Source organism: Chroicocephalus ridibundus, chromosome 4 (genome assembly GCF_963924245.1).
Source record: "Chroicocephalus ridibundus chromosome 4, bChrRid1.1, whole genome shotgun sequence".
NCBI classification, from domain to species: Eukaryota; Metazoa; Chordata; class Aves; order Charadriiformes; family Laridae; genus Chroicocephalus; species Chroicocephalus ridibundus.
The window spans coordinates 24982094-25054182 of NC_086287.1; the positions used below are offsets into that span (position 1 = coordinate 24982094).

General features: G+C 36.4%; 1 long non-coding RNA gene across 2 annotated transcripts; it reads left to right on the top strand.

Moving 5' to 3' along the window:
* Positions 1–3206: 3206 nt before the first annotated feature.
* LOC134514680 (uncharacterized) lies at positions 3207–26760 on the top strand. 2 transcript variants are annotated; one of them, XR_010070767.1, is made up of 6 exons: positions 3207–3298; positions 4911–4988; positions 16442–16550; positions 17220–17331; positions 17556–17738; positions 25189–26760. It is a non-coding gene; the product is annotated as an uncharacterized LOC134514680 (long non-coding RNA). The 2 variants fall into 2 exon arrangements; XR_010070768.1 differs by lacking the exon at positions 4911–4988 and having other exon boundaries at positions 3216–3298.
* Positions 26761–72089: the final 45329 nt, after the last annotated feature.

Below are 72089 nucleotides of genomic sequence, written 5' to 3' on the forward strand. Positions count from 1 at the left end.
AGCCCTGTGTTTCTTTACGTCTGAACTGCTTCCAACATCGATTATTCAATTTATGTATTTATCAAGGCCTTGAGTAAACCAGCAGGCCCTAATTGTCCTGACTAGCCACACCTGGGGTCTCCACCCATGCGTAATTTGACCACTGGCCCAAGAGCTGCATTTAAGTTCAGGCTCTTTCCTTTGCCTGAGCTATGCTGTAGGTACGTTGTGTTTTACCCTGCTGCTCCTGCCTTAGCGTCTGGTGAGCGTGGATGTGCCTAGTGCTCTCTGGCTGGTTGACTGAACTTGGCTGCTGTTGCAGGACGTCTTCTGCTCGCCTTGCTTACATATGGTGAGGCTGCACCCCCCGTATTCATCCCTCTCTGCCTTACTGTTATTAGTTCTTGGGCTGCCATCTCTTGCTGAGCTTTTGCCATTTTTGCTGCTTTTGATACTGTTCTATGACTAAACCAGGATTTTTCTAGGGTAGCAGTGTTGTAAAAAAAAAAAATAAAATAAGGTACACTCACAAAGTCCTTGTATGTACGAGCAGAAGTTTGTTCTGACTATTCAAACCTCAAAACTTTGTAAGACAGAAAAATGGCTTCTTCTCTATGTAGCTTTTAACGCTACTTCAGAATGGGTCCTTTTTGTACAGTATTAAACTGAAGTAACCTGCAACTGCTGTTTGATACACTTCTATATTATTAAGTGGGAGCATTTCTAGTTTCAGTTACTTTTTTTAAAAATAGCAATATTTTCTCTGTCTTAGGAGGGCTGCTTTCCTTTTAAGGAAAAATGGAAGACTTTAAGGAAACATGGAAGACTTTAAGGAAACCTATACCTAATCCTCATGTACAAATTGTATTATTGAGGGACTAGGGAATACATTGCACTGTTGCACAGTAGAGAGGGAAATAAACAGCTGCATCTCCCTTAACTTCATTACTATTAAATTCCATTTCCAAATGAATATCAAATGGACCTAAATTGCTCAGAGGTGTATTTACTGACTGAAACATGAATGGTGAAGCTGATCAGCAGCTGACTGCCTCACAAGAGAAACAGGCTAAGCTTTTTTTGGAAAGCAAAAGCAGTACCAAATCTGTCAATGCACCGGGTGTGTCTGTTGTTCTTGGTTTCTTCTTGAATGATGAATAGAGGTGCATTGACAGCAGTGCAGTACCCCAGACCAAAGTTATCTTGCTAATGGGTCAGTGGCAGAAAGATGAGGTGTGAAGCTGAATTTGAAAAAAAAAAAAACCACCCTGGAGTTTAAGAACAAGGTAGAGATAACAGTTTCTTAGCTAACTTAACACTTCAGAGTCATAAGGGTCAGTCTGTGATCTATGGGAACTAGAAAGATACGGCTAAATCTTGTTTGTCCTTTTTTCTTCCTTTTGTTAAACTTTGTCTGGTGACTGCATGTGCCTGTTGTTAGTTTGTAAATCATCTAGGGCAAGTAAGTGTAATCTAGCCACATACCCTCTTGCAAGCTTGTCCAGTGTCCGTCACGCTGCAAATACAAGATATAAAAGTAGTTATATCTTTCAAATCCCAGTTCTTAGATAGTTTTCCATTTGGATGCTACCTATTTGGCTTCACTTGTGCAGTTCAACAAGGCTTAGATCTCAAGTTGTATGGCTTGCCCAAGATTTATTTCTGTTCTAAAAACCCCCCAACTCTTAATAAGGCTCGCTCTTGTGCAGATCTAAACAGAAGGAAAAAAAAGCAGTAACACAATCAACAACCTCACCCTGCCCTATACTTGTAGGATTTCACTAACCTATGGGATCCAGTACACTCAAGTTATTTGCACCATTGATGCTATTAAGGAGATGAATTTGCTTAAGCTTGTTCCTGTATGATAGACATTAGTGATCATGTAATTTTTTTTTCCTTCAAGTGGTAATGCTTCCTTAGGAAAGGGCAATCTGAGACAGTGGAGGGAAAGACAGCAACTCTTGCCAATCATAAATGTTAAAGCTAATACAGGACAGCTGGAGGATTGAACTGGTAGGGGCTGATGCAGGCCTGCTTTGAAGGGAAAGGGGGCTGAGTGACCAGAGAGCGGAGAGGCTGTGAAGCTCCATGACTGCAAGAAAATGGCTTATATAGCCATATGCCAGCATTAAGATGGGTGAGCGTGCCATATAGTGCCATTGGCAGGAAGAGTCTGTATCTCTGTCTTGTCTCCTATGGCAAATTTTATGTACCTAAAGAGCCACTTTTACTCTCTTATTCCTACCCATATCAACCTAGCTTAGGGCCTAAATCATTCTGATTGGGTGCTTCTAGATCAGTTGCTCTCATTATGTCTGTAGAATTGAACAAGGCTGTGCACTACCTTCCCTGTGGTAGCTTTGCCTGAGTTTTAGTTATCCCAACTAAAGAGGAACATTCTTTATCCATAACCGTGTGCATGATAGGGCAAATTCACGTTTAGCAAATAATTCTCACTCTTTTATAAAAATGTTACTGCGGTCAATAAAATGAATGTTAGCCTGGGAGTGGTGCATGTTGAGGGAAGAACAGGAGGTTGGAGGAAATGGACAGTGAGAAGGAACAGCATAGCCATCACTTTTCCGCTAATTACCTACTCTGCACTCTTTCCAGTTACAGTAAAACTACTTGTTTATTTTTGGCTTTTTGGTTTATCTAACTGCTAGAGTATTTAGATAAACTATTTGTACAGTGATCCAGTATGTGTCTATATGTAATCTTCATGAAGTTATCAGCAACCAGAAACAATTTTAATGTATTATGCTATGATGAGATGATATTCTGCACTTGACTGTAGCTTTACTACAGAGTGGTAAGTTACTTCATCCTCTGTTACCAGGTTTATGGGTGAAATGTCTGAGAGTAGAAACCCTTCTTTTAAGGCTTATGAACAACTGCACTACGCTCTGTTTTTCACTGGATACTTGGATCATTAGGTAATTTTACTTGGACCATTATGCAATTTTTTCTCCTAGAGTTTTCCTTGTACAAATTCTCGATAAGAAAAAAGGCCTTGCCTTGGCCTGTTGCACTGGCACGAGTTTTTCTAGTAATATCTGATGGCTAGTAATGTTCTGGTCCCTTCAGACTTCACTAAATTCCTGCTAAGGAAGAGTTAAACACTGCATGAAAAAAGCAGGAAACCAGCTGCTGAAATGTGTCCTTCAGATTACCTCAGGGCTGGTTCAGGATCCAACTGCTGTTTCCGCTGCACATGCTCCACAATAAGCAACATCAAGTGGACAGGGACAGGCTGCCAACACCGTACCTGCCCAAGGCCAGAGGGAGCACTTATTTTCACCAGGAATTTGAAGTGGTAAGCTGAGAAACCGTGCATTTATTATGTTATAACTTTTGTCCAAGCACATTGCAAGGTAGGTCAGACCTATCTTTTGAGAACTGCAACACTAGAGTACTGCAGAACTGCGTTATTTTCACACAAGTTCTGCATTGAACTAAGTCTTCCTATATTTTTCTATACCGTGTGCCTTCTGCTAGTAGAAGTATAGTCACACAGACTGTCCACACTGACAGCAGGATTTCTTAAGTCCTATATAGTGCTTATGCTTAACTTTTTGAGTGTGGACAGAAAAAACAATTATAAGCCTAAGTATTTTACAAGACTAATGCATTCACCCCTGACATACAGCAAAATTTTCTGTTGAAATGCTGAAGCTCTTTAATATTTACTTTTTGTCTTGGGACAATCAGCTGAATAATGTTTTGAATAATTTTGAATTATTGGTGAAATATACCTAATGAAGTAGATCAATACAAGACTTTCAAAACTATAATTTTTGAGAAGTTCTGAAACACTTTTGCTACTAACTTTATAACTAAAGTCAAAATACTAATGAAACATACCAGGAGAAGCCAGTTATGAACTGTAGTTTGGTAGATTTTCAAACTAGACATGAATCCACTTCCCCGTCCTTTCTACCTGTTTAGTTCCTGATGGTCAGGAACTAATAGGCATGGTTGGATTTCTGTTCTTATACCTAAAGAAAATGCCTTGAGAAGCAGTTTGAGGTAATGGCAGGAGTTGTCTTTAGTCTTTCTGCAGCAACCTGATTAAATGACTTCACTTATCAAACTGTATTTTTCAAACTTTAAACTTATTCTATTTAAGACCATAATATTTAAAGATACTCGTTAAAAAATTACCATGTAAAAGAAAATCTCGTTCAGTGCCCACTGCTAAGTAATTCTGGTCTGAATACCGTGGATGTACATTAAAACGTATCAATTATGCTCAGAAATTATCCACATAGCAGCAGTAGCTAGACACAACTTCCAGACCTTCATTTGCATACATTAAATGAATGTAGAAATGTCACTAGTGACAGTACATTGAAAAGAAAGTTAAGCAGGAGCAAAGTGTTTCAACACCACCACAGGATGGTCAGCTGCAAGTGAAAAATATGTTACTGAACAAAAATATCTGTCACTATTGTCCTAGAAGACTCTAAAAGGCAACAGCCACTCTTCATGACACTGACACAGATTACGCTTATGCAGCAAGTTCATGTTGTTCGCTGTAATTATTGTAAAACATTTGACTGGGTCATGAAACCAGACAATGTCAATTAGTGCTCTGCATGCAATTCAAGTGGATTAAGCCCCAAGGTGGAATGCTGAAGAGATTTAAGGGATGCATTATTGCATTACAGGACTGCAAAGTATACAAACCAAATAGCAATTTCAGTGTATGAGGTGTCTCACCAGACTAAGTTATCTCAAGGTCCTACAGTAAACTGAACACAAATTTAAGTGCAGCAAAAATGGCAAAAAAATGCAAACAGCAAATATGCAAGTATATATGTATGTTTGTATGTATGCATAATTATATACTTATACACCATACAACTTCAGTAGCAGAAAATACAAACTTAATTTAGCTAATGGATATTTTTCCTTATTCTGACAAGGGTTAATGGACAGAGTATACAAGCACTGACAAACTAAGATAGTGCTGAAGCATTAAAGAAGAGCATTCAAGCACCCATGTAAGCAAATGTTATCACCTTTTCTCATAGCTAAAACTGTTTGCTTAGCTAAGAGTATTTCACTGCTACTGGCACTCGATACTTTCTTCTCTGTCTTTCTAGAAAAGGCTATTAAAGCTCCTTCTCCCTTCAGAAAACTCATGAAGATGTCAGATGAGTACTTCCAAGTGAAATACAGAGCTTTTGCTTGCTCTTTCTCTCTCCAATTTCTCCAATGCTTTTGACACGGCTGCTTTTTAAGCACTGCTAAAGAAATGGTCTGGCCCTGGATGCAGCCTCTATCAGGATTCAAAGCTGTTGCACCATAGGTCAAGAAACACCTTATGGAAACATTTTAGCATCAGCGTCACTGCCACTATAAAAATCTTGAGCATTTTATAGTTAACATTAAGCTTCTCACCCCCATTGTGGAATTTGCATATTCTGCCACATCCTTTTCTGGTAGATGCACTGCAGATTTATTTTATTTTTCTAAAAAATCAAGCTGCACAGTGAGGCATTGACAAAGTCAGCAGTAGAAAGAAGCAGTACTGGCTCTGAGGCATGTGTTCCAGTTCCTGGATACTTTCTATAGCAATCAGCAGGAGCTGTGCTCTCAGTCTGGCTAATTGGAAGTTGAGCAGAAAGTGATGCTTGCTTGCTGCTGCATGCAACTTAATAAAGAACGGGTGGAGCAAGTTATGTATAAATCACTCATGATATTTAATTTCTGTAGTGTTACTGGGAAGATGTACAGCTGTTGAGATTTATTTTAAAGAAAGAAAAGGTGGGACACTATAATATGGTAAACTGGATATACAAATTGGGTTTTTTGCAAGAAATGAAGCATGAATGAACATTTCTGCTTAAGTACCTGCACACATGCTGCCCTGATTGCATCACTTTTGCTAGAGAAAGCCACTGTAACCACCTTACAGCTGTATGGAAATGCAAGTAAACATGCTCACACAAAAAGATATATGAAGTGTGAATATTTTTTCAGAATGTCTTGGGTTTGCTCCACTCCCACTTACCTCACCTAAGTACTTCATCTCCCATCAACACCACCTTAGAAAAATGTATCCTTCCCCCAACACAGATGTTATACTGAGTTTTATGTAGAGAAAAAAACATTTCTCCAAATTATTTAAAAAAAAAAAACAAACAAAAACCAGCCCTGATAATCCTACTATCTAATCATCCACAGCTGTAAATGATTATTGATAACATATAAGTTATACTTCGTTTAAAAACCTCGTATGTCCTTGGGCAGATATTTCATGCCAAAACCTAGATCAGAAAGCAATAGCCAAAGTATAACCTCTGTAGGAGGGCACACCATATGCTTCCCTAACTAATTTAAGATACTGCTTAACAGAATGGTTGTTTAGGTTACTTGGGGGGGGGGGGGGGGGGGGGGGAGTCTTTCAGGAAAAACAGAGGCATGCCTGTGTAATGGCTATGTACGGCAGAAGGGTTTATAAATGGTTTGTTTCCGTTCTAACTGTTTTTATTATTTTCAGTACGAATAAGTGGACAATTATGACGAGGAGAAACTCTGCTTACATACAAATAGTGCATAAAGCTGAAAAACATGATACAATGGAAAGTATGTGAAGTTGTGACTTATTTCTCTTGCATTTGGTTATTCGGTGCCTTATTTTACTCTGTCAGTATAACCATACAACTTTTAAAGTTAAAAAAATAAGTCCTTTTTTATCTTGGGCAAGTTTAAATAAGAGATCTAGTTATCTAAAAAAAATTAATTACTTCTCAGCTTTATTTTAGACATGGAATAACATTTCCTGTGCAGAAAGCTTTCACATAAATCTTCATTATTTTATCCTATCATTTTTTTCTGTTTCAAAGTGCAGATGCTCCTGCATAGTTCCTCTCTCTTCAGCAAAATAACTTTTTTAGCAAGTCTTTTCAGACCTAAAAGAAAGACACCCATTTCTACCTATGATTTTTACCCATAATTATATATTCTCTATTTTCTATGGAGTAAAAATAGACCAGATAAGTTTAAAATAGGCCAAAGTAAGGTTTTGAATGCCCTTAAATGATGGAACTCACATTATGACCATAGAAGAGTTTGCAGTATTGCAGCTACTGCTGCCTGTTTCTGATGGCTGTTTTTCCCTTTCATTGCACTACTATGCTGTATTTTGAAAATCAAGGAGAATGGAGATTTCTATCATAAAATATTAATAATTGTCACAAAATCATTCCATCAAGTTTGAAGTTTCTGCAACTTTTATATCCTGTGCACTTTTCAAACTGTCTCAGTAAATTCTCATGCAATGTACAGTAGCCTAAGAAACAGATCATAGTCACGTATTTTACTGTATTGGATTATTATGAATGCTGAATGTAGAAAAACTTAACCAAGAACAACAGTTCTCTTTATAGCTTCTCCCTTTATCCCTTTTCTCAGTGTATCTAAATCTGTTTCTGGCAATTCTGAGTCCTCAGATTCTTGATGAATTCAAGCCAAGGGCTTAGAATTTAATACACGCTGGACATACATGTTTCTCCCTTCAGAAGAGTAGTCAGTCTTAAATGAGATCAAGTATGTGAAGCTATTATAAGGAGGAAAAATGGCTAACGTGAAGAAGCTGTGGTGAGAAAACTGCATAGAGCTGGGAGCGAAGCTATGTAGCGTGTTTTACCTTGCATTCATGCAGGCAAGGTGGGGAGTAAATGGAAGTTATAGGATAGGAATAAACATTTTCTCAAGTTGTTGCATCATTTGGAGTTTCCATAAGAATCATGGCTAGAACAAGGTGAATCTTTCATAATGACCGCCCCAGCTGGGCAGCTGGAGCTTAGTTTTGGAGTTTCAGCACAATTCTGAATTTCATGAGTAACTGACAGAGATATTTTGGCACACTTGGCACTGAATTTAAACATCGTCCAAAGTGTAGAAAGCAACAACAACCTTCTCTGAGCGCTGTAAAAATGGCCTGGGAGTGAAAGATTTGAAGCGCTTGATCTTATCTAAATGAAGGCTGAGATGTGGTTGTATTGTGGTCTATAATGACCTTAATAGTACTTATTTATTAAAATACCAGATACTAAAGGGATCTTTAATCTGGAAAAGAAAAACATGGAAAGAATGAATGGCTTGAAAATGAGTGAGATGAATGCAAGGCTCTGCATAATTGAAAAAGGAAAAGAGATGTTAGATAATTTCTTGTATCTGTGACTAAATCTCCTTTTAATTTGTCTGCTGGTTTTGATGTCTTTTTTTAAAAAGGGCGAGTAAACAAAATCCAGAATGATATATGCAGCTTGCAGAGAATTAGGTCCTCATGATGTCTGTAGTGTTGAGTGAGACTGAAAAGCTGCACAAGCAGTGATGTCTAAGTAGTAAATTAGGGAAGCTAGCAAATAACTGAGCAGTTATAAAATAAATTCAATGGGAATAGTTTGGGGGACTCCAGCTTAGGTCTACAATTGAAAAACTGTTTAAATGACCAGGAAGTCATATAAAAAGATGGATTGCATATCTGAGAACAAGCATTTTGTGTGAAAAATTGGATAATAGGAGTCTGAAATTACAAGGGTGAAGAGAACTGGAAAGACTCCCAGGACAGAAAGGGCTTGTTCTAAATTGCTCCAAAACAACTTATTTTAATCCCTGTTTGAATTTCTAAACTCTCACACTTCAGGAAAGCTGAAAAAAAGTTGGATTATCTTTTTGGTATGTAAGATGCTTTTTATTTTTTGGTTACTTGAGGCCATGCAATTCAGTTGGAGTATCTAAATAGAGTCAAATTTCATGCTATTATTCACATATATTTGTCACTGTTTTGGTTTGGGATTTTTTTTTAAAGTAATTTTCTGGCAGGCACAATTCCATTACTCTCTAATTGTGTCTGAACTTCTATATTCCTGTTTTATAGATGGGGTAATCAAGATTATTTAAGATAAAGTAGGATGCCAGTAAAAATGTAAGAGGGGAAAGAACCCCAAAATGATTAATGATGGCGGCTCATCATTCGTGTGACTTAAAAATTCATAATTTAAGCTCTATCACATTATGTGAGAAGCTTTCTTAATTTTCCAAATATACCTCTATTTTGAGTAGGCTTGTCTGTGCAGCTCTTTCATATGCTCTTTTGCATGCTGAAATGGCTATAGATGCAAACACATAATGTGAACTAGATTAATTCAAATAAGTTTTGTGATAAAACTTTATTTTTATTACAGGAATATGTCCCACATGTATGACAAGCCAACTTCAAATGTCCATATTGGCTAGTATTGAAGCATACACTCAACCTTGTATGTTTTGGAGGCGTCTGAAGTGAATGTATTAGCTAATCTAATGCAATCTGAAACTACTCTCCATAGCTTTGCACGCCTTTTCCCTTTCTGATCTTGGTTCTCGATTCCAAACGTTTTAATTTCTAATTTGCTGCCACTAGTTATAAAGGAAATTTGTCTTTGTTTCAGTAAGCCAACTGAATCTAAACTAAGGTTTTTAAAGTTCATACGTCGTATGGTAAACACCAGATACAGGTTTCAGGTTCATGCTCTGCCCAGATTCTGAATACATATGAAATTGCGTACATGCTGTCCTCTGCATCCATACTGCTCCTGAAGAAAATCCTCATTGTACTCTCAAGGGAGATGCAGGACACTCCTGCCGTACGGACAGCTGAGGAATTAGAATTCCAAGGGTACATTAGGATGCATGTGTCCCACAGTATGGACTTACCTCTTGTCTAATAGCATATATATTGATCCTTATTGGTTTATAATTCTGTTTATATTCATAAAGTGGAGAGAAAACAGAAGTATTTGCTTCAAGTAGGATTTTAGAATGCACCCAATCAATTTAGATGCTAAAATACACTTGTAAGAGTGATTTAGGCACCTAATGCTAAATGCTGTGAAGAAGCTAGAAGCCATCAAATATTGTAATGTTTATTCTGTAAATTATATGGTATATCCTGTAGATCCGAGAAGTCAGATCTAAACAGAAATTAATTTATAAGCCTTTGGAAGGAGAGAGAGTGAAGGACTGAGCCTCTGGTTCTGATCTGTGGTCCCAGAACTGATTATACGTTTTATAGTAAGTTGATAGCTACAACTATCAATCGAAAGATCCAGTCTTTTGACTACCACGGTGAAGTAACAAACCTTGTGTAAAATGCATAAACCACTAAGTTAAGGAACCACAGCTCGTCTGTGTTCTCTTTTAAGTTGTGCATTCCTGTCTGTACAATGGCCAAGGGTCTTGGAAAAGATGACTTTGAAAAATCCACTGCAAGTTCCAAGTCTTTTCCCCGCTGAAAACAAAGTTGTAATTGGAGTCACTGGGGTTACATAAGGGGTGATTTCAGCCTGTTCTCATATAGATAAGCATTTTTGCACCTTGTATGACCTTGATTGTCTGACAGCTGAGCAGATATTGCAGTAAGTTTCTGTTCATTTGAAACAATTCTGTACAGATGTTTTCATAGGATAAGAAAGCTGATCAGAAGGCACTTGAAATCCAGGAAAAGATAAATATAATATATGAAATAAACAAGTGCAACTGACACTGCTTAGACCTTTAATTGATGTATTGTGCTGACAGCAATGCTGAACATTTAAATGTTTCGCTTAAGATCGTGGAAACTTTAACCCCTGGGAAGTTTAGTCATGGGAATTACTGCACAGGTTTTCTCATAGTAATTTTTGTTTCAAAACAATATTAAAATTGAGTGGAGTAATTAAAAATAAATAGCATCCAGCCAAGAGCTTTGCCTAGATTTTGATCTGAACCTTTCTTTAGGTTCAGGCAAGCTGAGATAGTGTTTATAAAAGCTTTTGTCATTTCTGGTCTGGTCTCTGAAGGAAATGAGATCATAGTTTGTCTCCTTCTCTGTTTCTGTCTGTCAACTCCCACCTCTGTATGACACTGTTTAAATCTCTTGGCCAAATGGACTACTTTGACAGAAGTAGAGGGGCTCCAAATATTTATTTCACAGAAATTATTCTGAAAACAATAAAAAAAAAACAAAAACAACCAAACATGGTAAAACCAGACTTCTTTGATGTGCTTTGTGATTAGCTGCATCTTAATAAAATAATACAGAAATTAAAGTGCAAAACATCACCTGGAATGTTCTAAGCATGGAATAAGCTTCAAGTGGGGCGCATGCTCTATTAGTACTGATACAATCCAAATACAAGATACCAGACTTCAACAATTTTACTGTTTATGGTACTAGTTATTATATTTCTGATTACTACAGAAGTAGGAAATTCCTTTCTATGACTTCCTGTTCACTTGCATTTAACCTTCTTGTCCACTATTGGGAAACTGAGATGAAATCTCTTCTACTGTTGTACAGTCTTGCTTGTCTATAAAGTCCTTTCTTCTGTACCAAGCACTGTAACCTAGTTCTCAAAGTTTGCTTCACAATTTTCTTGAGCCACCTCTTGCTCTTTCTTTCTCTAAGTGTTACTTAAATATGCTATCCATGAAAAAATTCTAGACACACGCTGCTGTTTCAAATGTCTCCTGTCAACAACTGGAACCATAACTTTTGAAACAGTTAGTCCTTTCTTGAGCGTTCAGTTTTCTTCAATCTTTATTTAATACTGAAAACTTTCCAGGACACAGCCCATCCTCTTTTTATATGTTCTCAGGCCCACAATGCTCTCAGCAAATAACAAATATTAATATTAAACACAAATACACAAGAAGGGCTGTAAATTCAGTGCATGAGAGATTTCTTAAATCTTAATGACATAAATTTGGCTCTTTACAAGGCTGTTTGTCTTCAAGCTGTAATATATGCAACTATCAGCATTATGGCTTCAAGAAAAATAATATTGTGTGCACATATATAATATAAAAATGTGCGTTCTCTAGGAAAATAGGATTTATTTAAGTGTACAGAAATCTCATGTGTCAAGTTAAGTTCCAAAATTAACAGTACAAACAAACAGCTGCATAGATAGATATCTGTTTACTGAAAGGAAAGGAAGAAACACAACCAAATCACATCTTGATCCAAGTGCCAAGTGAATTAAATGTGTGAATTAAATGGCATTTTTTCCTTCTTCTCTACTTGTGTTTGAGGTATCGATTTTAGTTCCTAACTGCTCTCTATTTCTTATATTAATGTGGATTTTAGGACTAGTGTCCACAAGGAATGAGGGAGAAAGGTTAGATAAAGGACCACTCATGCCTTTTTTTTCTTTTTGCAAGGTCTATCACTAGGAAAACTGTAACTACTGTAGTGATGGCATCACAATTTTTTTTTTTGGTGGGGGGGGTGGGTAATAATGGGGTGTGGAGAGGGGTGTTTATACATGCTGGTTTCTACCATTTCTTCCTTCATCAGATCTCCAAAAACTTCAACAGGCCGGTCAGTCAGCCAACAGCAACACTTAGAGTCAGATTGAGCACAATATTACACAAACAAATAAAACCCTAGCCTAGTCTGCTCAAAACAATAGTTTTTCCCTGACCCCTGTTGTGCAGACAACTGCAGCTGTCCAAAAGATACACCATTTTGCACTTGAACAGAATTGTTCAACAAAACCAATTCAAAGTACTTAAGAAACAACAAAACTAAGCTCATTCTATTTCACAAAAACCTTTGTTAGGGAAACTGAGGCAAGGGAGCCTAACCACAGCTTCTCAATATTCAACCTTTCATTCCATGTAAGGAAAATAGAGTTTCTTTCCGCTTTGTCATTTTACCACAAGGTTGTTTTGCTTTTTGTTCTCAGTTATCATTTATCCTGTACGTCCTGTGGGATCCAGACCTCAAATTTTACGAGTTCTTCCTATATCTAACATTCTCACAGCAGAAGCTCTACTGAATGCCTCTTGCTATTCTAGTGAGCAGAATATTTTAATTGGCTTATGTTAGGTTAGCAGGTTTTATATGTATTTATGAAGTTTTTCTCCTTCTCTATCTGTTAATGTGTGCAACTCAGAATTTTAAATAATAAAGCCTGTTATACAATGAAGAAAGGTACAAATGATGTAAAACTGGATTGTAAGCAAATCCTTACTACTAAATTGTGACGTGTATATAAAAACATTCAGAAACGTTTCTGTAACTTTCTCCCAGGTCTGTTTTCCTCACTTCTGTTAAGAATAGAAGTAGCTAAAAGATCTTTTGAAGCTTAAGAGACATTGGCTGAGATTCTGTCCCTATTGTCATCAAACCCCACTGAAGTAAATGGGAACTTTCTTAAATTTCGATGAGGATGTTATTGAACTTTGATGTTTCCCAGGTGAAGTGAAGGAGAAAACAAACATTTGTCTGCAAGGAAAGAAAAGGGCTTTTTTCTTGGAAATTTCTTCTTAGTTAGGTGTATAGATGTTTATGTATATTTTTCTGCATATGATTACAGTGTGGAAAATCTTGTATGGCATTCAAGCATATTAGTGTATTTCAAATAAAAAATGGAAGTTTTTTTATAAGTGGGAATGATGGAAAGTAGTTGAGAGCAGTAGTATCAATATCAAGAGAAACTTTGAGCTAAAAAGGATACTTCAGAATTTAACTGCTTGTCCATCACTAGCTATAGGCATTGTAACCATGAACTGAAAGGTAATTTATTGCATCTATTGTTTTAGACCAGTTAGCCTTAAGAAAAAATTATAAAAACAATTAGAGTTTCCTGGTCACGAGGCTTATTTCCTAATCCATTGTCTATAATTAGCCCGGAAATCACTTGGCATTAGTCACTGAAGAGGCCATAGGCAATTGTGCCAGCTTTATCACTTCCTGAGCTAATGCTCGTAGAAGCGGACATGAAAACAATAAAATTTCCAGTTGAGGTTCATTTACCGTTTAAAAATAGAAAACTAACACGAGTTGACTGCTACCTTAATATTGAAATCAACCATAAGAAGGAACAACTTGCAACCAGAGATATTGTACTTGTACTATTTTGTTTAGAGCATTGTATACAACTAACTACCTCTGAGTACCAACTTTGACAGATTCTCTTCTATTCCCAACTGGGTATTCTAATATATTAGTAAAATCTTCATCACTAAGCTTTGTGACAAAGGAAACAGACTGTCAGATTACACCTTAAAATATAATCCAAATATAATTAAATATCCATACTCATAAATAATAATTTCACATTGTATGAAAAAAAAATAAATTGAAAACCTACACTGATCTTTTTCCAGATTTCAATACAGCTGAAATATAGACTCAGAAGATTTTTTTATTATTAGCAGCATTTGAAAGTGAACATAACTGATGAAGATGCATGACTGAATCTGGAATTTAAAATAACCAATAAACTTTTAGAAGCAAATCAGTTACTTTTTTGCCCTTTCCAGCTGACAATTCTGGCTATCTATCTAAAACTGGATTAGAGCAAAGAATAAACTCCTAAATGAAGGACACTAATTCAATATGGGATCACTCACTGAAAATTGTTATTTGTTTTATCTATGTTTTGTTTTACACTCAAAATGCACACACACACACACACACATATATATATATATGTTTATACTTGGAGTGATTTATGCTACTGACAGGAATGTAGAAACTTTCTGAAGCAGTTCCTTGACAGATTCAGAGGAAAGAACCAATCTATCTACTGTGTGCATCAGGAAGTATGCACTGACAGTTTATGAGGCAGAATTTCTATGCAGTGCAAAGTGTATTGTATATGCTTTATTTTTATAGGTATAAATGTAGAGCTAAGTAACACCCGCGTAGCTTTGGAATTAACATTTGAAGTGTGAAGTTCAGCATTTGAAATTCATTACAAAGTACAAGAATTAGGCCACCTTGATGATTTGTTTTCTTCACTTCAATGACAAACTTCCAATCATACAGAAAATGTACTTTTATTTACCATTGCCAACAATTTGCTATTTTACTTCATCAGTTTTGTTTCTGCAGACTCTTGTTTCTCTACTGTACATTCTTTTGCAAGATCATCTTTAATTCCAGAGATGTGGACATGTCACTGATAAAGTTGTATCAGTTCTAGACATTAACAAGAGGAATTTACAATTTACACTGTAAATTTACAATTTACAACACGCTTCTGGCCAGTGAATAGCCAGACACATTAGTTAGCATGTAGTAATTATGATTTTTTTAACAAAGGCACAGAAGGATTAAAATGCTTGTGCTTAGCATTTAATGTTGCATTGAATACTCCATGTCAGTTATGTTATTAGCTCTTGTGCAAGTATCTAATATCCCTCATTGATTAAAGAATGACATATCTACACTATTCTATTATTTCCAATAGGCCTGTCTTCTCCTGTCTGTGCCTTACAGAATTAATGTAGGCTTCCCACCAACTCTAAGGACCTGCAAATACTGTAGATAACTTCACACTTTGAAAACACTCAAATTTCTGAAAAAAAAAAAAAAAAAAAAAAAAGATTTTATTTTTGGTCCTGAATAAGAAGTTTTTACTTCTTTCTTGTTCACAAAGATACATAGTATCTTCCTTTGATGCAGATTAACAATTTTAAAACTGATTAGCATAGAGTGGGCAGAAGAAACATAATACCTTTGGTTCTGTTGGTGAGGTTTTTTTATTTTAATTCCTCTGAAAAACTTTTCAGTTACTGTAATTCCGTTCTAGAGGAACTGTGTAATAATGAAAACTGAAGTCTATAAGTGAAATCTAAATCTAACTGAAGTCTATAAATTCTAAGATAAGGGATTAAAGTAAATCTAGGAGTTTTTTCATTTAAATCCTGAAAAAGTCATACTTCTACTTGGAGTTAAGGCAGACTGTTCATCAGATGCACTGTTGCTGTTGCTATGCAATTTTGCAAATTGTTTTAAAGATTTTTGCTTTGAGAAACTAATCTCTGTTCATACCTGTGACTCAAAAGTTTGGGGAATGTTCAGCACCTCTACAGTAAAATTTGAATAAAACTGCTGCCAGCTTGTTAGAAAGGTACAGCTGAGGGTTTTTTATAGCTCTAATCATTACATTTTAATATAGAGCATATGTACAAGTGATCTATACTAGTCTAAAATTCTTTGTGCTCTTGTTTTCTGTTTTGCATTTGTGATAGCTATATCAACTAATTGGTGAAAAGGTAAGACACTGGTATTGCTATGACTTGCTTCTGTTGTTAGTACAATCTTATTGACTGTGTAGTATAGTCCATATAGACAGATTTATGAATTTACAAATAGTAAAGATCTGCAAGTCATTTTTGTCAATCTTCCTATGTAATTAAGAAAACTGAAGAAAATGCTGCTTCTTTCCTTTTTAAAATTATCTAGAAGCAGAAAATCGGATTAAGGATGAAAGAAGGATGACGGAGTCACAGTGTGGTGATGAAGGAGCTGCTGATACTGGAAAAAATCACACAAATGGTCATTCTTCTTCTATTCCAAGAAGGTGGTGGGGAGGGGGGGCACAGGCAAGAGAAGGATACCATGTCTTTCAGTTCTTCCTAATCACCTTCTTGACCCAAAACTCTTCCATCTTTTCTCTTATTTCAGGTCAAGGCCCCTAATTAGCTGTTAAGCATGCTGTGTTGGCTTTCCAAAGCTGGTTGGAAGGATAAGTGTAAGAGGCTGGGAAATAGATACTTTTTCAATTTGGTCTAAGGTGAGAGTCAAATGCAGTAAGTCTTTATACTACAAGCTTCTTCAACTCCAGACAAACGCAAATTATTGCTTATTGAAGTTCAGTATCTCTTTCATCTCTAACTCAAAATGCAAATGGATACTAGTATACTTTATACACAACATACTTTGAGAAGCAAATCTGATCCCTTGCTTTCAGTGAGTAGCAACTTAGCCCATAGGAATTCCACGAAATGCTATGCAGGGCTCCCTCTGTGTGGAGGAAAGAGTTTATAAAGAGTGAGTAAAGGAGGAAGAGAACAGAGTTTGTGATAATTATCACCATTCTCAGGATGTTCTTAAGGATCTCTTAGATGCATACTTAAACACTTGTACAGGAACATAAGTTTTGAAAATACAGCAGTATAAAATAGTCTTCCAGATGCATTAAAGAAAGTTATAAAGGAAAACAATTGTTCCTTGATAAGCTGACTGAAATAATTTCAATTTAACGCTGGAGAACAAAAGCTCAAAGCAAATGTTGCAGCCATAGGGGTTCTGCCAAAGTAAAGCCGCCCCATATGTTAAAAGTAATCTTCAATATAAGGGAAAGTAATTTTTCATACTTGTGTGAAATTATGGCTCAGTCTTTTATGGCAAGGCATTTCTAAGTTGAAGGCGCATAGAAAAATCTTCCGGGTTAACGTTGCAGGCTGTCTACTGATGCTGAGTACATCTTGCTGACCATACTTGTTTAATGTAATTCGCTCAAACTACATGACAGAATGTGGCTGAACTTTAAAATGATACAACACAAATAAAAGGTAGGAATTTCTGTCCATTTTAATTTTTTTTCTGCAACACTTGAAATTATTTATCTGCTTTAAAAGGGAGGTAAAAAATTATTTTTGTAATATAAATTAAAGCTTCTGAAAATATGTTGAAGTGAATATACTGGTTAGCAAGTTTTCTGAGCGTGACCAGATCATGGACCTGCATGTGTTTTCTTTGTATTAACCTGCTCTTTTGTCATGGCTCTGAACCTCAGGAACAAGCCCTAGGAAGGAACTTCAGTATTTGACCATCAGGGTCATCACGTTACACCACAAATGGTGATACTATTCTTGCAACCATAATCTTGTGCTTCCTTTGACGTGTTAAGACCACCTAACACTTGTACACTTCAACAGCTGAAAGCATTCAGCACTTCAATCTTCTCCCTTCCTCTCAGGTAAGACTTTTAAGCTCTCAATTCATTGTTTTCCATTATCTTCCTTTCTGAACAAATAGTATGCTTGGTTTTGTGGCTGTCTAATCTTCAGCAGCCATATTTCTAAGCTACTGAAACTGGTGTGTGGGTACATTTTGCATAGGCCAGAGTTCCCAAAGAATTCATAATCTGTATGGAACTTAACCATCACATTTATAGATGGACTTTTTCATAAACCCCCCCAAATTAAAATGAATAATTAAGCCACGTGATAACTCTGGATATTTTTTTTCCCTTAATAGCTATCTTGGGGATACATACAATGAATGATAGAATAAACTTCTGTAAACTAGTTTGAAATAATTGTTTATAAAAATCAGTCACCAAGGCTGCAGTTCTTAGAGAGGAACTCAAAAATATATTTGTTGTTCCATTAAACTTCATTGCACTTCGATGAAATATAAAGCAGGCACACCTTGAGCTCAAACATTTCACACATTCCAACTGATCATGTGCTGCTTCATTTCTCACATGGGTTCATCAGGAACCAAATCCTTCCCTTCTACTCCCCACCTCACTTCTCAGTTTTATCAGAAGCTAATTAGGATGATCACAACAGGAAAAAGCACGAATTTCCAAAGTGACCTTTTCTCCTTTTTTCTTTTATGAGGGACTTAGCTTTCTATCAGATCAATTAGTTAATTGGACATCACTCCCCTAACACATCTCACTTACAAAAAAGCCCTCACCTTAAATAAACCATCACACTTCTTCATTTTGGATTGAAGGCTGGAAGCTCATTATAATTGGGGTCTGCTGCTGTTTCTTTGAGCACTCTCTTATCTGGGGATCAAGATGTATGTAATGTAATCTTCCTCCACATGAACAAGAATGTTAACAAAATAAACATTTTCTGCTGTCTCTCTCCTTCCCTGCTTTCCCTGCCATAATGCTAACTGAAATAGTAGACTATTAAAAAAGAAAAAAGGGGGAAAAGCCCTCAATTAGGCTGAGCAAGATTGAAAGGGAATTTTATATTCACATGGTATTTTAACTTCGATGTTGTTATTGAATCCTGCATTCAATTACATTACAGTTGTACTGTTAATGATCTCCTATATAAATATACAATAACATACTAGCAGTGAAGTATAAGGTGGTTATCAAGAGGTCACACTGTTTAAAAAAACAGGTATGATGTAGCTGAGGGCCTCTTAGAACTGCTCTACCATCTACTTTTACATGCTTTTTCAGATATATTTTGACTTAATCCTCTCCTTTAGTATCCTATTTCTTTCTTAGACAAGACTCCTAGCGACAAACTCATCTAAAAGAAAATAAGGACTGAATAATTCGATATCCCGTGGTTTTATGTTGGAGTATTAGTGCAGCTGTGACATATATACTTCATTTAGAGTGACAGTACACATTTTCATATACACTGTTCTATATATTTTCTTTTTCTGTGTGCATGGTCTTAGGTCTGTTATGCAGGACTACTCTTTAAGTTGTGAAAATGGCATTTTTCTTAATGTGAACGAGGCAAATACATGACATTATTGTGAAGCATAAGCATTGCACAGGAGAGTGCCATTCCTCTCCATGACAATGGATTGCTACCAGATGTCTCCTAGGTCTGGAGTCGACCTTTGAGACTGAAAGATAATAGACACCTTAAGAACAGCTGTTCTGAAGGGAAAAAACAGCTCCTGTAAAAAGTATCTTAAAACAATGACAAACATTACAAATGAACTCTGGTTGTTTATTGTAGTAGTCTGCTTTAAAATTACTATCAAGTTTAACATCTCAGAGCAAAAGGCCTATGAAACACAAAATGAGGAGTTTCAAATGCTCAGGCACTCGTTCCTAAGCTCTTTAATAGTAATGATTGAAAATATACATCCAGGAATCTTTTCACTCATCACTGAAACAGAGCTGTGTCCAAAATCAAATGTGGCAGCTGTTTAGCAGCACATGACAACACTAAACAAATGTTTAGACAAGGGGAATGAAAAATATTATATGAAAAATTGTCCTTCAGTAGGATTTATTTACAGAAAGCAATGCAGGAAGAATTGTTTCTAAATGTTTAACATGTTTTCCAGACATAGACTTTGGCTCCTGAAGTATACCAGTATTCCAGTGACTATTAATATGACGGACTGCAATGTTTTGGTATACTAATGTTAATAAAACTACATCCTTCACTTATCAATACCATACAGAGAAATTTTTCTGAACCAAATATATCTTATGTATAAGGATTGTCTCCAAAGGTTTTACACCAGTGATAAATGTTTTCCACTGTGTTCAGCACACCGGGTTTGTCATTGCGGTCAACTGCTGCTTTGCCATTGATTTGAACCGAGGGTAACAAAAAGTTGCTGTAGTGCTCTGCAGCTGCGTCAGCAACTATATTTGTGGGCAACACATACTATACCTTTTCTATGTCAAAAAGCATGGGTTTAAGAAGGAATTGGAACACTATTTTGTTTGTTATCCCATTTGTCACTGTAGCTCCCCAGGAATGAAAAAAGAAAAGCCAGGGGGAAGGAACTAAATTTCCTGCTTTAGGGCGTAGCAAGATCTGTACTCGGGATCAGGAAGGCACATTGCTGATGTTTTAGAACTGACAAGGTGTTTTAGAAGTAGGCAGTGTTTGTAGGGGAAGGATGTCGGTTGTGGGCTGATGATACCTTTAATTGGATATAGCTAGGTCTAGGTTTCTTCAATAATTCAAGATGTTTACTTAATTGCCAATAAAGTATACAGAGTGTTAAGACATCAATACTGTATTGCGAGAAAGACTGCAGGAGAATGAAAATGCATTTAAGTAAGTAAAGCCTAAGGCAGTGCAGGATAAAGGTTTTAATATAATCAAGAGGTCAAAAGTAGAAACCATACAGAAGGAATTTGAATGAGTAAACCTCAACATGGCACTGCCCTCTTCATGTTTAGTCATGTATGTCTTTCATTTACTTTTGACAAAGTGAGAAGGTAAGAACAAAGTCAAGATACAGGTGTCAACATTAATTTTTGACATAAGCAAACACAAGCAAATGGTAACAATATAAATGGAATTGGTCAATAACAAGCAATTTTAATTAAGGTTTTAAGCATTCTAGTTGTGTGATGATATATGATATGATATCCAAGCCGCTAGAGAAAAGCATTAGGGAGGAAATGGAACAGAAAGCAAAGAGATGGTTTTAGTTACCTGTATGACAAGTAATAGTCAGTCATGGCTAATCTTTTCTGTAAAACTCCAAGGACAACCCTGGCGGATGTAAGTGGCTTTAGTTTACTGATGTCCCTGATAGCAGCTTGTTAAAAATGTAAGGAAGAGCTTCTAAATCACTTTTCAAGAGAGATTAAGGAAGGGTCAGATTCTGCAAGCATTAGTTCTGCTGATGCGCACTTAACACCTGTAAGTTCTATTGTCATGTTGGCCTTAAATAGGATTTCTTGCATGGGTCTATTTTATACTGTGCCCTAAATGAAGCTTTTCTAAGCAACAAAGAATGATCTCTTAGGTCTTAAGAACAGCTGTTTTCTATAGTAAGAAGAAAGACAGAATTGCAGATTGGTTTGAAATCAAGAAAACCATGGAGGTTTCCTCAGTGACCTGACTAGACTTTTTCACAAAGGCACTTTAGAAAAAGTCTGCCGTATTTCAAATAAGTTTATTTGACGCTGAGCTGAACATTAGCATTGTGGATTTTGAATTTGAACTGCTTCACAGCATTTGGATATTTTGGGATGTGTCAGTTTGGCTGAAGTCCAAATCTGCCCTACAAAGATTTTTATTTACCATATCAAATGCCAGAGCTATTTCTTTTCTGCTGTTGTCTAGTTTGGGGCAGAAGCCAAGGAATGCGTGGGCAGGCTCAGGCTCTAGAATAAAGAGGGACTGACCACCCTACATGAATAGTTTTCTGACAAACTGAGCACAGGTGGTACCATCTGCAGCCTACAGTAAAGGCAGCACGGCTTTCAGAGAGGCTGAAAAAGTGTAAGGAAGACCATTTTCACAGAGGTGGAAACAACTTTAAGAACAATTGTAACCATAGGTTCAAGAACTCACTGTGATCTCAATGGCTGTTCAGCTGAATCAAATTGCCTCCAACTCTAACAAATATCTTGCAAACAGTAACAACTGAGGAACGTTCCCACTGGGTGCCCATTTTGAATAATTGCTTTTCAGCAGCCAAAAGATTATTTTGTGGAGTGCCTAAACTCTAAATACATTTGCGTAGCTGACCTATCACCCCGTAGAGATGCTGGATGAGTGCTTTATAGCAGATGTGGACACTTACCTTCCTTTGCAAAAATAGTCAATAACAGCCTCAGTAATGGGGCTTTAAAAAAACCTTTAAAGCCTCTAAAATCCAAATATGGCATAAAACACTGTCCCTAATATACAATAAAAAAAATAAAACAAAATACTTGAAGATGCGAGCTGCTGCAAATAACTTCTCTAAGAAGTTGAATGACTTGGTCTAAGACTTCTAATTTCCCGTGGGCCTGCCTAAATAAAGGAAAAAAAAAATGCTAAAGCTTACTTATTACAGAAAAAAGATAATGGGATCTCCTTGCACTTATAAATTAAGACACTTCGGTTTTATACTTCTGGAGTCAGAATTCCTTGTAGAAATAAATGTGTTGTAGAGGGTTAATCATTCGTTACCCAATAGATAAGAAAACCTTACCATGTCAGGAAAATGTTTTGGTATGAGAAATGTGTACAAAACCAACTATGTCTTATGTCTTATTGACCTACCATTTGCTATCCACTGGGGTTAATTTTGAGGTTCGCTGGCTTCATATAAAGGAAAAAGATTATGTTTTTCCTGTTTTTAGCTCTCAAATTTGTGAATAACTTTTCCTTAAAGTCTGAGCATTTATTTCAAGAAGTTGAAGAAATGTATTTACATGTTTGAATACTTGATCTTGTTTCCAACAGTGATATTTTCTGGTCTTCAGCAGTAAACATAACACAAATATTAGCACTCAAACAGAAAATTCTGAAAGATTTTCTTAACTACCAGAAGTGCAGTCCTCTTTTATTGTAAGTGGAAACTGACACAAATTGACAGTGCTTTAGCTGTAAGTTTGATTCAAGTTGTCTTTCAGCCTTAACTGGAAGACTATTTTTGCCCCAATAGAGCAATAAAATCCAGTACTGAACGTAGTGGGAATGCTGTGGGGGAACAGAAATTTTACAGATCACCAAGATAAATGCACAAAATTATATGATGAAGAGAAATGCAAGGTTCATTGTCTCATTTTTGCTTGCTCATTGCCCAAAAGCATCGATAGAAAAAAGAAACAGAAGTCCTTACTGGGTTTGTAGTGTTCATGCTGAATGGATGGATGCTCTTGGATAAATCTTGTTTCTAGAAGGTACGACATTCTGAGAAAGCTGTCTATAAGCTTATCATTCTTGCATTAAAACTGACTCCTAAATTTACTGATTGCAGTTTCCCAAATATATCCTCATGCAAATATATCGATATTATATACTGTGCACATATATACACACATAGTGTACGTATATACTATGTTAATAAACTCATTTTTTTTCTATGAAAAATGCTGCAATCAGTGTTTGGGGAGGAAAGTGTAATCAAACTGCAGAATCAAAAAGTCCTGGTAGAAAACCCTTTTGCCTTATGGTGATGTTATTTACATCTTATAAACACAGTCACTGACTTGTAGCTCTTGTCATGGATCCTTAATGTTGTCTTGCTGCTCATCCTGTCACACATGAACGCCTGTCTTTGAACTCTGCTCCCGGATGGTTGAGCCTCCTCCTGGAATTTATGCTGTTTGGTTTGGGCCTTTCATGAAAGAGAAAAAGGCTGACATATTCTCAGTGAAGCATGATATGAAGATTTAAGCTGAAAATAAGTTGGTTTCACTTCTGCCTTTTTCCCCAATGAGATGGCAAAACCATCACATCTTCTGTTCTTTTTCTTATAGCATTGGTGCATGTGTACTGACATAAACAAATTCAAAAAGCATAGCTCTTTATTGGATCCAATTGATTTTCCATCCCAACAGACTATGCTGAGCTGCCATTTGACCAGTGTCTAAGTAAGAGAGTGAGCAGGTGAAGGGAAGTATAGAAAAGAACAGCACTGATAAACTAGACAAACACACAGAGGATATTTTGAAGAGTATAAAAATATAAACAGCCTTTCCACCAGTGACTGCATAATTTATGGATATTATCCTGTCAGACTAGGCACTGTTTCCATCTGGTTTTCTGTCAAATTTTCCTGAAATCTGCTCCTATTATATTTGATTGTGAAAACAGTAGTACTGAATAGTTTACCACAGTAGCAGGGATGTGTTTGTAGACGCACGCACAGATACAAAGAGTTACCACTAGACAGGTAGAAGACTCAGTTGTACCTGTGCCTGACTGGTTTCTCTGTCCTTGTTTTGAACCTCCTTATAATTTTTCTTTTTAATTGCTTTAGGCCTTGTAAATGTTGTTTTAGCAAATTAAGGCAATTCTCCAAATGATTTGCACAAGCTTAACGTGTTTTAATGCAGTTTTCAGCCTTCTTTGTCACATGACAGTTCAGTAAACAGTCCCCTGAGCTTATAACAGCCTGATTTCCAAACCTTTTATTTGCAAGTCACAAAGAACAGGGATTGATAGAAATCAAGGCAGTCCCATCCAGCTGGGTCATCTCAGCTAATTTGAATTTCAAAAAATCAGTAAAATAAGCCACATTGCAAACATGGAGGATAGTCTGCCCTCTACATCTCCAGAAGGTAGTTTCAGCAATAACAGACAATGACACATCCTCTGTACTGAGGCACCAATGAGCTCAATTCATACCAGCCACCTCTGGGATTAATATCTCGTTCAGGATCCATGCTCTGTTCAGTTCTTAGCTTTTCATAGTAGACTTGTAACTTATGTGCTATGGATTAGTCCTGTGAGAACTGGGACAGTGAGAGAGAACTGTATTGTCAGCTACTGCAGAGGCATCAGAAGATCTGCTCATGGTATAGGGAGTGAGATATAGGTGTACTATGTTTTAGTCAGAGAATCCCCTCGAAAATCACAGAAGCTGTCAGCTCACATGGGGCAATATGCAGGTTAGAGTTTTCCGGGCCTAGAACGTAAGGGTGTGTGCCTCTTTGTTTTATTACCTTTTTGCTGGAACCATTAGTTTTTATCCTCTGACATCTTGCAGTCTGGTCATAGACTTGAGATGGATCTGCCTCCATCTTTTCCTTAAGTGAGCATGCTAAAAAGATCAAAATAACTTTGAATATCTAAACTACAAAGAAGATGAACAACTTTCTAAAGAGGATATGCAGTCATATTGTGTCCAGCAGATATTTAAGAAAAAATATTTAAAAAAAATAAATTAAAAACAATGATGCCCTGTGTCCTTTTCTACAGGGTCATACTATGTTTAGTACACATCACTGTGTTTCTTTATTGCAGTATGAGCTGCTGTTGTGGGTTGACTCCAGCCAACATCTGAACACTTGGACTCTCTCACTCACTCCCTTCTCCCACGGGACAAGGAGAAAATAGAAGGAAGACGGGAAGACTTGTGGATTGAGATAAAGACAGTTTAACAGGTGAAGCAAAAGCTGTGCCTGCAAGCAAAGAAAAGAAGGAATTTATTCACTGCTTCCTGTTGGCAGGCAGATGTTCAGCTACTACCTGGAAAGTGGGATCTCAGCGTGCATAATGGTGGCTTGGAAAGATAAACGCCATGATCACAAAGGCAACTGCTGTTAAGGAAATGCTAAAAAAGAGAAACCAGAAATCCTCCCAGACAGAGGTCACTCTGGAGATCTGATTTCCAACATAAACACCTCTTATGCCAATGCAAAAAATGGCTAACTTTAGCAAAATCAAAGATAACACCTTATTTTTGTTCCCTCTTCTGGCTTCCTGAGTAAGTGGATGGCTGGTTTGAGAGTTAACTAGCAATGATAACCTGTAGCTAGTCAGTTCTTTATTCAGCCTCGTGAAGGACCTGTAACTTTTGTCTCGTCTGATGTAATAAATGTTCAGCTTGAGTGGAGAAAGCAGTTTTTGCATTGTTTACTGCCTTTGGCTGCAAGCAAAGGAAATCTCTACTGCATTGCTAACTGAGATTCCAAAGTACAGGAGAGACCTTTAAGTTTCCTAAAAAATGTGTTTTGCCTTCTCACGCCTTTGCTAAAAGTTGATTCACTGCACTCCATTGAACAAGGTCTTTACACACTTTAGAAGTATTTTGTATGGAACTATAATTACCATTTGTGATTAATTCTACCTACACTGGAAAGCTGCGTGAGCTTCTAACAAAAGTTATGTTTTAAGTAACTATATCACAGGTACTTACAATATAATTTGACAAGTGTTAAGACTGAGGGTGGAAAAAAGGGATAGGAAGAAGAAATGTAGGCTAAGAGCTCTCTGCTATTAGAAGGATGGCTGAAGAGACTGCATGGGAGTAATAAGAACAATTTCTCTTTTGACAGATGATCCTGATGAGCACTAAATACCTGAAAATCCAGTTCTTTGCAAATCTTGGTCTTGGCAAGAGTTAGTTTTAGTTATCCTACTAAAAGCAGTAACGCAGTTGTATTCAATATACAGTTGGTCCTCAGCTGGTCCTCCCAACACACATGGGCAAAGGAAGAGAAGAAATTTTGAAAGAATATACATGTAATTTATCTCTGTATTCCTTTTTCTATGCAAGAGATGTAAAAGAGGGGAAATGTGCAGCCTCTTAATTTGCAACAGGTACAAGAGTGTCTGAAAAAAATTAAACTATTCTGGCTGTGACACTTACTAAGATATTCTAATTTGCAGAATTTGACCTCTGGGGACTCCTGAGCTGAGAAAGCATGAACTGTAATTGATGCTGTTCTGCCACCCCACTGCACTGACTGCTGTGGTGGTGGGGAAGCATAGCTGTGCTATTTCTGACGTTTGTATTGCCAATACAACCTTTTAACCACATAAAAATAACTCATTCTAGAACTTGTTAGCAAATCCCCTTCAAAATATTGCTGAAACCCTTATAGAATACATTTAAGCTGTCTTAAAATTTCTCTACCACTTCCAAAAGTTGCAGCATATCCTCTCATTTCAGGAAGGACACTCTTCTGTGAACTCCAGGGTATTTCCTCACTCAAAGCTGGATGTATCTAGTAAAATGCTGACAAGCTATTGCGTGGCCTGCTTCTAAATAGTGAAAAACTACTGTAGAAGACAATTCAACTTTAAGGCCATCTTGCATATGTAAAAATAGCAAAAAAGAAATTCTCGCATACTGTAAGTATTAATTTATTTAAATGATCTTTAAACAAATTTGCAACAGATGCACAATGATTAATTATTCTATAGCGCAGTGGACTACTCTTCAATTCTTTCATAAGGCCATTATCAGTTTAATCCGTTTACATTGCTAAAGACCTCAAAAGATCTTACTTTATTGAATAATTTTGGAAAATGAGAGTATACAAACTATTCTAAAATAAAACAAGTCTATGTGGGTGCAATAATTGTAGATTGTTTTCCTCTCACTACAAATTACAAATATATCCCATGCTACTGCAACATTATAATAACAAAGTTATCATTTTGCTAGACAAGAAAAAAACAAAGATTAATGCTAACGACAGCAATTATGTATGAAATAAACATATGCAAACAGTATGTAGTCTTTGGTTTCACTGACATACGCGTGAGGAAAGCAGTTGGTTTAGTATGAACTTACGGTGATGCACTACTCATCAGAACTTTGACTTTGTTTTTCAAAGCTGTTCAGCATATGTGTTTATTTTGCTAGTCTTCTTGAGAAAATTCTGTCCATGGCAAATTATGGTTAAGAATAATTCACTAGGCATAATATACTCACTAGATCTAATAAATGGTTGATTCTACTCAGTATTTAAGGATTGTGGTTTCTACCTGGGCCAATGCATGAGGAGCCTTCAGAACAGTAGTAACTTCATTTAAGTTCCTACACAAGGATGAGGCTGTAACTGAATTACCTTGTCATCACGCTAGGACATGCAAGTTGGATCATTCTCCATCAGTATAACTCTTCCAGTCATTGCCAGCTCCAAGTGACATGGTAAGTATGGAGCAAATCACAGGACAGATAAATTTAGTCCTGGCTTCTGTTTTAGTTTTCTTTTTCAGTTTGCATTTTTCTGGAAACCTGAATTCTCTCTCCCGCCATACAGATTTTATTATGTGGCCAAAATACACATAACCACTCTAACATGTGAGGAGTTCATTCTAGTTGTTCAATAGGAGAAGGTACGCTTGTTAGATCACAGATTCACATTTCCATATGACTGGAGGTGTAACAAAGAGGGACCAATATGGTTGTAGAAAAGTTCCATGTGTTGAACATGGTAGGAGTTCTGATCTCAAAAGTTCAGCAATACTATTTGTAGTTCAGGCAGAGAGAGAAAATAAAATATACGCTGTCAGTAGCCTACAAAGAGATGTGCTTCTTAGACTACTTAATATGACAGTTGTAGCCAGCAGATACTTCAGGTGAACAATGGCAGGACATGACGGTTTTACTATCAAAAGTATTATTTACTGCTGTAAGTACCTTGCTTTTCTGAGCAGAACACTCAAACATTGTTAAAGAACGTAACAGTTTCCAAAGGTTGCTGTCCCACAGGCCATATAGAAAAAGTGCGTCATCCAGCTTCAAACCATGCGTTTTACTACTGAAAATTAACCTTAAATTCACTGTTTAATTAACAAGTTGTATTTTGTTAATTTATTTTTTAACTTGCAGAAAAATATATGAAAGGTTTCACAACTCAACAGTGAATACACGTCCATTTCTCCCCTCATTTTGGTTTTTAGCCATAATTAAAATGGCTACGGTGTTAATGTTCTTCTACCAAGATTTGTAAAGCAAAATAGAAGCAACAATATTTTTTTTTTTTTGTGAAAGGAAAATAAACTGTTTCTTGAGAAGCTATAATTGATTTAATTTTCTGAGGAATAAAATCTCAAGGCAGAGCATGAAAATAATAACGAATACTTTCTCATGTTGCTGCTGCTCAGTGCTCATTAGTCTTCCATGTCTTTTAAACTATAAATATTTTAAGTAGAGTGCTTAAGAGAAGGACAAATCTTGGTTGAGTATCTAAACTGGTTTCAGGTTGGAAGGGAATTTTGTGTGGGTTTTTTTCATTTTCTTCATGGGAAGGCCTTATTTATTCATTGTATCTGTCTTCACTACTTAAACAATTTTTTCCTTATTCTTTTAGGTGAAAACATTGCTGTCTTGAAGGTACTTATCTTCATTTCCAATCTACAGAACTAAGTTAACATTTCTGTTTTATAGACGCAGAATCAAACCAGAGATACTAACTGTCTTTTCAAGTTCACACAGACTTTAGGCAGAATTGCTTAAGTCCAAGACTAATGCTATATTCACCGCAGGTGTTCTGAGCTTTGTTGAAGCATTTAACCCAGGAGAGCTGCCCAGCTATGTGCTGGACAGTAGGTGAAAGGAAAAAGAAAAGCATGCCCAGGCTGGACAACGTGAGATTGATAAATTCTGCATTACCAAAAATTTGAAACATTTAAATCAATATTCTTTTATTATCCTTCAACTACACCACGAGTTTGAAATCAACACAATGAGGAATGTATGTTGTGGTTCCTGTTGGACCAAACTACATTTATAAACATCATGAAACTTTAGTGTTAAAATCTGTGTAAAGACCTAGATTGTGTGGAATAATTTGGAAGCCTGCAGTAGTCCAACCTTGAAAATACAGAGGAACAGATAGAGAAGATAAAAGGCTGTGACATATCGATCAGAGTGGCATTACAATGGTTTTAGTTTTTATAACATAGATTTCATGAAAGAAATATGAAATTTTTAAAAAATGTGATGCTTTTAGTGTCGAGTTCCATTTTATTAAAATAAAAAAATGATCTTATAAAAGACTATTGTTTTTCCTCTGAAAAGAAGGAAAAAGCTCAGTTTAACTACATAAAGATGGAAAACACACAATCACGTAAGAAAGGTGCTTAAAGAACACATAGTCATAGCAAACAGCCACTTTTTTGTACTGCTCACCCGCCAGAGCTCTGACAAGGCTAACAACAGCAGCGGTTTTAAACCTTCAAAGACACTTCTTCCTTGAACATGCTTATGGTGCTATATCCAAGGACCAAGCAACTAATCAGGGTAGCAGATAGTTGTTATTTCCATGACTTCTCTTTATACTGTAGAAAGCAATTCTATTTTGGATACGAAAAAGTCCCAGCTGGCACTAACAATGGTTCAACCACAGTTCTATACCTAGTGTTAGGTCATGACCTGACCGCTGGGGTGATGGAATGACAAGAAGATCACAGGAGATTCCAAAGATGCAAATCATCCAAGAGCCACAAAAGTGAAAAGCTTGAAAATAGACTTTTTCTGCTACCCCTGCCATTACCTACCTTTGTCCTTTTGTTCCCAGTCATTGTGCACTACTAAATAAATAGCTGTCTGAACGGGTTACTTCTTTAAACAGGGAATTTGTAAACCCTTTGCGCAAACCTGCATACTTCATCTTTCTTTACCTTACATTCCACACCTTAATTATGCAGAGAAGCATGCAAGATTGAAAAATATAGCTTGGAATTATTCATGAATGCAAAATATATCCGGAAAAGTAAATTTGTTGATCAATTTTTGTGTTTTGCTTATAGACACCTCACCTCTCTTTTTCTCACAGATTTTTTTTTTTTTTTTTTTTGCTACAGACCCAATAAGACAAGGACAAACTGGATTATACTATGATTCTTTCATCATCAATAAGATAATCGTTTTCATTCTAACTGCAAGTACTTTATTATTCATGACCAGTTAGAAAGAACACTGACAATTTTCAAAACCTCCATTAAATTTCAAGGCTCACAATGTGAAGGGGATGGGGAGGGGTGTGTGTGGAACCCACTTGATTTGTCCCTAAAAACCATGAGCAAATTTGATAGCAAAGAGACAGAAAGAACCCCCACAGGGCCATTTTATGAAGCATTTTTCCCTACTCTTTTGTGCTGTCAGTCTCTGGATTAGAGAGAGAAATAAGCTTACTGCCCTCTACTAGAAATACATAGCAGATCAAAGCTGAAATAAAGTTAACTTTTAACGGCAACTTCAAGAAATGTAATTGCAAGCTGTATAGTCTTAGTAGGTACGACTTCTTATCAGTTATTCTTCACGATTTGCAACACACATCACATGTAGATTCAAATATATGCATGTATAAACATTTCTTTGTCTTTGAAGGGAGAAATGTCTAACCCATTTTCTCTCTGGAATTTCCATTGACTGATGTGATACCTTTAGCAGGGGCAAAACTGGTCAACCCGAAAGATCCCTGCTGAACTCAGTCAACAGGCTGAACATGACCTTGGCAGCTGTTTCTGCTTTCAAGGTCACTACAAGCCTTATAAACTGTTTTCCTTTCCATCCCTCATAGGATTAAACAGCAATATGGTCAAAAATAACTAACTTAAATATAAGTCTCAAGAGAAAGCAAAAAACCAATAAAATACATCCAATGGGGAGATATAAGGTGCAGAAAAAGGTCCATTCAGGGTCATATCCAAGGACTATGGCTTACATTCTGCTGCAGTTTGCTACGCTTCTTGCTGAAGGCAGACTGTTACATTGCACATTCAGAATCTCCACACCACCACCCCCTACCTTGCTTTTTGTCAGAACACGCTTCTTATAGGATTAAATGAATCAGATAGGAAGAAGGCATTATGTCTTTAATGTTCTGAACTAGAGACGTTCAGCCTGCAGCCTAGACACTATGTATTAAGACTGTGAGGAAAAAAAGGAGCTATTCCTTTCTTCCATTTCAAGTTTGGAAACCCCAGCTTAAGCATGATGGGAATATGAATAGCTATAAATAAATGTTTTGGGTTTTTTTCACCAGTCACTCAGGGCACACTAGAGTTGGAGGGCAAAAAGTAGAAACTGTGACTCAAGTATGTCTGTCCCTACCTAGGGTTAAGCAGATTGAGAATTATTTTGTCATGTAGTAGTGATTGGTAAGGAATCTCTGGGAATAGGTGAAGCAAAACATGCCGTACTTTCACTTTCCACACATTTTCTCGGCGCAAAAAGAGTCACAGCATGTGAGTAGACTGAAATTCAGGACTGCCACACAGAAGGGAATCCCTAGTAGCAATTTATGAGAGGTTTCTGCTTATTTTCACCACGTGTACATTTCAAGTAGAGTCAAGCTGCTGAGGGAACCTTTTCCAAGGATATACTTCTACCCTTGGATTTCAAAACAGCATATGTGCTCATGGAAGTAAACACGGACATGCTGACTGTTCAGTCTATAACATGATTTAAATATATCTAAGCATTTCTCTACCAAACCTTCCCTCATACTTTCAGCTGATAGGGTACGGAGCATGTTACAAAATGCATGGGCGTTTGGATATTGTTTGGGTATTTTCTCTTCTCTCCTGGCCCAGTCTCCTTATGGAGAAATAAACAGAAGTGTCAAAAACCTTAAAAAAGATTTGTTCTCTTCAAATTACCGAATTAGTTTTAAAGGCTCAAGTTTTTGTTTTTCCTTACAGGATGGAAATGCTGACTTTACAGTTGCTTTGAACTGCCAGAATGGCCCTAAGCAGTCGTAGAAAGGCTAAGAATCTGGAACAGAAAGTTTGGAATGGCTCCAGAAAATCATCCCAAATTTCCTATGCTATACCAGCTCATGTTGCCAAAGGAATAACATCCGTTGCTTTGGTGCTGTGCAGCGCAGCTGTGTGACTATTCAAAAGTGCATTTGAAAACTGCAAAATCAGCAGGCTTCATTTGCATGCAGTTCTGGGTTCTCAAATAGGTCTAATTTAGCGAATACCCCACAGGAATAGGGAAACACTATGAACATATTGAGATAATTGAGAAAATTCAGGGAAAAAATGCAGGGAGTTATTACGTATACTAATCATTATTCCTCTCACTTATTCCAATTTGTTTCGCCTACTTTTGTTTAACTGTTCCTTTTTTCTTATTATATTTTTCCCCCTACTCTATTAGCCTATGAAACAATGGCTTATGAGATACAATTAAAAAAGAACTTGTCAAATTTATTTTAATACAAGAATTATGTATTGCTATTGTATTTTGTTGGCATTTGCAATTACACAATAGGATAAAGCCTATAAGGATTATGAATCTTCCTATTTTAAAACGATTGTCATCTGCTGTTAGGAAGAATTTTTTCCCTCTATAGAGGATACTACGTAGCACCTTTAGGGGTATAAAAAGGATTTCATGCCTCTGTCTGAAACATTGGGTTAGGTATTTATTTATTCATTTATTCATCAATTCATTCTATTTTAGTAATACTTCAGGAGTTCAATCAGGGGAACTAGCATGCTAGGCACCGAACAAATGAAATCCAAAAGTCCTTGATCCAGAATATTTACCATGAATGATGCAACTGTAGAATTAAATATTCTCTTTCTATATTCAGTGTCTAAACAGACAATTAACCTTTTCCCAGCATGGTAATTCTTGAGACTTGCCTCAGGTCAGTGAAGCAACAGAAAAGAAAAAGATGAAGTGCAATAATAAGATCAGTTTGCAAATTGATGGTATTCTTTTCACAGTTGCCTCTAAATTTCCACAGTAACAACGAAAGAATCCTGGTCCCTACACAGTCACCCAGTACTTGACTGTATGCTCTACTCAGCATTTCACATTAAGCAATACAGCAAGAGTTCAAAACCACCAGTTCTGGCACCTGATACCAGTGAAGAAGACTGTCCGTTAAGTGGTCATGCAACACTATGGCACACATACTCAAGCAATACCAACTCCTCTGTGGAAAAGAGGGTTGGTCTACATACTTGCATATAAAAATACTCTTTACATTCTTCTTCCATCCTGTTTATATTCAGAACTGATCTGATTAGCTATGTCTTCTCACCTCTTTGGTGCACTCTATTTCCTTCTTCTGTTAGTTGTCATTGTGGCCCAAACCAACTCTGCATCTTCCCTGAAGGAGAGCCTAAGGGTTCATGTTACAAGGAAGTCCACATAACTGACTTCTTCCAGCCTCCAGTTGCATATGAAGCTTGGAGAGGTTGATGCGGAGACAGAATGAGGCACTATGGTACATGAAAAATTTCCTGAATTTCCTAAGCCCCTAGGAAAGCCTGGAATAATTGTAGTAGTCCTATTGTTGCAGTAATTTGCATTTAGGACCAAAAAAACCCAAAACAACACCCCCCCAAAAAAAACACCAAAAAAAAAAAAACCCTCAAAAAATCTTCTCCTAGATTAGTTAAAAATTTGACCTCCTTATTTTTGCAAAGCTATACCACAACATAGCTCAATGTTCCCACACGTCTTTTGTCTCCATGTTTCCCCTGTCTTTGCTGTTTTTCTTTAGATAATACTGTCCTTCATCAGCCCTTCAGTTCATGTCTTTCCAAGACCTTAATTAAAAACTACTGTTCTACATCTTAATAGATGGCTCTAAAGCATGCAAAAAAGTGCAACAGGTTTGCAACACGATGATAATCAGTTAGGGGCGGGAGGGGAAGAAGACATAGGAAAAAAAAACAATGTGTTTCTCCTGGTCAGCAGAAAATCTTTTGATTTCTCATGGTCTTTCTTTTAAAGCCTTACTTTCCAATTTTTGTATACTATATAGAAAGCAGAAAAAAGCAGATAAAAGACACTCATTCATGCATAAAATGCAAACAAAGAAAAAATCATTTCTGAGTACATGAGAGTTGTGGGGTTTTTTTGTTTGCTTGTTGGGTTTTGTTTTGTGGATTTTTCTTTTCCTGGCTGAAAGCTGTTGCCTGGGTCCATTTCCAAAGAACTAAACATATAATTATATAACATGTAATTACTGAGCTTTCCATTTATATACAGCAGGGTCAGAAGTTCCCTGCATTTGCATGAAAGGACTAATGAAATGGGTCTCAACACCTGGTCCTTGCTTGAGGAAAATAAATTTATTGAATGAAATCCAAGGGTAAAAAAAAAAAAAAAAAAAAAAGCATTACTGTTTTGCATTCTCATTTTTGCCAAAAATTTTGCTTTTTTAATAAAAATTAGAACAATGCAGTAGAATTAGGCTGAAAGTCTCAGAGGTCCCGAGTCCCTTGATCCTTCCAAGGACAGCTAAGATACTTAAGGCAGCAAAGAATTAGAATCACTTTCCTAATTCTCTCATGCTGCAGCCTGGCATATCCCATTATGGAAGCCCATTACAGGGGACGTTCAAAACAGAAAAATAAATATCCAGTTCCCCAAATAAGACTATTTATATTCTAAACAAGTGCATTAGCTCTATTAACATCTACACTTTTTTCACTAAATACTAGGAAAGAGTCCGTCAGGAATTCTGGAACAAAAACCAGATCTTTTAAGTTCCTTTATCAAAAGGTCCCAGTGTAAATTTTTAGTCCACTGGCATTAACAGAATTCTTAAGTTGTTTCAGTATGGTCACGTTTTCACCCAAGATCTTTCTAAACTCTAGTCAGGAAGGTTCCATGAATTTTTATGAGGTTAAAAAAGATTAAAATATCCTTTCATTGCTTAGAAAACACTGTGACATTTTCCTATGGAGCAGCCAGTCATCATTCTATTCATGTGGAATGTCATCCACAGCTATTTGATTCATTGCCAACTTGCATCAGACAAAAATGCATCCCCTAAGGGCAAAAAAAATCCTTCGTCCTTTTGTTGATCAGTAATGTGAGTCAGCAAAGTGTCGAAACAGTGAACATTTGTCATATATCCCACAAATTCAAAGCCATGTTTTGTAGCCAGGGCAAAAAGATGGTTTCAGATTTTCTGAAGATTTTAGCCATATTTATTCTGAATCCTTCAGAGGATTCAGAAAGCTAAAGTCTGGCAGCTCTAGTGAAATTTGCAATGGTTAGCAGGGTCCTTAAGGTGCTCACAATGAAAAATCAGAACTCTAAGTTAAAAAACATCTAAGCCAGCCATCTAAGTCAAAAAATAAGCAGACATAGTCTAGCTGATATCCACCCTTTCTTTGAAATTTAGTTGTCTGCCTGCACCCTTAATTTGGTTGATTCCGTGTGAAACTAGGGTTTTCAGCAAGATTTAGATATTTAGGTTTTCTCTTTCATGCTTTACTTTTTTAAAAAAGAAAAAAGGATTTTTGCAAACTGCCCTGCTACAGTTACATGAATTCTAACAAATGGGTAGTTTATTTGCCTAATTTTTTTGTTCAATCTAGGTCTTTATCATCACCAGTTCAGAAACAATTATCATAATACAAACAAATCTGGGAAATATGGTCCTTCTCATAAGAGAAAATTAAATAAAGTAAGCTTCAAATATGACATGTATAGGCAAATACTAGCTACAGTGAGAGACTACTGAGACGGCTAATGGAACTACACTGATTTGTACCAGCTGAGATCTAGTTCAGTACATTCAGTCTAGTGATACCATGAGTCACTGCCCATGAGGGTTATTTCTTTGACCCTTAGGACTTTTGAGGTGTATGAACTCTTATTATTAGCAACATCTGTTCCTGAAAGTGTGTCACTTACCCCTAAACCCCTGAGCCCAGTAACTGCGCCCCACAGGTCACTGAGCAATCTCAGGGCCCTTGTTTAATTGAAGATTCTTTCCAAAGACAATGGAATGTAACAAAAACATGATTAAGCATTGAAAACCATGAATTTTCGGTCCATTCCATAAAATAATGGAATATAATATACAAACCGAAGGAGAATTTGTAAACTGGGTGGAGTTTAAAAAACAGGTGAGAATTAAAAAAATACTCATCACCGAAACCAAAGGAGGAAATATGGAATCATTTAACACTGTAACAGCAACTTCCTCAAGCCAATGTTTTCCTAGTAATAGTCACATAGAGTCTCGATGCTTACGTAGCCCAGAAAAGGAAAAGAAATAATTTTTTATCTAATAAGATTTTGGAAAACTGTAAGCTGTTCATGTGTTGGATGTTACTGCAGTCAGAACTGGGCATATCTGAAAATAACCATGTTATTTTCATGCCTTTTGGAAAAATCTGCTAAGCTCACTTGCTTCACAGATACCTCAGAGCTGGTATACACCTAAACAGGTCTGTCAGAAAGAAAATGGGCTTTCCAAACTCTTCAGGAGGTCTGTGGGATTTTTAAGCCATTTATTCAAAATTTATCTTAAAAAGGTAGTTACACTATTTTTTTAGCTCATGTCCCCATTAAAAGTTTTGAGGGAAGATAGATAAAAGAGAAAGAAAAATGTTTTTTTTTTTTTTAATCTTCCTAACTACATTTATGTAACAGCACAAAGTTCAATATATTTTATATAGCTCAGACCTGTCAAATTGAGAAACAAGAAAATATATAAAAAAAAGAAAAATCTGCCAAAGAACACATGATGGATACAATGTCTTCTAACATATTTAAAAACGCTCACATCTCAGTCCACGAGAAATCTTGCAAAGATCTCTACTGCTGTGAAGTGGCTGCTTTTATGTAAAGATGCAGAAAGACTCTATAGAGACACAGTATCACCTTCAATTTTATCATGCTCTGAACTACAGAGAACAAACTGAACAGAAGCCCCCTTAAGTTTATAGGGATTCAGGTTTCTGTGGAATGTAGCACTAGAAAAGTCATGTAATTTTTAACCAAAAGGTCCCATTTCTTCAATGCAAAGAATCATCTTCGCGATGCTTCAGTGGGGACGCACTTATCTATCTCTCTGACTTCAGTAGCAACTTCTGAATCCAGAGGTAGATATATCTGCCTTTTCTTTTTCTCTCTATTTTTTGCATTGAACTAAATTGAGCATAGCGGCTGAGGTCCCTGTAGATCAAATTAAAAAGAAAATATAATATCTGCACTTTTTTAAAGCACATTCATATCATTGATGATTTAATGGAGACTCATCCACCTCTCTGCTCTTCAGCAAACAATGGTGTGATAATCACCTAATAGCTGTCTTCAGTCACAGAGTTGTAATTACAGAAATAACCTAATAATACCCAGTAGCTTGCTATTTTTGATCATCAGGATAAGATATCTTCCTAGATGACTATAGAATAGCTCTAGGTAGTAGTCTTTAAGTTTCAAAACTAGGTTGTGGAAAGAAACTAACATAAAAAAATATGATTGCCTTTTACTTGTAGGTAATAAAGACACATTTAGAACAGTGGGAAAAGTTTTCCTTCTCTATTTTACTAGAAAAAAATATGCTGTTTTACGACCAACTATTACATTTTAAGGATGAGGCAAAGAGGAGGGAGGAAATCAGTTTACATTTGGAAGATATTTAAATAGCTTTGTCATGGTCTGTCCAGAGCTGCCATTTCAAAACATATCTGAATTTTATTTTCGTGCCATCTAATTTAATTTTCGTGCCATCTGATATTCACAAACTCAGTATGAAACTGATTATAATTCTAACAGGGCTCCATCATGCAAAGGCACTGCCTAGCATTTAGAAATTCCTAGTCAGTGAGGGTATCTTGCCTTGTATTGTCCAGATGCTTTAACCAGATATTCGATTCTAGTCACTATTTTCAAAAAGATTCCAGTATAACTTCAGCCTTTTAGCACTGGCTATTTAAATCATATCATAATCCAGGTTGGTTAGGAGTTACGTTTAAGAACTCTCTTCAGATGCCGCTTTCCTGCAAGCACAGGTCAAAGTTTCTACTTGGCATAAAACATTCCCAGCAAGTGTTGTTTAAGAAGGAGAGAAATGGAATATTCACAGTCCCTCTCCTCCTTGTAAAATAATTCTGAAGTTGTTACACATTTAGTGGGAACATCTGGATCCATGGATAAAAGAACACAGCTGTCTCATATGATTTATGATTCCATTTTCCTGTCTTTACCCGGGGCCAATTTCAGTCTTTTTTTACTCTCACCCCCCACCTTTAACTCATATAACTTTGTCATTTTTAAAGTATTTTAAGATGGTTCTCACTTTCTGGCTGTCCTAATAAATCCACCTTGAATTCCTTATGCTTGTTACTGCAGTATCTGTTCAACTAACAGATATATTAGTCTTTGAACAGACACATTCCAAGCAGAGCTACTTTTTAATAAAAATAAAAAAAGAATGACGCTTGAAATGGAATATAAATTTCACTTTTTAATTTTATGATTTTACACTTTAATATATTTCACATTTCTGTTAATTCAGCTGAGTAACATCAAAAAGAAGAATTAATCTATTTTTGTCCTATCAAAAACTATGTCTCCTAATCATTCATAATATTTTTAGTAAATAATATGAAAAGTTACTTCTGTACCATTTTTCCTTTTTTCTTTATAAAAACATGGAAATGATTTACCATGGGTCCTTCAGCATGTTACTAGTAGACGTGGGAAAAATAATTCAGAGTGCAATTTTCTGACATTTTTTGTCTGAGCCTAGGTAGATTACAATTTGCACTATTTTAATACTATTTTAATTCTACCTGTGCAATTTCAACAACAACGTCCCTGTTGTGGTAAAACACAGGCTGGAATACAGCTTCTTTATATGAGGACATTACAAAGCACTTTAAAATCAATAGAATGCTGTTTACATTAGAAGTTACATCGGTGTAATTATATATAGCGCCTATACATAATACTGGGACAAAAAAGATGTCTGATCTTAAAATCAGACATCGATAATAGGTTAAAGACGGCTTAAATAGCTTCAAGTCTTTGAGCCCTGGGTTTAAATCTAGGCTGTTCTTGAAAGGTATTATAACAGCCCCCCCTGAGCTATTCAGCATCAAGAGATCTGCACAAAATCACTCCCTGTGAGGACAGCAGTGCTTTTAAGTTCACCAAGACGTTTCCATTATTTGCAACATGTATAAGCAGAAATGTGTTATGCCCAGAATTAATTGTGCTGACGTTATTTTGTAGGAATAGAATAACTGATTTAAGTAAAACCATTCTTGATACATAACTAGGGAAAAACTGAATCCAGAATTGTATGTTCTGGATCTGGAAAAAGAAAAAAAATCTGGAACAGCTTGATTAACTCTTAAAAGTACGTAGTGGTGGATACATCTATAGCCATTCCTTGTTTTTTACTATATTTATTTGTAAATCATTATGCCAGTACAACTGAAAACCACAGATCCTATGGGTTCATGATTTAAAGAAAAATAATACAACCAAACAGAAATTGCAAGCAATTCTAAAGATACTCCAGTAAAAGTTATTTTGAGGATATAAAATCTTGTGCTAAACTTAAAAAACTGGTTCAGATTGCATTAATTTTATTTAATACTGACATATTAATATTTAAGTGATCAAATCTCAATGCCAGTAAAAATTCTGCACTCACGGTAATATAAACTAAAACCCTTGATTTAAAACTTTAAAAAGTTCAGGCATGTGAAATAGGACAGATGGATCCAAACTTCTAATCTTGTAGGACTGGTGAAACCTCTACATGTAAAAATGAAGTAAGCTTTAAGAATTTGTCTTCCCATCTTTTGAGTGAAAATTCAAAATGTTTTTGAATTATTTTATATATATATATTTAATAGAACAAGCAACTCTAGTATTTTTATCAAATAACTGAAAAAAATCTTGTGGCCAAAGTGGAAATAGATAAAGGAAGGTAGTAATATGAAGGTAGATTAGATCTTATTTCACTTAAGAAATGACAGATTCCTAAATTCCCTGTCTGTCCAACATCTTTGGGGATACAAACACACCATGTTTTCCTTGGGTAGTTTGTACAAGACAGTAGTAAGCTCAATTGTAAACTATGGCACAGTTTTTTCTGCATCTACAAGATAGTTTTAAATGAAGTCCATTTCACTGCATAATTAATTGCTTTGATCCAGAAAAGACTGGAAACAGTATACACATATCTGTATGCACACAGATGTCTATTGTAAAACTGACTACAATTAAAAAGTCCCCTTTTTAGTAAAAATATGACTCCTGAATCTGTCTAACTGTGCTTGAATGTAATTTTAACAAAATTACTGCACGTAAATTGAGGTCAACTGCCTCCAGTAAGTCAATAATGCTGAAATACTTTGTACAATCTGCAAATATGACCTATGCTTGGGGCACTTAATTTTCGTCTTCTTAAAGGGATATATGCTACATTAGAACATCTTCAAATTACAGCTCTATGGTTCAAAACACAGTGAACAGGTTTCCAAGCAATTAGGGGCAAGAAAAGAACTAGCACTAATGAAACCTGATATGCTTTTAAAAGGTGATATTTGCCTTCACTGACCTTCTGCACAAATCAGCAGGAACAGCACTTTAAGGAACTGATTGCAGCTCAGAATATTACCCATAGGAAGTCGTACAAATACTCCAAAGCAGTTACTGGAAACGCTGAAATAGCATGTCACTCCTTTCAAATCATATAAAACATTTAGCCTATAATGGGTTTTTTTAGCCGTATTTTTTTAGCCGACACCTTTTCAAACTATTTCACATTCCCCCTCCCCCTTTTAAAAATGTAGGAAGGCCTTCCTCAGTCTCTTTTTAAAGGTTGCTTCACGTATGTTTTTAGTCAGATACTTTCCTGACGTAAAGAGCAACGCCACAGCATTAGAGGTTCTGTTAAAAGAAATTGGCTATGTATATGGAGTTTCTTTAACAAGAATGATCATTATATATATAAATTGTGACAGATCTACAGTAGCTGACTTTCAAAATATATTTAGTATAGTGTCACAGATGATATTATGAATACAACTTAAAAATATCTGCAAAGTAGGTAAGATTGAGCTTTACCTGAGATGGCACTAGTGACATAGAATTCTAGGCAATCTCTTCACAATTAAATGGTTTGTTCAAGTCCAACCTTAGTCATGATTAGTTCACTAGTAGAGATATTGCCTAAGAGTTCATGAGAAACGGATAGCCTCTTTTGAGTAGCTCAGTTTCAAACACAGTAGTCAACAACCGATAGATGCTGTGAATTTCTTCATTTAAATTTACACAATAAACTGCAGTAAAATCCACTTTGTCTGAATAGTTTTAATTTATCAGACAATGGCTCCACGTGGTTCCATACAGCTACTATAGTGTACATAATTATTTACTGCTTCCTCAATCTTTCTTTAATTGTATCAGCTGTTATTTTAACACTAAATCCCAGGTCACTGATAAAAATACTGAATAGTGTCAACCCTACTATTACAGCCCTGCTAAAACACCCCCGCTCAATTCTGATCTTTCTACTACATCTATTTTTTAAGATCCCTCAGCTGGAGAGCACAAATTCTACAGAACATGGGCTTTACCCTTGCAGATAAAGCAGTTCACATGATATGATGTCACATGCATATCAAAACACATCTAAGCATATTTTTCCACCAAAATACAAAACAAATTCATACTTTTATAACAGAATGAGTTATGTTTATTTAGCAATACGTATTTAAATATTGTACATTGACTAATGGTAAATATTTGTCTCATTTCCTAATTATTTATTGGCAGAAGCCTCTCTGAGCTTGACATCTGTCTAATCAGCCTATAGTTGCTTAGGTCATCTTGACCGCCCATTTGGAAAATTATGATAACAAGTATTTGTTCAGATTTCTAGAATGTCCTTGGTATTTTAAAACACATTGATAATTATCATCAATGGACTAGACATTTAGTCAGCTATCTATTCATGAAGATCAACAGTCTACTCAGCTGCTAACGGACTGCAGAGTAATTCATCACTCCTATATAAGCATATAATTTTTATTCTTTCAAAATAAAGACGAGAGATCTATTAAAAACATTTTCATTTTTACTAAGAATGTTTTATGTTTTCCATCTGCTACTGGCCAATGCACTCACTATTTTTTTCTCCACCTAATACATTTCAAAATGTCCTTTTTCTTGGGCCTTGAGCCACTTTTTTTATCCTAACAGTATTCTTTACTTTTAGGAATTTTGTTCACATCATGGTATGAGAAGCGCAATTGATTTTCTATTTTATCCATTTATAAACTATTGCTTTTTTAATAGCTGTTTTTGTTTTGCGTTTGAAATTTTGTGCAAATTTAGTCAAAACTATCCAACTCCATGACGAAGAGCCTACTAAGCAGAAATGTATCAGAAGATCATTTTATGTTGCACAAAGTGCCAAACAGAAAACTCTCACTTTACAAGGAAACTTTTGTAAATGTTGCATTTGTGACAAAAGAAAAGTCTTCAAACTCCTAATCTTATAAAATCCAAAACCTAAGGACACCACCAAACATTTAAGAAGAGACAAAAAAAACTCATCTATTTTGTCCATGATATGTCTTTAATAACCAAGAAATTTGCAAAAATCACGACTCTTTTTTATTAGTGCTACTATAGGAAAATGACTTTTTCTTACTAGAGGTGAAATCCTGTTTCTAATAAGTCAGTGATGAAACTTCTAGGATTCCACTCAAACCATGAGTTTAATTTCTCATGGGAACTTCCTCTGTCATAAGAACTGGAAAAAATCAGCTTTCTTATATGTATAGTAGATGAGAGGAAAGTGTATTTGTCTGCTTTCATGTCCAAGGGAAGAAAGCTTATTTTTGCCTTTATTGTTGTCTCTATATGGAACAACACTTCCTTTTTGAACTTTCTAACATGTTCAGGACAACATGGTTAATTTTTAATGCATTGCTTACGTCCTTTGTCTGACTGCTATGATCTTCCATCTCTCCACATGAAAACTCCTAGCTTCTTGAAATGCTGAAGCTAATTTAATGGTCTTAAAAGTCAGAAAACAGTAAACTGTATTTTTTTTTCCAAGAAAGTGTTTGGGTTGGCTTTATTCACAAAGACCTAAAAGTGTACCTGGTAATGAGAACCTGCAAAGAGGTCTTCCAGAGTTCAAACAGGAAAGTTCATTCTCAACGGCCTACATAATTTTTCAGTTCTTTGATGAGATTAACATAAAATACTTTGCAAACATTTTAATCTGTGCAACAGAAAGAGATTACAAAACTGCTCCCAAATTTTAGTTTTTTGTAACTAGCCTTTACCAGCAATGAAGCACCCAATCTGGAGATGCTTAGCTATAATACCACCTCACTTTTCTATTGGGCGTCCTTTTTCCTTACTTCTTGCATTGTGAGTGGAATTTTACCTTTGCTAGCTGTCTTTAAACGGGAAGCTTGGATTCAGCATGATAATTCAAAAACTGTATATTGACAAATCAAAGATCCTCTTGTAAAAAAACCCAGTAATTCTGTTTAAGAAAGATTCTGCATTTTATCACTGGGGAAGAAAAAAAGAAAAAAAAAAAAAAAAAAAAGAGTCCCAGGCAACTTGTCAGTTTACCAGCTTGTGTTCTGAGTCACTGCAGCCTGAGCATATAGTATAATTAATTGGTAAAACACATCACAAGGGTTTACATTCCTGTACTGGTTAACATTATCAAGGGCCTGCTATTTTTTATAATGTCAATCTATTTCTTTTTCTTCTTGAATTGACTGGCAGAAAGAAACAACTGTTATAAACAGTGTTGAATTTGATGCCTTTATCATTGCTTAAGGGGGAAAACGTCAAAAGGCAGATGAAAAAATCAACTGGTGTAACGGTGTTTCTGTCATAATTAAGTTTTATGCAGACAAGACTGTCCATAATAAGCAACAGTCTGTCTAGACATTTAGCAAATAGCCAAATATGCTCTGTAAAGTGTAATTTTAAAAAGATTTTTTTTTTCTTACAACACTTGTGAAAACCAGATTTGAATTTGTGCTCTGTTTAGCAAGAAAAAAAACACATGGGGTCTTTTTCCCCACAAAATCAAATAAGTTGTAGACTGCCTAGAAGAAGATACATTAGAAGGGCATATATGGGAAGCAATGTGGGAATGAAAGAATTTCCTGTTCTTGTAAAGGTACAGAGGAGTAATGTGCAAAATGGCCGAGATAAGTCTAAAATATACTTTTCTCTATATATGACCAAGTCTTTCATTATTCACTACTCAAAAAGCTTCACCAAAAGGTAAATCAACATTTTATGAGGTTACAGTACACTTACTAAAGAATTAGTTATTTTTAATCCTTTCTTCTTCACAACTACTCTACCTGGCTGTGACAGGAATGACAAGTAATAAAATGCAAGCAGAAGTATTACAAATATTGTGTCGGCTCTGTCAGGGGGGGCTAGTAATCCCAGTAACAAGTACGGATCAGCAGGATACTTGCCATATTCTAAAAGGCTCTGTTTATACACAAGAGTTGTACTGTTATGACTATACCAAAAGACTTATGTAGTGCAGTCCCTGAAGTGTGGCTATGATTGCTGGCATAATGGTATGAAATTGCTTTCACTACTACAATTTATTTATTCTTCTCCAGGAACTAGAACTGATATAACTAAGCATATAATTGCACATATCTCCATCTAAAGGAAAAAACCCAACATCTTAGCCAACTCCATTTTACCAGTTAAAAAAATAAAATAAAATCTATCTTTAGAGGGGACTTTAGCTTCCAACTGCAACAATTTTCATGCAGAATTTCCTTTAAACAAGCAGTATTTTATTTCTGTTCAAACCAGGAACTCTAGTACGAAGTAGACAGTGTGATTATTTTATTTTTTTTTTTTTAAACTGCTCAGACTGCTGTTTGTATAGCTTAGCTGTGTATGAGGGGGAGCATCACTAATTCCCCCAAGCTACCAAAACGGGATACGAATCTCATTCTCTTTCCTACTGTTTCTGTAGCAGGGATGCTTTTAACAGGGAGCTCCTGTGAAGAACAAAGTCCTCAAAAACACTGTAGAAAAGCTATGAAGTTGACCCACTCTTCTTGTTTCCACCACAACGGACAAACACTCTACTTAGACTGACAAATAGGAAAGTGAAGTCTTTGAGGAAAACTTGTATGAAAATATTATTTCGTAAAGACATGATCTGGATATAGGTTAGTAACGAGGAAATGGCTACCTTCAAAGTCTGTCACTTATTCAAGTAACAGACCTTGGCATGTATCTTTTATGTGATTCTGACTTGTGATGTTGATCAGATGATTAAGTACTCAAGAAACATTGGGTGGTATTTTGCTGCTCTTACAGCAGGATTTGACTGACCTCCATATAGCTGTTGTACCTCTGCCTTGCATCCTTTACGTGATTCCTATCACCAGTCAGAAAAGGTGCAAAGAATGTTTCTGTCAGGAAAAAGGAAGTGAGCTGATGATTTCCTTTACACATGTTATATGCGTGTTAAATTTGTACATACACCAAAGTGTAAATGACTGTCTTGTGCTCACAAATATATTTATGTTTCTGTGAATAGTTTAATGTGTTTATACTGAAACAGATACATGTGTTATGTCTGTTGTGGGGGAAAGGTACCAGGGTGTGTTATGAAGTGTTTATAGACATACCTAATAAGAACATTGAGATAATATATTTTCATTGAACTATTTATCCTCGAAACTATGATATTTTACTAGAAGTGTTTTACTTTCAGTGTTCTTTTATGCATGCAATCTTTCAGGTACATATTTCTCTGATTACTTTTGTTGACACAGAAGCAGACAGAAAGAGAAAAGCTAAAAACATTGTTGGGGTTTTTTTCCCCTCTGAAAACATCTGTTTTGACACTTTTTTTTTTAAGTTTCAGGATTGTTTTGATTTAGTTCCCATGCAGAATAAAAACAAATGTCATACACTGAGAGTTTTCACGCACTGAATAGTTATTCTCCAGACAGTTACAGCTATGGTGTGAGTGTGTGTCATGTGTGTAAATAAAGCACAAAGGGAATGAGATATTACTTTAAATGCTTTCGCCTCTGCAAAGACTAAATAAAAAATGAACAAACACACGTTGTAAAAAATAGAAAGTGGATGAGGACACCCGCATTTGACATGAAAAGGAGAAGGATACAAACAGCCCCAAGCCTCCAGGTGCAGGGAATCAAAACAGTGTTGTCTTGCATTCCAGCCACATCTTTTATTGCATATAAAGTATAAAAGACATACCTCACTAACACTTTGCAGTGAGTGGCTGGTCATTACTAATTCTTCTGGCATTCACTGTAGGGTGATAATGGTTGTGATGACCTAACTTGGTTTTACATGTGGGATTATTTACTATTCTGGAAAGGCCTGGACATTGGATTCAGGGCTATGCAGTAACATCAGCAGTATGATATTCTGTGCTAAAGGGGTTTGGTTGTGCTCTGGCTGTTACTTCGCATGGTAGAAGAGCCTTCAGTGGGGTACAAATGGGTTTGGGGTTCAGGGTTTTATTGCAGTCTCTGAGAGGCACTAAGCCAGGAACTATGGCCACTGAGGCTTCTGGCAACTGTCTGTTGCCAGAGAGAAAGCCAGCCCTGGTACTATTTGTGCAAAGAACACAGAGCAGTTACAAGAGACAATGTGGAGTTTATGGCAAGTGTCATTTGAATTGCCTAAGGGTGTCCTGGGCACTTCCAATGGCATTATCCACTTGATCCTGGCTACCACTAAAGAAGCGTGTGGGCCTTCCCCATGTCTTGAGTAGCCCACAGGGACAACTAGCACCAGCATCTCTGAAAAGCCTGGGAATACATGTGCTCATGTAAACTGAACAGAGCTTCCAATGTCCATGTCATTCAGCAATAATTTTAAGGCCAAAGCTTCTGGTCATTAAGCATTCAGAAGACACTGCTCTGTAATATTAAGAGAACCAGCAGCTATAGCTAGATACTTGCAGACTAAGAAGGAAAAGAATCTCTTTATAATAGCAAATTTTAAGATGTTTGAGAAGTCAACTGAAAGTCATGGCTTCTTTGGTTGTTTTCTAACACTGCTATCAAAGTAGCTTTAGAACTTGGAGCAAAGAAGCATTGGGAGTTGGATTTGATGATCCTTAGGGGTCCCTTCCAACTTGAGATATTCTATTGACTTCACCATCCCTGGAGGTATTTAAAGGACGTGTAGAGGTGGTGCTTAGGGACATGGTTTAGAGGTGGACTTGGCCATGTTAGGTTTATGTTTGGACTCAACTATCTTAAAGGTCTTTTCCAACCTAAATGATTCTATGATTTTGTGATTCTATGAAGTATTTGTATGTGATAGGTTTAACATAACAAGACGTTCATTTGTAAAGGGAAGACAAGAATATTTTTTTTACCTGAAGTTTGATGAAGTTTAGATGCAACTTGGGTGCGTGTGATCACACAAAACACCGAAGCATAGAACCTCAGACCAAAGGACTTGGTGCAAATATCAATTAATTTTGTTGAGCCAGGTTTCTGCCTGAGGCTTTTTTGGTAATAAAATAGACCAAATCACCTATGTGCCCTCCCTGCTTTTCTTCTTTTTTCTTTTTCCCCCTTCAGGCTCAGAAAGGACAGAATATCACAAAACAGCCATAAACTCTGCTATGAAGTAGCACAGTGTTGGCATGGTCACATAACCCAGAAGCATTTTCTGTAGTTTAGACCCTATATAGACTACTGCAACATGCACTTTCTCATGCTGTGACTGTTAAAACAATAGAAAAATGACAAGTTGAAAGAATACAGAAAGAAAGAAAGTTTTGGGTGGAGAGGAGAAATGAATCCTATTTATATCTCACTTCACTGCTGTGGCAAGAGTGAGTGAGTTTTAACAGAGGCGTAATTACAACTTACATGTTCTTCTGCGATCTCTGGGGCATAGTTTCTGAAAGGACCACTACAGATACTTGAAAACCTTGAGGTCTGATTCTAACCAACAGCCTGGAAGTTGGCATTCCAAATGCCTGAAGTCATCAGCAGGATCAGTGCCCAATCAACACTTGGTTTCTCAGTGAAGCCTCTCTGTTTTAGTATTGTGAAAGGGATCATGTTTTCTTTTCTGTATACAATATACATTTTTTGGCATACACAATAAAAATGAGAAATTAACATCCACATGATGGCCTCAGTAAACATGGCTGGATCCTGCTGCACTATGAACGGAAAACCATAGAACCGCATTCTAATACAGGTTATTTATTTATGAAAGCGTTCTGTGACCCACGATATATTCAAAGCTCTAGTTAGCGCTAAAGAAGCCCAGCAGAGATAAAGGAAGCACAAATTCCATAGTCACAGTCTAACGTACTTTACAGAATGACCATACAAGCAATGCCTTGTATTACAGTATTCCCAAGAGAATTGTATCACACAATAATCTGCATGGCTAAAATGAAAAAACTTTTGAGTAAATATAAGTTTTTGACCACTGAAACTCTACAGCCTATCTGCTTCAGATAAGACATGGCAAAAATTGATTTTACTTATTAAACCCTTTTATAAAAGGCTTAATATGTATAAAGACTTTGGAGGGCAACCAATGCTAATTATTGATTCTAAATGGCACATGGTTAAATAAGGAAACCTTTTCAATGCAAACTGGCAGAAGCACTGTTTGTTTCAGCACTGTAACAAATGCAGTTCAGAAGCTTGTGAAGAGTTTTAGTTTTTCTTCTTCAGTGTGCAAGCAGTGGCAGTAGTTCATTAAGTCAAGCAAAAAATAAAGTTTGCCTTCTAGACTCACAGAGGTGATGATCTGCCATTGCCTACCAAGAACTCGTTTCCATGAATATTTTTTTCTCTCTGGTAACAGTAAGCATACAGGACAATTGAAGGTTTTTAACTACAACAATTCCCTCTAAACCACATTTTTCTGTACTAACATTGGCAGGGGTATATTTGAGAGGACAGGGTAAAGAAGAAATGGAAATATGGCAGTTACACAGAACATCTGCAAGAATTTTTGTGACGAAAGTTTCAAAAAATACAAATTGAACATTATGGAGATTTCTGAAAAAGAATTTCACAAAGTTTAGGACTTCACGCTGGTGAAGTCAAAGGGCCTTCATAAGTGGTGAAAGCAGATGCAGCAAAACTGGAAAATTTTACTGGGGAATGTAGTAGAGCTGATGGCAGCCAATGGACTCAGTCACAGTAGCATCTGCTTTTAGTTTTAAGCTCATAACAGATTATAACAGATAGAGAGCTTTCAAGAGCAAAAACTGTTAGGAGAGGTTAAGTGGTTTCTATAACATGAAAAACAAAGGCATTGAACGAAATGTGAACCAAACTGTTGATTTCTAACTACTCTTTCTTATTTGTTATCAACACCAAAAACAACGTCTTCTGTATAAATAAAGCAGACTTTAGTGATATATTACCTATTGAATTTATATACCAGAATATAGACAGCATACACTTTTAATTCACACAGAAAAGCCCACAGTATTTGGTTGTGTATGTCAATCTCTCTTTTCATTCTGAGATGCTTGCTAATGCAGGCATCCATTCGTTCCGTTTCCCAGTATGAAATACAAACCAACCACAAAATCACCAGCTATCAAATATAACCAGCAAGTACAAGTTTTCTTACAACAGATTTGAGTACTTTCACAATGCTAGCCATGAATTTGGCATAATGCCAGCAAAACACGACTGGGTGCCTTAAGCCTCTTAAGTGAAAAATATGTTATCCATTAAATGCCTCGTGATTATCTGTACTACATCTTAAAAAATAGTCTGTTATGTTCCTAGAGATGAAGTTTACTGAACTCCAAAATACACATTATCTAAGGTTCAAGCAACCAAGGGGATACTAAGCAGCCATTTGATCAAGGATGCTTCTGTGCATTTCCAAACTCATATCATAAATGGTCCCTGCTAATAAAATGAGCATGAGAAATATATTGTTTGCTTACCTTCTGCAGTATGAGAAAGTACTTAGGCTGAATTTAAAGGCTAAGGGATTTAAAATTTTTATCTCACAGTGAAGTTCAGGGCTTCGTAACACCTTTCTCCATTTGTGAACAACACATTCTGCAAAGAGAGAAAAGAAAAAACCCATGAAAGTCAACTCAAAAGCATACAAAAAACTTAAAATATAATTAATTTGTGCATGTTTTAGTATTGCGATCAACTATAACTCAAAGCCACATAGTGCTTTTACATGCTTATTTTATATTAAATGACTTAATATTGAATATCAAAATAATTTCAGTAATTTAAAAAAAATCCTTATCAGTTGGAAATGTTTTGAAGAAATAGTTAAATACTGCTGAGCATTATATTTTTCAGTATTCAATAAACCAGGCCTGTGTAAGTTAGCTGCACTGGTGCTCCTTGGACTAGAATCTCGACTGCAGGAAATACAACATATCAACCAAAACTAATAAAGTTATACTAGTAGATGATTCCCTTATTATTAAACTGCTGCTGTTTTCAAGTCACTATTCTGGTTCAAATGAAGCCATTAATGAGGCCAGTAGACAATCCAATCTTGGGTCATCATCAGCCAGATTATATTTAATAGCTTCTTTCCAGTCAGCTAAGTGGGGTACAGATGGTGGCTGATACGTAATTTCTGCAGAGTACTATAAGAGTTAGTCACTTAACATGGGATTTCAGAAATCTCTTATTTTTGGAGAACGTAACAGTGGCATATTGTCCAACAGAACTGGTGCCATTGTGTGGAAGTTAGCAGTACCTTCTATTTTCCTCCAGGGAAGCAGGGCGCTGCTTTATGCTTCCCTAATCCAAATAGAAGTTGTGTGGCAAAAGCCATAAATATAATCTCTCAGGTGTGCCCTTGAAGAAGTAACCCAATTAAATCAATTTGATATTTATTCAGCCTTGATGCAGCTGTAGCATCATTTGTTATGTGAGCCTTTCAGGCTCCTTAGCCAACTTAATCCATTTCATTCTAATGCTTTTCTCCTGTCTTTATTTCCATACATCTTCATTACCAGTACTCCAGTTCAAGCTGCTGCTGAAGGGTTAAGCAGGAGATATTTATTAAATGTAAACTCAAACAAATGTTAGCACAGAGCAGCTACTGGAAGTACAGAGATAAAAGGCCATTTGCTGGCTTAATTAAAATTAATCAGAAATAATGGACTGTCTTGAGGAGGAATAATATAAACACATAACACTAATTTCACAAGCCCAAATTATACAATAATTTGAGGCTCCAAGTCTTATTGATTTAATACAGTATTTAGTGATAAAGGAAGGTTTAGAAGAGATCAGAATGAGTTCTCTTACATGATAAAATTCAAAACTCTAATTCAAAATCCTAGTGTAATGTTTTAAAACAATTCATAATTAGAGTTTCCTTCTGACATTGATATCAGTTAGAAAGGCTTTTGTAATGTGATCTTAATAGGCTATTAATACTAGGACAAGATTAAGGGATTTGTTCTGTCCTTCAGGAGTGCATGTAGCTGCTGCTAAGATGAATGAAAGTATCTATTCGTATTGATCACTGTAGGACAGGTTCTTTGAGGCTCACACCCATCCGTACACCGTTTGGGAAAAACTAACTGCTTGACAGACTGACAATTTTGTGGCTGTCCTGGAACCTAATGTCCCCTTTTCCCTCTATTTTCTACATCAGTTTTCAAATACCTATAATAAAAGAAGTAACTGTTTGGCTTTTTTTTTTTTTTTTTTTGAGAAAAAAACCAAACCAAACATGTCTTTGCTAGAATATTCCTGTCCTAGTCTTTGTTGAGATATTGGGTCCTGTGTGCTGAGTACCGTATAGGTGCTTAAAGATACTGCTATTAAGAAAAGCTTAGTTGTACACATCTTGCAAAAACCACTCAGTTCTTACACTTTTTACATCAGTGTACTTCAGAAAATTAATCCAAATTAACTACATTACTTTTACCTTACTATATGGCTCTGTAAACACCTTGGTTCAGATTTAAAATAATCTTAATTCAGTTTACCTTAATTTACCTTGGAAGTAGATTATGTTAAATCACATTTAGGTCACTTCAGTTTTGAGGGAGAGTATTCATGTAATTGTTTATGTGGTTTAACTAATGCAACTAAAATTCACACTTTTAGACCATTTAAATTAGTTTTTCCTCTGTCATCATGTAGATGTTCCCTTCCTCTTCTTACAAGGCTGTTCTTCCAAAAGCTCCTGCTGTCTCTCGTATGCCTATAGGATTGGGCAGAGTTCATTGCATTTCTGCCAGGCTATTTTATAAGCCTGTCTATTTCTGTTTGCTCCCTCCTGTCATGTAACAAATAATAGATATATGTACAGAATCCCTCTTCCTTCTGGATTATTTCCATTCCTTTATGAAGACTCACTGTTACTAGGGTATTTGTAACAAACAGTTACGGTCCTCAGGATAATCACAGGCTGGCAGAAGGTGTCATGTTCTTGTCATTTAAGAGTTTGAACCTATTTAAGATTGTCCAAAAGAAAAGTCACTGTTGATACTATAACTTTGTCCTTGACGCTTTTATTGAAATTCTAACAAAAAACACTTGCTGACAGCTATCATGCTAATTTGCTAGTACTTTCTTCATAAATGCAGGTCAGCTCATTGGTGTACTGACCAAACCATGCTCTCTTTAACACAGAACACTGACAGGGACCTCCCGGATCACCAGATTCACCCATGGTATCAAAGGCATTAAAGTTGGATGAGTTGTTGGACCCTACTATTCCTAATAGAAGACTGTTACAGAAATTCAGTGCTCTGACAGATAGATATCTTCTAATATCCTGCCTAAAGGTATTGATGAACAGATAAACATGCTTTTTGTATTGTTCTCTGTGGACTATATATCTCTCTTTAACCCAAGATAATTCATGGGGAATCATCCTCAATTAACCTACATTTTACTTTACTAAACCAGGTTCATAAACTTACCTTAAGTGAGATTACGATTGCAATAGCCATTCTAAGCATACGTTCCAGTTGTAATTCATCTTTCTTTTCCCATTCATTCAAAAAACGAAGGGGTTTGATTGGCTATTTCAAAGACGTTGTTACTACCTTATCTTTACCGATACCCAACATTTCGCAAGCTCTAGGATCAGGATGTCCCCTTTTTTTAGGCTTCTATAGGCACAAGAAAGACGTTTCTTTCATAAAAAGAAGCTAGTTTTATCTTCCGTCCAGTAGGGTTGTGATGGCTTAATTCTTGATTCAGATAAAAGCAAAAAAGAAATCTGGAAACTTCTTTATATTGCTAAATGCATAGCTATTGATTACAGTCTGACCCTGAATATTTCCAAAATTCAGGTCAGGCATAAAACAATCTCCAAATATTTGTATTGTTCTGAGGTGCAAGATGTAATACAGAAGGTTAGTCTGGCAATGAAGCAAAGAAAGAGGATTAGTTAGATCCCTTTTTCTCATGCATTTTTGGCACTGATACATGAATGTCAAAGTCTGGAAAAACAATACAAAGATTTATCCAAAGAAGAGTTATGAAAAGAATGCACATTAGCTACTTTTGAAATAAGTATTTCTCCTATTAAAAACTTTCTATATAATAAAAGAGCACTAAGTTTACATTACTAGCCCATACTGAAAAGTTACCTGCAATGCCTTCTAATTATTATTTAAAAAAAACCCCACAAAACATTGCAAAAGCTGTGAGGTCTAAACTTTTACATAAATATACTTGCAAACTCCATTTAAGCCTTTTACACACATAGAAACGGAATTAATATTTGCTGAAGAATAATTCTGATACTCTTGCTTGAGAGAAAAAGAAATCAAATAAATATATAAAATAAAATGCAAAACTCACAATCTCACATTGTTGTTCAACCCTGCATTAATAAAGAAGCTTAGCTTAACCTCCCCAAGAAACATGGCATATAAAAACTGCATAATGCACTTCTTCAGAATGAAAAAGGATTCATAAGGGACACAAGCTCAGGCCAACAAAGGAAAGGCAAATTATGCCACTGGAAGAGGAAATCCTTTCTCTGGTAAACATTTCCATTATACCAGTTGAGGCCCCTGTAACAACAGAATTCTACAGCACAACATGCCTTGTCACAAAAGCACCAAATCCTTACGTATAGCGTGATACTATGTGGTTACTTTGGCTTAGACTAGAAATGAGCTTCAGATCGGTAAAAAAAAAAATAAATATGCTTTATTCATTCACATCCACTCAAATTTAGCCACTCTGGTTTCACTCTGAGGTACATATGATAAAAGTGTCTATTTTTTGATTCCCATTAGTAATCGGCAAAAGGAATCTCAGAAAATTATCTGATTTTAAGCTATGTCTGTTGATTGGTGTCTACGCTGAACTGAACGGCTGGTAAGATTCCCTCTCACTTAGGTTCATAGCTAAACCCAGAAGAATTAATTATCTTCTGGTAAAGGACTTCAGTTTTTCTGGATAGACTTGTAATACTGGAGTCTTTGTCTATAGTGGAGGTACCCCCTGCTACCACTGTCCTAAGACTAAAAATAGCCTATATTTAATTTATGGAAGTCTACATGACTTTCACATCTCAAAGGATTCATTATGTAAATTAATCACCTTTAAGCTCTTGCTAGCTGATAAAACACAAAATATGTAAATGAGGGAGAAAAAGCAGCAGATTTTTTGGTGGTTTTTGGGTTTTTTTTTCCTTGGGTAAATCAAGGCAGCTGATAAGGCTATCACTTTTAGAGCACCTTCACAACCTTTCATTCTGCATCTCTTTGCCTTTAGTCTTCCCAAAGCAGAGCTCTCGTGAAAACACTGTGGCTATTATGGAAACATTAGAGTACCCAAAAGATAAACAAGACTCAGAATGCTAATTAAAAAAAATAAATTCCATGACAAAGGTGGTGATGCCTGAAACGGGTTCTGGAATGATGTTCTGAATCATTCAGTTACAACGCACATTGAGCTCCTTTTCTACAGAGCAGAAAGAAATATACATCCACTCCTGAATATCCCAGGATGCCATCAGACTCTAATATCCTTTGCATTGCCTAACAACGTTACAGAACTAGGAGCAATTATTGTTACTCAATTTTAGCTTTGAACTGTCCATTAATAAGAAAAAAATCCCTTCTCCCCTGAAAAACAACACACACTTTGAAACACAACACACACTTTGTTCTTGTCTACACCATATTAATGTTCTTGCTCTCAACTAGGTATAAATAAACTCTGTGCATTTCCTAAAAGTCTTTATAAAATAAACCTATTTATTATTACTGCTATATGATATGTTCCGAACTTTCTATTTTCAGAAAGGTTTTTTTTTTTTCAGAGACCACTTAAACTTCCTAACATAGTATACACTAAGTACGATGCCTCATTGTCTCTTCAGGAAAACTCATTTTCCCTATAAGGATGGCAGATTTATACTGGAACATTCATCATAAAAATATTTCAATGCCTCAGGAATGTAAGCTATACATTTATGTGTGTGGTTGGCATTCTTGCTAAAGTGGCAGCTCCTTCCTTAGCCAGGCTTTCTTAGAAGATGAGTCAGAAGACCTGTACAGAGTAATGTGATGTAGAGGATAATAAAGAGGTATAGACTTTCAGCACCTTTGAAAGCCAGAAACCTACAGCAATCTTGCACCTGGAGAAGTTGTCTCAGGATAGCCATTTAATGAAAATACACTGTAATTGTGCGAACAGGAATTCTTCAGCAAAGCTTTATTGCAACTTTCCACTATTTTTGGGCTGCCTCTGATTTTAGCGAGAAGATTGCACATGAGAATCTCTATGCATCTTTGAGAAAGCAAACTGCAAAGTGAATAACCAAGAAGAACAGAAGAACGCTCTTCAGTAATGTAATTTGCAAGTTCAGATATAATCCATGCAAACTGATAGGATTAATGCTTGAAACGTTGTCATGAAGAGCAAGGGCATCTGTTCATACAAAACCAATGCAATTATTATTACATGACAGGAGAATATGAGTTACACTGTGTTTCACCTCTCCTATTACTGTCCCATACCTCCTGCCCCCATTTCTCAGCGTTTCCCAGTTTTAGATTCTCTTTTAACGCTGAAGTCTGTTTCCCATTTTTCACCATTCTTTTCCTTTCTTGGGCCTTGCACAAACTTGTGCACTGTGGTTTTAGGTTGTTCAGGGGGTTTTTTTTGTTGTTCTTTTTTTTTTTTAATTATTATTACCTTTTTAGCATATGGGTTATTTTAGAAAGCACCACTGAGTAAGGAAGGAGTGGAAGAAAAGCAATACTGGAATGGAAAGTAGGGCTGAATGTTGAACAGAAGCTTCCCAAGGACAAATCATTCCCCCTTACATTGCGTCGTCTTCTTTGCCATATGTTCCACACCCTAAGCTTAGCTGAAGTAAACCCAGTATTACTGCTGCTAACTGGCCTTAGAAATAAGTAAAAGCTTGTGGAAAATTCAGTGTAGTACTACAGAAGTTTCAGGAGAGATCAGCATATACATGTTTCCTAAAATAACATACTATTCAAGTAGTTAATGAAGATACAAAGGAGACTTTCCCAGAGAATGGACGTACTCTCTGTCTCCAGCCAGAGCTAGAAATATTATGGAGATTAACATCTGAGTTTAAGTATCTGGGTTATTCTGGGTAGAAAAAAGTACTCTGCAATACTGTAACTATATTGGTTATACCCTTACTGGACCTGCAAATTATAGTTTGGAGAGAACAGATGAGAGCTTTCAAAATTTCTTTATTGTAATATTAAAATTTTTAGCTAATAAATCTGTGAGAGACTATATCTACTCTTTACAGATTACCAGGAAGTTGTGGAAAAGCAGTGGAAGTCTCGAGAAATTCACCTTTGCTATAAACTGGAAAGCTGAAGTAACATCTGCATCTAAATGGTAATTTATGGCTCACCTGATTTCACATAACCCTAAAACCTGTTAAAGGATTTGGGGTGTATTTTAAAAGGAGTAGAATCAAATTTGTACTAGTAGTTTCAGACAACCTTCTAGTGAAGATATACCGAGGAAAAGGTTGGGTTTGGATCTTGGACTTTAAAAAAAAAAAAAGCTCAGAGAAATTACACATGAAATTAGCTTCATGAGACTGACTTTTTACACACCCCCCCCATATTTTTTTTTTTTTTCCTTCAGCTACTGAATCTACATATTGGCTTACAGGCTTTTTCTGTTTTGAAGAGGAAAATCGTGTCTTCAAAGACATTCAGTCCCTTGAAGAAGGGTAAAAATATTAACTTCAGTTGTATGCCTCCGTAGCTCATGGAGACATGGTCATATGGTTGACTATCCAAGCTCTTAAAATATAGAGCATCTCTTATTTCTGTCCAGATTCAGCCAGGCTCAGATTCTCTGCTATGTTAATAACGAGGAGGTACCAGTAAAATCTAACAGGTTTTTTTTTTTTTTAATACCGCGTAGATGAGATTCTATTTTACTGAATCCCCCCCTTTTTTCTTACTAAATCATTTCAGAAGTAATCTATGCTCTCACCTTTCCGCACTCTTCTAAAAACTGAAAACAGTAACTTCTACCCAGATGTTGTTTTATCTGTTAGCACTATGCAGTTTATCCACTGATCTCATCAGTGGCGTGACGCAATTATGAGAGTTCAGCTAGTTGTTTACCACAAATAAACATATTCCCCTCCTCCACTTTCTTTTTTTAAGTTTTACCAAGCAGATGATAAAAACTGCTACTTAAGTTGTTTTTTTATTTATTATTATTATTTCTTACAAAATTATTTGTGGCCTGCAGAACTGTTCAGTAGTGACTACTGCAACCCAATAGTTTATGTAATGAAATTAATTTCAAATTTGTAGAGTGCTCATAAACAGTTAGTGTGAATTGATACGCTAGTTAGTTTGTGAGACATTCAAATTACGGATTCTTACTAGACTGTAACATTCACAATACACCAGCTGCTAAAATTAATTTTACAAATTCCTGTGATATTTTTAAAGCTATGCATTATCAATTTTTTGCTAAATATACTGCTGGCCAAGTGAATGTAAAAGAAAAAAAAAAGTTGTTTCTTATTTCGGATATATCATGAGAAAATATTGTCGAATTTCAAGTTAAAAAACTCTACTCTTACAAAAATGTAAGTTCATATAGATTGTAGTTCTTTATTTCTAAACACTTGAGTGGTAAATGTTAGAACAGGAAATGTTCATGAAAAGTCTCTCCAAAAATCAGAACAGGTAATTTTCAGGGTTTTTCCCTAACGTTTTTGCTTTTTTCCTTCATGTTTGCCCAGTTTCAGCATCAGAACAGCACTGCCACAAAGGATGCCTTCCTGTTCTTACTAATAACTTGCCTAAGCGTTCATACTGGGACTTTTACAGTGAACTGTAAGCTTGAATTTTGAGAAGCACATGGAGGGAGAGGGGGTAAGAGAGATGCAGCCCTCCCATTGCCCCCGGAGCACACAGTGAGACATGACCTCCACACCACGTGATGGAGGCAAGTCGCTGTGCAGCCCCTGCTCTATGAGCACTGCGGACGCACCTGACCTTGGGTCTACAGCAAGATTTCCACTGATGTTAATTACAATATGATAAAGGACAAAATGTCATTCTGTCTCTGAAGACTGGTAACGTACGATTCCGAGTTTTGTTTGTGAAGTACACAGATGAAGTTACTGTTGAGAATGTCTGACCCACCCTTAGAGCTTTTTCATCCTTATGTTTCCTTTCACAGATATGGTAAGTATGCTGACATTTCACAAGCTGTACAAGATGAAGAGGGGGAGAGGGTGACACCATAATGCCACAAATCAATAGACTCCTTGAGCACATGCCAAACTTTAAAAATGCGAAGAACCTCCGTACTACTGATTCAGCATATGTATTTCTTTGTTGTGATAACACTCATTTTTCCCCTCATGAACAAAGGTTCATGGTCACACATTTCTAACAGCACAAAGCTCCTAGTGCTCCTCCAATTGAAACAGTCAGTGCCTTGAAAAGACTGGCACAGTTTTATAAGAGTTGCTTGTCCCAAAATCAGAAGTATATACCCAGATATTAGCAGGAGGCAAGCCTAGTTTTTGTCAGCCCAATATCTAATCTGTCTCTACTGACTACAAGGTGCCTGAGGAACGGGAGTAACAAAATCTGCTACTGAAAACCTTGGTCCATCCGCTCTTTATCTGAAATTCTTTCATATATTGCAGTTAAGGCAAAGGAAGTCTGGACACAGAAAAATGGTATCTTCTTAGGGAGGATGAGAACAGATTTACGTTTTATCTGGGCTTGTATAGCATGGTCTTTGAGAAGATTGAAAAAGTCAGTTTATGCACCAAAAATGGATTGAAATTTCTAGATGCTTATCACTGAGTTCCAGGATCACATCTTGCTGATCCAAATTAGCTGCATGAGATGTGCTTATACTTCTTCCTCCTATAGAAAGATACATCCTAGTTTCCTTCTCTCAAAGATTTTTTTTCTTTTTTTGTGGCTTAGAGACTGAATATCTGTGTATAGCACAGCTCTCAGAGTGATAAATAACAAAATACAATAATGTTTTCAGCAGGCTGAGGAGTATATGGAATGTGATACAGTGGGAGCTGAAGATTGAGAATATTTTTTCGTGTTTTGACAAAAAGAAGAAGGGAAAGAAAAGTATTCAAAAGCCAGTATCTGAAAACTGTTATGAGATTATTCACAGTTAAATGAAATGCAATTAAAAGAACAATACGACATCTGTTGACAGATGAAGGTAATTTAGTTTTAAAAGAAGTTAAAAATAAATATGAAGATCATTTTTGGGTAAAGAGCCTTGGCAGGTAACTAAAAAAGAAACAGTGTTGATCGGATATTAACATAGGGGAAAAGTGTTCACAAATGTGTGAACAGAGAGCAATCGGCTCCTAAAACAGCAATTCATTGCCTGCCACTGAGAATATAGATGTTCGCCTGGAGATTGCTATCAAAGACATGGGCATTACAGCATAAATAAAATGTGCAAGGGTGGATTTCTCTAGGATTTATTAGGTGTTAACCAAAGTAGGCTGTTGGGATGTGAGGAGAGGCAAGTGCATCTTCAGCAGACATGTGAGGTACAGTAGGATCCTGTTCACTGCTCTATTTAATAGTCATTTGCACTAGTTTCTGTGGCAAGGGAAAGCTTTCACAAAGTACCTGCGTTACATGCGTGGAGTTTGGAGTACATTTACCACAAGCAAATAGAGCAAAGAGCATGCTGTTTCGGACACCAGTCCCCAGATTCACTCCTTAGAGAGCAAAAGCAACCCGGTGATGAACTAATTTGCCAGCATAAAACAGCACCAAATGCCATTTTTTTTTCCACTGTCCAGGAAGGAATACGACCTAAGGAAGAACAAAAAAAAAACACCAAAAAAACAAAAACCCAAACCCAACTTCGCAAATATTTTTAAATCTTGCTTTTCAACAGAAAAGCAATTTAAAATAAGAAATTATACACAAAAAGAGGCACATGGACTTCCAAGTGATCCAGGTTCCCACAGACCAGTGCCAACCTGTGATAGAGCCATCCTTTCTATACTTACTGTACACAGTAACTGTAAGGTTGGCTGTATATTAATCAGTCTGGCTTTTCTCACAAGACTATGCCTATAGACAGAATCTGTATTTTTTTTCCTTATTGCTATTATCTGGTGGTTTACCCTCAAACCTGGACACAAAGTCTGAAAGAGTAGCTACACAGTTGTAATAATTCTCACGCAATAGCAGAGAAAAGGAATAGAGGGATTGTGAGAATTAAGGATTATTTTACTGCAAGACCTCCATCTGAAGGCACATGTATGTCATGCAGGTAGAGTCTCAAAAGCTACCATTGCTCTTGGTGTTCTCTTGGTTCGGGTAGCCTTGCACTGAGCCTCATAGATCCACATGCTGTTTGCGCAGCCATTGACTGCAATGTACTTGACTAATGAATCGTGTAGGGGAAAAAATTTAAGCTGCTTGCAGTGGTAAAAGTCCCAGAAATTTCTAGTCCTTTCAGTAGATTCTTTCTGCTGATAAACCTCAATCCTCTGTGCCTTTTCAGCTTAGACCATCACTGAAAGACCGCATAGTGCTCTTGGAAATTACTTCCATAAGTAATATTGTAGGTTCTTGTACTTAAGACTTCCACACAAAAAACAAATAGATATACCTTTTTTTGATCTAGACGTCAGAGAAAAGAATTCTTCACTATGTGCATAATCTTGACACTTAAATATAAAGTGTGTTTAAATGTTTTAAAATGTGTTTAAAAATAAAATTGTTAATTAAGGTTGGTATTTGGAGCTTCCTGTCAACAGCTGCTGAGCGTTGATTTCACTTGTGACAGACAGTTTAAGGGCCTGAACCTGAAAGATGGGAAATCAGTTCACATCCTGCTGTATTGTAGACTTTGTTAGAAGTGTATACACATCCTAACCCATTTAATAAATAAATAAAGACTTCAAAGTTCTACATTGAGAAGAAAATTACTCATGGGCTCGCAGGATAAGAACTACAAACCCTGGTGGAATCCCAGATGAATTCAGCAAAATTCTTTCTATGGCTTTAGATAGGCACCAAAATCAGCTGAAATAGGTGACAGCGCCAAGACCCTTCTACAAATATTTCAGCATATCATAGAATCATAGAATGGTCTGGGTTGTAAGGGACCTTAGAGATCATCTTGTTGTAACCCCCTGCCCTGAGCAGGGACACCTCCCACTAGATCAGGCTGCTCAAAGCCCCTTCCAGCCTGGCCTTGAACACTTCCAGGGATGGGGCATCCACAACTTCCTTGGGCATAAATTATTCACTTAAGAATTTGCCCCTTTTTTTGTTTCAATTTTCCACAGGTATTTGTGCAGCCAAGTTCTACTGGCATGAATTATCAAATACTAAAAAGTAATAATATTCAAATTACCTTGCTTAAACAAAGTAATCTGAGCTGAAAATCATAAAATGTAGTATTTGTTGTTATTTACTGTAGAGATACAATATCAGGTAGCATAGATGGCAAAGAGCATACCTGATACTAAAATTCTGATTTTGTGCTTTTAAACACAAACCTTTATCAAACTGCCACTGTCCCCCTGCCTGTCTATTCCTAGATTTCCTCATCCTTCAAAATGCCACTGATTCTTTTATAAAAATTTGTACACAGTTACTATTTCCTATGAATCCGACACCATCTCCTTGTGGTCAACATAAGACAGTCAGCAGGTCAGCACTTGACATGTGCATACACATCCTTTTCCAAGTAAAAGGAGGACTAAAACAGTCTGCTACCCTGTGAGATGGGGCCAGCACCTAAGAAACCAAGCCCACTCCTTGACCTAACACAAAGAAATAAATATCAATTATTTAGACGTGTACGAAAGAATGATACCTTTGACTGTTCCTTTCTGTCCCTCATAAAGGCTGCACAAGTCATAGTACCTATATATTTATTCTGACTGAGGATTATAAGCCAAGCAGCAAACTAAAGTACACATTTCTTCTTACATTCCACACATACACATGCCAGGAAGCAAAATGCTTTCAGTGCAATGCTGTGAAGCCATACATTTCAAAACAGTCACCTGAGTTTCAGTAAGATACAACTCATACCTGCCCTCAGGGGGGCATGTGAAGTCAGTGTTCTTCCTGAAAAAGCTTTGGCAGTAACTTGTATATTTGGAGCTCTCCACACCCTTGCAAGGTCAGGGCAAGACGGTGGCTTGGGCCACTCCACGTGGCTCACACGCTGTAGGGGCTTGCCTGTTTGTCCTAAAACATTGCTCCTGCCTGTCCAAATGCTGAACTTAAGGTGTGCTCAAGTGCGCAGTCAAAAGACAGGGGTGGCCCATATAGCCCAACTTCTGGGGAATAAAGCTCTAGTATCGCTTTGAGACAGAACATTTTTTAGAAATGGAAGTGAGGCACAAAAGCACCAGTGATTTTCTGAGGTGTATTGTTTTTTGCATCAGGACCTTCACGTAGACTCTGGTGCTCTGGAGTTTGGTATCAGCATTGTAGTGCCAGAATCATGCTTTAAAAAAAAAAAAAAAAAAAAACATAAAAAGGCACACACCCCCACCCCATCCCTCCCACTAGTCTCTTTACGGAACTAGTTTCTCTTTCAGTTGCAAACAAAAGCAGATCAATCCCTCAATATTTAGATTGTAGATAAATATTCAGTTGTGACTGAAACCAGGAAACACTTATTGTGTAACTTAGTCCTAGACTTTCAAAATACTTCATCTTCCAGTGAACTCATCCTTCACAGTTAAGACTACACTGCAATTTAGTACACCTTTGCATCTTTGACAGATTATCTGTTTATGAACCTCACCCGAGCCTAACAGATATGTGAACTTTACACTTAGATTGCTCATGAAAGCCTACAGAGACTTGTTCATCAGAGCTTGCTCCCTGACCTACAGCTGACTACAGCTTTAGTTCCCATTACTTTTTCATGAAATTTCATACTTAACATTATGTGGACTGAATTAAATTTTTCCATTAAAAATATTTGAAAATATATATATTTAACAGGACCTGCTGCTCCTGTCTTGTTGCATCATATCAATCAGGAGAAAAGTAAAGGTCTCAAAGAATATTTCCTGTGTATTTTTAAATTAGTTTGGAAGGTGTTATTTTATTTTGTTGCCACTGTACATCTCCACTGATTGAAAGCTCTTTGTCTGTTCTGCCTCCAATTATATCTTGTTTGTGTTCTGAGATAAGACTTTGGTAGAATAAGAAGATCCAGGGAACAGCAAGATCTCTAAGTGCTGTTACACTGGGAGAAGAAAAAAAAAAAAAAAGTCTAGCCCTCCCTCTCTGATCAAGTGAAAATGCTCTAATTAACAAATAGATTAATTAAGGAAAGGCCTGGTGTTTCCAGGAAAGACTGTGTTTTTTCCTGTGCATTAGGGCAATGGAGTAAGGTTTCATGCAGTTTATAGCTGGGAGGTACCATTAGATCACCTAATTCTGAAAAACTGTATTTGTTAGGTAAGCTTTATGATATATGTAGGTCACAGCAAGGCTAAAGTATTTTTGTCCTCAGCATTTGAAGTAGTTTCACGCCAAAATCAGAGAGCAGGAGAGACTGGGTAACTGAGGACCTTGCAACTTTGAGGAAGTGATTAAGTGAGATAGGCTTACATAGCTTAAGCAACTGAACCATGACATATTTTGAAGCAGCGGATGAAAAGGCACTTGTCAATATGACTGGGAGAAGGGGGAAGTAGGTACTAGAGGAAAATTAAGGAAACTGCTTTTGGGTGATCCCATATCTGCCAGTCTGCATGATCTTGACCAAAAAGCACTCTTGGAACACCACTGGCTACTGGTCTCTTTCCAGCATCTGGCCTCTGCTGCTGGACAAACCACTAGGTGAGTGACAGACAGGTAACCTTTCATTTTCATCTGAGGAAAACTCCCAGAGAGCTCAAAAGCAACCTTGTAACTTACGAGAGATTAATATCGAGAAGTGAAAACATTTAAGAACTACAACCATTTCCAAGCAGACCTTGACAAATAAGAGAGTAAACAGTTGATTGCATTAGAAGTGGGGAAAATAATACAGGAGGCAATACTGAAATAAAGAACCTGGTGAAGAATTAAAATAATTAGAAAGTCATTCCAGTTATATAAATTATGCTGTTGTATGATGGTACAAGCCAAGTACAAGAATAGCTATCTGAGTCACCTTTTCTGAATTATTTTCGCTTCAATGGACATATTTTTGTACGTAGATATTTATAAATTTAAAATATAAACAACAAATTTCATGTTTTCCTTACAGGGTATTTTTTCATCTACTTCTCAAGAGGAAACCTTTTCTAAGGAACTAGAAAACTGATACTTAAGAAACAATGGTGAAAGAATAAACATATGCAGGATGGGGTGGAGCAACCTTTTATATATTTAACTAATCTCTCCCTTTTGTTTGTGGGGGTTTTTTTGCCTTTTTTTTTTTTGCAATGACATCTGCTAGACAGAGACAACTCCTGTTATCTCCATTAACATCAAATTAAGTAACTAAAAGTAGGACTTCTGAATTGAGAAAGTGATGTCATATCTGGAAGTACTGCTTTGTTGACAGTTGCTGGGAGAGGCAGTATTCAGGGTGAGCAGTAGATAGTGGTTTGGAACTAGATCAAATGGGCAAGCATTCCATTAGAGCCTGTGAACACTCTTGTTCTGCTTTATCTTTTACTCTAATCTCAGCGTGCAAGTAGCTCCTTCAAAACCACTAAAGGGCTACCCTCTGTGTTCAGATCATCTCTACAAGATAACTGTCCCTTCCAGGTCTGGATCCTGTGTTGCTGCTCTCAACATAGCTCTAACTACTCCATTATTACGCTCGAAGGTGAAACACAAGCAATTTTGATAAGTCATTTCTATAGATAAAACTTCAGCATCTGGGTGCTATTTCAGCAACGTATTTTTAAATAACTGAAAGTCAAGATTCTATAAGGAATCCTCAGATGCTTGATTATTTCTGCATTTATTTTTACCACAACATGCATAATATGAAGGCCTAAGCAGAACAAACAAGATCCAACATCAGTAAGTCAAAATGTCATTAAAACTGCTAATTCCATTTGCTTAAATTCATAAATACAAGGGAACAAATTCCCTCAGAAGTGTGCCAGTCGTTTCAATTTAATATAAACATCCTTGTAGTTTCTGTCTGTCTCAGTCTTTTATTCCTACTGTCCCCTGTCCCCTTCAAAAAACATAGGGAATAGAGAGGCACAGCTAGATTCCAGCAGCAGGAGCCAGTGTCACATCCGTTGAACAAGAGCAAGGTTTTTCAAGTCTAGGAAGTGTCTGAAGAATTAAAATGGACTTACACATGATTTTTATATATTGCTATTTACTATGGGAAGACAACCTTATCAGCCTAATGCAACACCAGAAACATTTGCCAGATGAGCCCACTTTGCACCAAAGATTTTTTATTTTTATATATACGCACGCCGCTATATATTTGACTGTGTCTGTGTGCATATTCTGTGTTCTATTCTTTTAGAGGCACCATTTTTATACCGTGAAGTCACCTAAAGCTGCAAGTACCCCTTTTAAGCGCTTACTGCCAAAGGTCCAGCATCTCATTAGTAGCCATACTGCTTCTGAGAGAGCCTAATCCAGGTACCCCTGCTGCCCACTGCTGTACTGAGGAATGCATTCTGAGAACCAGGAGCACTCCAAGAGCCTGGCTTATCTGGGGGAGTGCCAATGCCCTTAATTTTAACAACCCAAGCTGGGTGGGGTTCTGATACTTCTCAAGTTTAAAGACTCTTCTAGACTAATTAACGACACCTTTGAGACAGCCCAGTGGCTTTGTCTGTAAAGGATGAAAACATTTTCAGGTAATGTCAGGTTGGTTTTTTTTTGTTGTTTTTTTTTTTTTTTTTCATTTGGCAGAGAATTTGATTTTCGGACCGTTATTTTTTGCTATTTTTAAAAATTGAAGCACCTGGTCATAATTAAATACATAGATTTTTCCACCAGGCTGACAGTATAGATTACACTAATGAGTTGATAGCTCAAGTGATATGAATGAAATCATCATAAGCAGTCATGAGTAGCAATATGAACTTTTACCACAGACACTATAAAAATAAAGAATAGTATTTTTCTAATAGCAAACAAATTGCCAGGAAGCTGAAGACAGTATTTGGACTTTGTAGTCTCCACTGGCTTCCAAAAAACAAAAACCCAAAAATTTAAGAGTAAAATGAAGCTGTGTTTTACACTATAAACCCCTCTATTTTAAAAGGAAACAAAAGAACAAAATTATGGAATAGTTCAGCAGAATTATTCAGCTGAATTATCTTTACTCCCTCTCCTTCACTTTTAAAATTCTATGAATATTGAAAAAAAGTAAAGTGATTTTTCAAAACCAGTATCACCATAAGCCATTCTAAGAGTGACAGCTGCATTGTTCTTACACCTCTAGGTGAAAAAGATAGACAAGCTAATTGCCTTTGAAGCTGCAGGGTTTTCTTGGCACTGGATCTCATTACCATTTACTTCCATGACTGAGTTTTTCTCAAGTTTTGAGGCTATATACCTCATAATATAAACAAATTTATTCAAAATACAACTGCCTGCCAGGACTTTCTTAAGTCTCTCAAGAGATAACCGTCAAGAGTGACCCCAACTTTTTATTCACAATTCATACCAGCAAGCTGTCCACTGTGACATAGTTTAAATAAGTTTATTTTCCAGTTTGAACTAGTATTCAAAAGCAACAAGACGGATGAGACCCGACCTCTATTACTATCCTTGCTTCACGCTACTTTGTAACTTTAGATGCATACTTATTTATTTTCTTTAATGTGCAAACAGAAACTGCAGAAATTAAGGGGAATATTCACACTAAGCAAAGATAAGATAGAAACTCATCTCTCCAGGACTATAGTCTCTGCTTCCTTCTGCCTCAATTTTGCAATCTGTAAAATGTGCAAATGGTATTTATCTGGCAGCAGTGTTTGAATGATTAGTACCTTAGAGTTCTGGGACTTAGGGAAAAGCACTACAGAAGTACAATATATCACATTTTCCTCAATTATGAGTGAGACGAGCAACATGACTTAACTATTTTTATGAAACACGTTAAAGGCTAACAAATAATTACTTATACAGTTGGCCTCTTAATGGGTTTTACAGTCTGGTTAAAGAATACTGGGGACCAAACAGCCAACTCCTTTTGCACTGAACTGAAGTAATCGGCAGTTCATGTAAAGTGGAAAAAAAAAAAACAAAAAACAAAACCACCCTAATGAACAAGGATTTCAGATCTGTCACAGCTTTACATTATTCCAAACGAAAAAAAAAAAAAATTGCTTCAGGTGGAATGAAGCATTTTGCTCAACTGAAAATGCAGTGTTTTGTTTAATGCCAGGTTAGTTAATGCTTTTTTTAGCGTCCTTTTTAATTTGGGTCACACTTGAAATAAAAAGTACAGCTGTGAAAAAAAAGTTGAAATGCTTCATTTAAAAACTGTCAAAACAATATTTCTACATTTTCATTTTTTTTCCTAACAGAAAATATTCACAAAATGTCACTCAAATACTGTTTTTCCCTATCAAATATTATTTTTAGCAAAGGAACTACACACTAATAAAGATTATTTTGCTCAGTCCAGCAAGATAAATAAAAGGTTAGATCCAAACAGAGAGGCAATATTGGTTCAGACTATCCCACTTTTACCATCTCTTCAATTCTTGAAAAGACAGTCAAGTCTTACCCTGCACTGCATATTCCATATTTCTGAATGCATGCAGCATGTTTTCCATGATTTGTTGGTTACCACAGAAATCACCTTAAGCTCAAAGCCACTGTTTAGCACTTTGTCTTGCCAACTAGTTATACTAGGTTAAGACTGGTCTGACAGCATGAGCAGTGGTCCTCCCTCAATTGTGAGGATGATCATGTGTTTGCTCAAAGCAGCTTCAGTCCTTCAGAGGGGCTGCAATTACTTGGTGGATTAGAAAAAATAGGAATGGCAGGTCTGTGATTTTTCTACACACTCCGTAGTCAGCCTATCAACCCAGAGCCATTACCTTTCTCAGTGTATTTGACCAAGATGCAAAGCTTTCTGCATCTCAGATGCTCTCTCAAAGCAATGGGTGTAGCACTTGCCTGTAGCGTATCTTGCAGCAATATCTTCATCACTTTGAAGCTATGCAACATAACTGAAAAGTAGAATTATTAAGAGGTATCATGGATGAGGCAGGGAGGAAAGACTTCACAAACCGAAGTAAGCATTATAAAGGGTGAAAGAACGACTGCCTCTAGAATGAGGTCTTTTCCCCCAAGCCCCAACACCACTTTTTATATTTCAATTCCTCAGGATGAAATGATCAAAGGATTCCTACACTAACAGTCTCTATTGTTTAAGGAATACAGTAATTACACTGTAAGAACCAGCTTTTTTTGCAAAAGCATTTTAGTGAGGAAGAATGAAATAAGTGGAGATATCCTTTTTCCCTCCTAAGAGAGAGGATCATGCTAATCCTAATCTCATTATAGACTTAGCATCACAAACACTATCATGAACATAATCAGCCGTAGTGCACTCAAATATTTAGTGGGAGAAGCCTATGAGTTCACAGCACACCTAGGAGAGAGCTCTTCTATACATGTCTTGTTTCATGATAGCTAATATTTAGAACAGGATATTGATCATGGGCTACATCTAACATTTTCAGTCTGCTCCTCGTGGGTCACACTACTTACTAAACACTAGTGCTGAGGACCCGATGTCTGCATGATGCACATTCCCAAGGATTTACTGTGTACTAGCTTTAGCCTTGTCCCAAAGGGGCGAACACCCATCAGTGGTTGGCATGCATTAGGTGCCCTTCCCAAATCCATCTTCAAGTTTAGTTTCACTTCAAGGAAGCCTGCGGGAGTTCTTGGAGATCATGGTATGGTGTGAACCAAAGCACAATCAGTAGGTTGATTTAAAAATGCACTCCTGATCAGAACTAAAATCTTGACACAGGCATGTTCAATTAGAGGCAGGATGTTACACTAGATTGTCCATCAGTCTGGTCCAGTAAGGTATTTTTTATGGCAGACCTTGTAAGAAGTAACAGGATCTATTTTTACCATTTCGTTTTCAGAACAAACTCTTGCTTTACAGTGAGATATGTTTATTTTGTTTTTATTGATATGGAAGGGTAGCTCATGGTTCTGAAAGATAACATTTCAGTTTGTAAATTTAAAAGACATAATGGAAAATATTCCCATTTGGAGAAGTACTTTTTAACTCTATGAGCTAGAAATATATTTCATGGGATTTTTTTTGTACTTTTGGATTTTTTTTTTCTTTAAATGACAGTGGTAAAGAAAGAGTTTGTTTGAATGTTCCCAGGAGTTTATTTGAATTGTCCCAATGACAAATGCTTATGAATTACACATTTAGAAACTCACATGTGTATACCCTTACTTTTTTTATGAAGGCATGTGTTATACAGGGAAAAAAAAAAAAAGTAGAAACTACAGCAATTGCAAGATCCATAGCATACATATTGTCAACAAACTCTAGCCAAGGGACAGAGGAATTTCTATCCAATCATTTTACTTTTCATTTTTACAGTCTAAAACTCCTACTCTGTCTTGCCATAGTGTACTTTTGGAAAAGGCAATATATCCTCCAGAATTAATCTCCTCTTTTTTAAAAAACAAACAAACAAAAAATAACAAACAAACAAAACAAAAAACCCAACCAAACAAAAAAAGAACCAAAACCCCCAAATTTGTGTCTGCAGTGCTTGGTGCACTAACCTGCCATTCTTTTCTCCTCCTCTTTGTTAGCCCCACAGTAGTACCACTGCTTTTTATTTGGGCATAATTACTGGAATCTTGATCCACTGATACATCTTAAAAACTAAGAGAGGGAGACTGAAGACTGTACATATATTAATATTTTAACATTTTTCAGGATCTCTGAACTGCTTGAAAATACCAATACATTGATTTTTACAGAAGGAACATTTTGGTTGTTTTTTTTTTTTTTTCAGATGAGTACAACAGGCAACAAAGGAGTAAATACATTTGGTTTCTTTTTAAGTAGACATGTTCCCTGCACATTTTAAATGAGATCCTATTCAATCAAATTGGATCTAACTTACGGGTTAGACAGCTGCTACCCATCTTAGTGACAGCAAGCTTTCCAACCTATCTACTAGTCCATATTTCTAATTACATAGACAACTAAAGTCATATAACATCTCTTTATTTACCGCCATATTTCCTTGGGCATTTAACCGTGTCTGTCCTTGTGTACTATTCTATTTCAATAAAATGGTATGGAAAACTAAGACACTATATGTTTTGGTAATTGGCTTCTTTTATTTTGTTCAGGGCATATGAAGAATACTTCTTAAACTGAGCAAAATTTCTTGCCCTACGCTTTTTACGTGAGTGCTCTAACCACCAGATTGTTGTGTAAACAATCCCTGACTAATTTTACCTGGGGATAACTGTTAGCCAGAATTTTGGGTGACTCGGGTGAATAAGGGGAGGGATATGCAGAATACAAGTATCTGGTTTCTCTAGTCAGAATGCATTATCGCTTTAGTTAGAAACAGATGCTTCTCTGTCTCTAGATAGGATGCTTCAACTGGTGGACTTGGCCTGAAAAGATTCAGAAGTGAGTATTTCTTTGTCCTTTTAGTTCAGAATGCATTATTCAGAATATTTGAAACTTATCTTGCACTTCACTACACTGAAGAAATACCATCTAATGCTAGTGTTAATAATTCTTTTCTAGCAGCCACAGTCAGCACCTGTGATCAGTATAGCGTCATTTCATTTATTTGCTATAAAAGCAGCTAAATACTCATCATCTGAGCCATTTCAAATTGCATTGGCAATACAAAATACATTATAAGGAACAATCATACTCTGATGGGGATGGATTACATAGCTTATTGGGTCTATTCCATCTATAATTTCCATGATGGCTCCTTGAGTGACTTATGCTGCACTAATCTGCTACTCCATAGTAGAAATGGATTTAGAGTAAATCTTTCTCCACAGGTGGCATTTCCCAGTAATGAATTCTGCCATTCAATTATATAATCAGAGTAATTTCTTCATGTTAAAAAAAGACCCCTTCTTGAGTGGCACATAAATTACCACTGGATTAAATTAGTTCTACTGCCAGGGCTTTGAGATTTCTCCAGTTGACAGACAGCACAGTACTGGTAGCGATGATGA